The 72,089-nt window shown below is 41.9% G+C and overlaps 1 protein-coding gene across 1 annotated transcript; it reads left to right on the forward strand.

The window, feature by feature from the left end:
- Positions 1 to 1,846: 1,846 nt before the first annotated feature.
- Positions 1,847 to 40,232, forward strand: LOC132229742 (uncharacterized). Its single transcript, XM_059686223.1, is given in 2 exon segments — positions 1,847 to 1,858; positions 35,715 to 40,232. Coding segments are annotated over 2 exon segments (4,449 nt in total). The 3' UTR covers positions 40,152 to 40,232.
- The last annotated feature ends 31,857 nt before the right edge of the window (positions 40,233 to 72,089 follow it).

The following is a 72,089-nucleotide window of genomic DNA, read 5'->3' on the forward strand; positions in this document are numbered from 1 at the left end:
ATGTCTGTTTTGTCTTTTAGTTGTATTTTTGAAGTTATTTTGGGAGGCAGCAATTTCTGGTGTTTACCTATGCCGCCATCTTGGTTTCTCCACTTAATTTCCTCTTAATAGGACTCTTCCTTATCATTGATGTCAGAGTATAAACACTGAATTATAGACATGACAATCCTCTATAATAAGAGAGGGATATGCCAATTAACCCTGATATGCTTATTAGTCATGACCATATATGCAAATTAGTCATGGCCAGTATGCAAATTGACCATCACTCAAACACACAAGATGGCCACCCCCATGTGGCCACAAGATGGCCGGCAGGGAAGGGCAGTTGGAGGATTAGGCCAGCAGGGGAGGGCAGTTGGCGGAAACCTGGCCTGCAGGGGAGGGCAGTTAGGGGTGACTGCAGGGGGGGGGCAGTTGGGGGCAACCAGGCCAGCCATGAGCAGTTAGGCATCAATCAGGCCGCCAGGGGTGTGTTTAGGTGGCAATCAGGCTGGCAGGCAGAAGCAGTTAGGGCAGCCGTGGGCAAACTATGGCCTGTGGGCCGGATCCGGCCTGTTCAGCTGTTCTATCCGGCCCACGGAGCAGAAAGAGCGGAGGGTTCTCTTGCTCTCCCCTCCGCTCCTTCACCAGCAGCAGTGTTAACATGGCAACGTCAGGAAACACGGCCGCAGCTCCTTCTCCTGAGTCCAGTTTAAGAACCCATTGTGGCCCTCGAGTCAAAAAGTTTGCCCACCCCTCAGTTAAGGGCAATGAGGCAGGCAGGCTAGCAGTTAAGAGCCAGCAGTCTTGGATTGTGAGAGAAATGTCCAACTGCCAGTTTAGGCTCAATCCCACATGAGCCTAAACTGGCAGTTGGACATCCCCCAAGGGATCCCAGATTTGAGAGGGTGCAGGCCAGGCTGAGGGACACCCCATCCCCTGTGCATGAATTTCGGTACCGGGCCTCTAGTAAGTCCAATAAAAGCCTTCACAAATTACTCAAATTATTTAAATGGTATTTAATGACTCTAACCTAATTCATGCATTCTCATATTATCATCTCTCACAAATGATATTCAATTTGCCACTTCTATACCTTTATTTATATTGTAATTCTCATATAATGCCTTCTTTCAATTACCCATAAATAGAGATTCAAGCTTTGTAGGTCCTGAAGCTTTTATAAATTAGGCCTGTTTTTTTTTTTTTTTAAAAAAATAAATACTACAAATTGAAAAAAATAGTTATGAATGTAGGTATTTCTTTAGCATGAAAAAGAAACAGAAACATAATAGAAATTTTTAAAGCTGACACACTATAAACATCACAAGTTTAAGAATGATAACAATATTTTTTGTTAATTAATTGCTTGACATGCAATATTTTTTATATGCATCTTTCTTGGATATGTACTCATTGATCAACTTTTCATATGATAATAATGTTGTAATTCTAGTTTCTTTGGAGAGATTACAATGACACTTAAATATTTTCTTTAGCACAATAACTGAAATTTTTATTATTAAATGTTGACTTGCACAGTTTAATATGCAATACCAAAAATTGATTTATTTTTATTTACAGTACTCCTGAAAGTTTGATTATTCAAACAGAGGACTTCTAAAAATTTTTACTTTATATAAATCTTGTAAAAGCAAAGAAAGAAAACCCAGTTTGGCTTTTTTATCATTGCATATTCCATATTACTAATTAGTTTCCTATCTATATATATAAAATGCTAATATGCAAATAGACCAAATGGCGGGACAACTGAACAACTGAACAACTGAACAACTTGTTGCTATGATGTGCACTGACCACCAGGGAGCGTGTGTAGAACATGGTGGGCATTGGCTGTGGCGTGATGGTGGAGCAGGTGAGCAGGGGCGCTAGTCGCTATCATCAGTGTGAGCCTCTGGTGATTACTGAAAATTATTTGCTCCCGTGTGCCATGGTCCCACGCAGCGATTGCACCTGCTGCCGGTGCTGGCCCTGTTTGCACCTGCAGCTGGTGCTGGAGCCATCGCTCACACCCGCTGCCGGTGCCTAGCGCCGGTCCCAATTGCTTGGTGCTGTCAGTGGTGTGAGTGGTGGCTGTCAGCCCCGATTGACTCTGAGGGCTTTTCCACCTCCCCCTGCTCCTGAGGGGTGATCAGGGCAGCAGCCACCACTTACACCTGTTTCTGGCGCCAGCCCCGCTCACACCCACTGATGGTGCAGAGCTATTGGGGCTGGTGCCAGAAATGTGTGGGAGCGGCAGGGGCAGCAGCAGGGCTGCTGGAAGACAAGGGACCAGGGTCCACGATGGAAGGGGCCTGTCAGGGGCACGAAGGATGGGCTGAGACCCGCCCCTGTGCCCACCACAGCCTCACGACCCACAGTTCTTTTCAAGGTGCACGAATTTGTGCACTGGGCCCCTACTCAGAATATAATGCCCATTTTAACTGTGCATTGAGGTAGATTATTATCTTTCACTTACAATTTTTCACAATTATTTGATGCTTAAATAAAATTTCCACACACTGTCTTCTGGTTCCGCATCCTATAGCTCCTACACTAACCATGTACTTGTAGTGTTCACTATGATCAGTAAAACTAATGACCCTCCATTTTCATGTCCTAACACTAGTTATGTTATCTGCACATTAAAGGGAGGAAAAAATCTTCCTGGACTATTTTTACATCAGTGAAGTTGTTAATAAGTTTACACAGAAGTGTCTGTGCACCACACAGTTATTTCATTATACCCCAAATAAAAGTATTCCCAATTCAGCTTTCCCTTAACTAGATTCCAAAATGTTCATGTTCACTCCAGCACAACATGAAACAAGAGGAATTGCGACAAAGGGAAATCAGGGTGAGAAGAGAAAACAATTGTTTTCTCACAGCGGTTCAAAATTGCATTACAGAAAGATCTTACCCAGTGAGAATACGGTCTTGCAAAAACTCCTCCACGTAGGGCTTTGAAAGATTCAATGCAAGCAGGAGGGCTGATGCTTAATTTCATAGTAAACCTGGCTCTTAAATAATCCATATGTTCTACACATGCATGACCTGGATTTTCCTGGCCTGTAAATTACTGTTTCACTGCCACTCTTCCTTTGAAGAAGACATAATCTCTCCCTGCCCTGAACTACCATGACAGTTTGTTTCTACTTTTTCTGTAAGATATTTCTCTCCTTGCTCTGAGAGAGGGAGAGAGGGAGAGAGAAAGAGAGAGAGAGAGAGAGAGAGAGAGAGAGAGAGAGAGAGAGAGAAGGAGAAAGAGAGAAGGATTTTGTTATCTTTTAACAGGGTACTGACTAGGGTTAGGGATACACACACACACACACACACACACACACACACACACACACACACTACAATCTCTCTGAGAGTGTGGCCTCTGTTTAACAGATTTAATTAATTGTCCACAATAGACTCAGCATTTAGTGTCAACTTGAGTGGCTATGCAGTAAAATATTAAATAAATAAAAATATTAAACTTGAGCACGATGGAAAAAAGGTCCAAAGAAACAAATCAAATGAATAATTTTAAAAATAAGCAGTAAACAAATGCATCGGTACTAGAAATAAAAGCACCTCTTTAGCCTTAAGAAAAACACACAAATTCACGGAAGCCTGGGGCTAATACAGTGAGTAATTCCTTAGTTTTCTATGGTCTTAAACCAAAAATCTTGTTTTTAATATGTACTTAGGATAAGGTATTTCTTCTCTAAATCTAACAGGCAGTAAGGGTACACCCCTTTGGTAATATATACACTGAACTGTGTAAATATAATGGAAAACCAACTGTATCAGTTAAGATAAGCCAAGTAATGCTACAATAACAACTGGCACAAGAATCCCAGGCACTTACAGTAACAAAGGTTTATCTTTCTATTTAACACTATAAGGCCATCTTAGGATGGCTGTGGCTCTGTTTCATGTCATGGTCACTTGGGGACCTGGGTTGATAGAACGGCCTCTGCTCAGTACAACACTGCTCATTATGACATTGGAGGAAGAGACATGCCAGCTCTTGCACTTCTGCCCTAAAGTGATACGCATCTCGTCTGCTTATATTTTATCAGTCAAAGCAAATCTCAAAGCTGCTACAAAGTTCACCAGGGCACCATCCTCTCACATGAAGAGGCACAGCAGGGACAGAGACTGGAACACTTGATAAAGAGTATTATAACCTACCATACTAATGAACTCCATTTTATTCATGTCAAAATCTTGCCATGACCCTTAATTCCTCTTTCAAAAATAGCACTATAACTTGGATTTTTATAAAAATCCAAGTACTTTTCAATTTTAAAACATCCATTAAGATTCCAATAGATTGATCCCCACAAAAGGTCAATAGTATTTGAGTGGCAATTTAAAGCTTTCAAAGTACTTTCAAATAAATATATCACTTAGTCTTCCTAAGTACTCTATGAAAACTTGAGCTCATGAACTGTGATCTTAAGTTCACCCATTATTTTCATTGACCCATAGTGCTCTATGTCCAAGCTAAAAAGCAAACAAACAAAAAAACCTCCTACATACCTATGCATTTTATATCCTTTACATTTGTTATGATTTGAATTAGATCATATTAAACTTATTTGAAGAATTCTTCAATTCATCTGAATTTCCTTTACGTTTTCTGTTGTGTTCTTTCATTTTTACCCCATCTTGTGCCAACTTTTGCTCTTTGTAATCATCCATTGTTATTAGCCGACCCTACAGATGAACTTTTCCTGCTACTCTCTTAATTTTCTTTAAGTAGGTCATTGCTACATGATAATTATACTGCTTTCTTAAATAATTCTGGATCTCATTTCCCAACCTCATTCTATTTATATGCTCTGCATAGGAAATTTAGATACGTACCATTATGAATGTTAAAGCTCAAAGAAACCCTTGAGTTCATGAAACTCTTTTAACAGAAGATAAAATAAGCTGAGAGAGAGAGAGAGAGAGAGAGAGAGAGAGAGAGAGAGAGAGAGACACTTGCTTGAAATATGAAAGCTAGTAAGCTAGTTAGGGATGTTAATAGCACTATAACTCAGGTCTTTGAATTTCTGATACACTACTATCTCCAGTGTTGTGCATATACTTTACTTCATGAACTAGCAAGTCATTATTGACCTTGGGCTGTAGAATTTTTGGATATTCCCCATTTGCAGCAGGCTCACTCTTTGCCCTTCTCCTGCCCTATTCTGTGTATGAAGGTCATCCTGTACATGGTCCTTTGGCTTCTATTTAGAGTTCAGCCAAAGGGACACACTGGTATTAGCTGAGACACTGGAAAGAGTGTGAGTTCTGTGTTTGAGTTCCTCCGGCTCCCTACATATCAGCCATGGTTGGTCCATGGCTGCACTTTTCCAGTGTCTGTGATAGAGTTCCTCTGTCCCAGCTACAGCTACATGTGTAACTGGGATCTAGTGACTATTTCTTGTATTTATTGTTTCAGGATCAGGGGCAGTGATGACTTCCTGCATTGCTAGATTTTTATAGTCTCTATGTCAACTTTTGCCCTTGGCAACAAGTTCCTGTTATGAACAACCATCTTGGTTCCTTCACTCCACCCACATCACTGTAAATAGTGTCTTCATTAAACTCTTTTCCCTTTCACTTTTGAGTGTGCCTCTATATCCTGCTGAAATCCTGACTGATACAGGGGCTATTGCTTTGATTTCAGCAAAGGGGCTATAATATGATATTTTTCTGTTAATAGAAGCTCTTTGTAGGGATAAGGGGGTTCTTCTTGTCCTGTTATTTGATTATCTGTATCTTTTCACAGGTTGGCTTTTCTGGAAGCAAACACTAAGATGAAGTCTGGAGTGCAAGTTATTAATTAAGGATGAACACCTGTGAAAGGAAGGGGTACAGAGGCAGAGTTGGCCAAGGAAGTCGAACTATAATGCAGGTCCCCAAAAGCTGTGAACAAGCTGCAGGAGCTCTAGATTGAATATTACTCTCAGAGATGTCTGACATTTAATTAAAATGTCTGGGCCTTTATATGTACCCTCCACAGTCAGTGGATGTCAGCTGCCCTAGAAAGGGAGTGATTAGCCAGTGGTTCTCAACCTTCCTAATGCCGTGACCCTTTAATACAGTTCCTCATGTTGTGGTGACCCACAACCATAAAAATATTTTTGTTTCTACTTCATAACTGTAATTTTGCTACTCTTATGAATCGTAATGTAATACTGATATGCAGGATGTATTGTCATTGTCCGTGACCCACAGGTTGATAACACTGGGATAGACATGGGAGCTCTCTGGAACTCCAGCAGTCCACAAGGGACTGACAGGTACAGCCTGTCTTCTCACCCTACAGGTTAGGTTGGAAAGCAAGTTATTTCTTAAAGGTTATCTGAATGGTGTATCTTTATCACACAAGTTAGCACACTTCTATTTGAATGTATATCATTATGCATATTCATAGGAATCCTATATAATAAAAGCCTAATATGCTAAGTGGTCGTCCATACAACCAATCAAAACGTAATACCCTAATGATATGCTAAGGCCACTCAACTGCTCATGATGACATTCACTGACCACCAGGGGGCAGACGTTCTGACCAGTAGGTTAGCTTGCTGCTGGGGTTCAGCCGATTGGGAGTGAGCAAGATGGGCCAGACATACCCAGGAGACCTCCCGTGGTCCCTCCCCTGCTGGTCAACCTCCCACTTCCCTGCCCGGCCCCAATCGTGCACTGGTGGGGTCCCTTGGCCTGGCCTGCACCCTCTCGCAATCCAGGACTCCTCAGGGAATGTTGGAGAGCCAGTTTTGGCCTGATCCCGCAGGCCAGGCCGAGGAACCCCACTGGTGCATGAATTTGTGCACCGGGCCTCTAGTACCAGATAAAATACAAGACATCCAGTCAAATTGGAATTTCAGATAAATAACAAATACATTGTATTATATGGCCCATGCAATATTTGAGACACCTTTATAAATAATAATGATTTTTTGTTATCTAAAATTCAAATTCAACTGGGTATTCTGGTGTATTTTTTTGTTTTATTTTGTTGTTTGGGTGTTTTGTTTTCAAAATCAGGCAACCCTAATATTAAGCAGGGTTTATGAAAAGCAGTTTCACATAATGTTTAAAAAATTCAGCCTCTGGACATTCAGAAAGCCAAGAGACATATGAAAACATGCTCAAAGTCACTAATCATCTGAGAGATGCAAATCAAAACAACAATGAGGTACCATCTCACACCTGTCAGACTGGCTATCATTAACAAATCAACAAACGACAAGTGCTGGAGAGGATGTGGAGAAGAAGGAACACTCGTGCACTGCTGGTGGGAATGCAGACTGGTGCAGCCACTATGGAAGACAGTATGGAGTTTCCTCAAAAAACTGAAAATGGAACTCCCATTTGACCCTGTGATCCCACTTCTAGGAATATATCCCAAGAAACCAGAAACACCAATCAGAAAGGATATATGCACCCCTATGTTCATAGCAGCACAATTCACCATAGCTAAGATCTGGAAACAGCCTAAGTGCCCATCAGTAGATGAATGGATTAGAAAACTGTGGTACATTACACGATGGAATACTATGCTGCTCTAAAAAGGAAGGAACTCCTACCATTTGCAACGGCATGAATGGAACTGGAGAGCATTATGCTAAGTGAAATAAGCCAGTCAATGAAGGAAAAATACCACATGATCTCACTCATTCATGGATAATAGAGACCATTATAAACTTTTGAACAATAATAGATACAGAGGCAGAGCTGTCTCAAACAGATTGTCAAACTGCAGCGGGAAGGCCGGGGAGGGTTGGGGGGCAGGAGGTAGGGGTTAAGAGATCAACCAAAGGACTTGTATGCATGCATATAAGTATAACCAATGGACATAAGACACTGGGGGATAGGGGAGGCTAGGGGACTGTCTAGGGCGGGGGGAAAAATGGACACATATGTAATACCCTTTGTAATAATTTAAGCAATAAAAATAAATAAATAAATAAATAAATAAATAAATAAATAAATAAATAAATAATTCAGCCTCTGGAATTGGACTGCATTAATAGAGAGCTTACCAGATTGCATCAATTCAGAGATTACCTATTTTATTTAGCAGCAGTTTAATTTTAGACACATTATTTAATCACTATGTACTTCAGATAATTCATCTTTAAAATGGGGGAAATAAATTCATAAAATAAATTAGTTAATAAAATAATTTTAAAATTTAGTGACACATAGTAAGTACTCAATTGCAATTATTATTTTCATTACATCTTTTCTGTTACACTAACACAATGCCATTTGATATACTGTTGCACAGTGCTATAGCATGCCTAAATATGATGGATTCTCTATTATCTAAAATATTAGAGGCCCAGTGGACAAAATTCGTGCACTGGGGGGTGGGAGTCCCTCAGCCCAGCCTGCCCCCTCTCACAGTCCAGGAGCCCTCAGTGGATGTCCTACTGGTTGCTTACTGTCTGGCAACAGAGGCTCAGAGCAGGCGCCCCGTGTGTGTGTGTGTGTGTGTGTGTGTGTGTGTGTGTGTGTCCACTGGTGGCTGCGGGGCGCTTGCCTAGGGGAATGGGGGGCTTACCTAAGGGTCCCTGTTTGGACGCCAGATTCCGGGGTCCAACCCCAGCAGGTCCAGGGGTCCCCAAAGGTGTGGACGGAGTCGGCAAAGAAGGAATGACACGGAGACAGCGTTCAGTTGATCAGCAGCCTAGCCAGGATCTCTAGTCAAGTTCTGGTCAGGATCTCCAGCGAAGTTCTGGTTAGGATCTCCAGCCAGGTTCTGTGTCCATGTTCTCTTGCTAGGTTCTCCAGCCAGGTTCTGTCCAGGTTCTCAAGCCAGGTTCAGTCACCAGGTTCTAGTCAGGTTCTCTTGCCAATTTCTATAGTCAGGTTCAGTCCACGATCTTTTGCCATGTTCTCTCGCTAGGTTCTGTCTCTAGGTTCTGAGGCCAGTTTCTGTGTCTAGGTTCTGTGTCTAGGTTCTGTGTCCTGTTGTCTTGTTACATCTGTATTTATACCAGTTGATTCCAATCCTATCAATCTCTATGCCAAAGGTTAGGGCGTTTCTTATCTCCATTCCAGGGAGTAAAGATTATGTAGCTTAAGCATGATTGTTCGTAGTTAAAGTGATTAATTACCTGCCTGGCACTTAGTTAAGGGGTTTTATTCCCTCCCTAACTTCAGGGGAAAATCCCTACCTGGGGAAACAACCTTTCTCAGAGAGGTGACCTTGGTTAAAACACATAGCGCCAAGAAGGTGAGCAAACATATTAAGAACAGTATGCCATATATGCCAGATCCCTTGAAATAGCAAGGATGGATCGGCTCCCGGCAGGTGGCTGCCCCCATTTGCACCACAGAGGCTCGGAGCAGGCACCCCGTGTGTGTGTGTGTGTTTGTGTTTGTGTGTGTGTCCACTGGGGGCCTTCCCCCAGCCACACTGTAGAGGTTTGGAGCAGGGGCCCCTCTGTGTTGATCTCTCAGGCTCCTGGCTGTGCCTGCATGTTGTTCTCTTCCTTGAGTGGCGGTCAGGGTGGGCGGTAAGCTTGGCTTTCTCCATCACCAGAGGCAACCCAAGCCTCCAGCTCTGTGGCCGCTTGGCTTCTCTGCTGCGGCCGCAGCAAGGCTTGGCTTCTCCACTGCAGCCTCAGCGGAGAAGCCAAGCCTCTTCAGTCTTTGGTCTTCAGTCTTCAGTCAGGCAGAAGCCTTCAGTCTTCACTCCACACCTGCATATGCAAATTAACTGTCATCTTTGTTGGGTTAATTTGCATACTCATCTGATTGGCTGGTGGGCATAGCACAGTGACACCAATTTGGATGTTTCTCTTTTATTAGTGTAGATAGAGTACCAGGTAAGCACACACTGTTCCAAAATACTATAAAGCCCTTACAAATAAGGCCTTGAGAAAAAGAAAATTCTGGCACAATGTGGCCCAGAATTGATAATGAGATAATTGAACAGTAATATGGTTTATAGAGATTGTGAAATTTAAACCGGGTCAGGAAGAAAAACTATGATTTTGACACATGAAGAAGATGGAGAAGCAGAAACACACTTGAAAAGAAGGAGCAATCAAATTTCTACCTAAAAGGTAAACTAGCTAGCATTCTCTCTTATTTTCCTTAAATAGACTAGAAGACACAGAAAATAGAGACATGAAATATTACCAAAACCAACATGGCAAACCACCCATGAAAACATCTGGGAAGAAGTGAACATAGATTGACTGAAAACCGGTTAGAAATACTTCATGCTTTTTTTCCTATTCTCAATACCTCATCTCTCTTAGAATTTTCATTTAAAAATAAATTTTAATTTTTGGCCCATTTGTTCTCAAATTTTACTTGTGATGAAAGTGGTAATCCAATGTCTGTGGGTTTTTTAAGATTTTTTTGTTTGTTTGTTTGTTTTTGAGATAGCTGTACTTCACAAGGGTGATTGTTAATTTGGCCAGGGTTGTCAGTTACTTTGTGAATATTTCTAGTGTCCCAAGATTTCCAACTCATTTGATGATTCACTACGAGGACCCAAGGGACTTAACATATGGTTGTACTCACTTATGACACTTAGAGCCACAGCTGGGATCAACTAGGAACAAGAAACAGGCAGAGTCGCCAGGAATCTGTGTGCAGGTTCCCCATGATCTCCTCCTCCTATCATGGGTCACAGAGAGTACACCCACCCATCAGCAGCACAAATACAGTGATGCCTGTGTGATGGTTTTTCCCTAGAAAATCTGTTTGAGACTCACAAAGTAAAGTTTGCAGTAGGGGCTGGTCACACAGGCATTCTTTGTTTAGGAACTATGATGATTTTAGTTGTTTTTTTTTAAAAAAGCATTCAAGGTTTTCACTGTGAATTACATTGTTTGTACAAACAATATAGGCACCAGGCATACAATATTATTATTTAGGAAACTAGAGGCCCTGTGCACGAATTTGTGCACAGGTGGAGTCCAGCTGGCCTGGCCCAATTGGGGCCAATCGGGCCAGGCTGGCCAGGGGGAGGGTCCACAGGTGGTTGGCTGGCTGGCCAGCCCCCAGATCAGGGTGGTGGGGGCCAATCAGTGGCCGCGGGTGGTTGGCTAGCTGACCCCTCCCCCAATCGGGGTGGAGGGGACAATTTGGGGAGGGGCTGGCTGGGGGGAGGGGCCCCAGGCAGTTGGCTGGCTGGCCCTGCCCCCTGGTAAAATGCCTGGTTGAGGGGATCATTTGCATATTAGCCTTTTATTATATAGGACTAGAGGCTGGTGCACAAAAATTTGTGCACTCGGGGGGTTGGGGGGGTGCTTCAGCCCGGCCTGTGCCTTCTCGCAGTCTGGGACCCCTCAGGAGATAACGACCTGCTGGCTTAGGCCTGCTCCCAGGTGGCAGAGGGCGGGCCCAATCCCTAGGTGCAGCCCCTGGTCAGGCTCAGAGCAGGGCCGATTGGGGAGTTGGGGCGCCGCCTCCTTCACACTCAAGGCAGGGTTGATGGGGAGGTTGCGGCGCGACCCCGTCACACACAGAGCAGGGCCAATCAGGGGGTTGGGGCTCTGCCCACCGTCACTCACAGAGTAGGGCCCATCAGGGGGGTTGGGTTCCGTATCCTGTCACGCACAGAGCAGGGCCCATCAGGGGGGTTGCGGAGCTCCCCCCTGTCATGCACAGAGCAGGGACCATTAGGGGGTTGAGGAGCTCCCCCCTGTCACTCACAGAGGAGGGCCAATAGGGGAGTTGGGGCACCGCACCCTGTCACACTCAGGGCAGGGCCGATGGGGAGGTTATGCTCTACCTTGTCACACACAGAGCAGGGCCCTTGGGGGGGGGGACGCCGCCCTCTATCACCCACAGAGCAGGGCTTATCAGGGGGTTGGGGCACCGCCACTGTCACACACAGAGCAGGGCCCGTGGGGGGGATTGGGGCGCTGCACCCTGTCACACACAGAGCAGGGTCGATCAGGGGTTTGGGGCGCCACACCCTGTCACACACAGAGCCGCAGGGCGATCAGGGGGTTGGGGAGCTCCCCCCTATCAGGCACAGAGCAGGGCTGATCAGGGGGTTGGGGCGCCTTCCCCTGTCACGAACAGAGCTGGGCGGATAGGGAGGTTGTGGCCCCGTCCCCTGTCACACACAGAGCTGCAGGGTGATCAGGGGGTTTGGGCGCTGCCCCCTTTCACGCTGATCCCGGTGCCAGGAGGCCTCGTGGCTCCGCTGATCCTGGTGCTGGGAGGCATATTACCTTTTTACTATATAGGATAGAGACTGGTGCATGGGTGGGGGCCGGCTGGTTTGCCCTGAAGGGTGTCCTGGATCAGGGTGGGGGTCCCCACGGGGGTGCCTGGCCAGTCTGGGTGAGGGGCTGAGGGCTGTTTTCAGGCTGGCGGGTGACGGAAGCTCCCATCCACTCCTTTTTTACTTTTTTTCTTTTTTTATTCTGGGCCAGCTTTAGCTCTGAGGCTTGGCTCCAGCTTTTAGGCCTCGGCTGCTGAAAGCAGGTATCTGGTTTGTTTGGGTTCTATAATCGAAACACTGTTTCAACTCCAACTCTGAGATCCCAGCTGGCTTAAAGCAGGTTTCTGGGGTTTTGTTTAGCTTCTATATTTGTAACAATGTTTCAAACTGCAAGCTCAGAGGCCGGCAAGGCAGGCGGGGAACGTTGGAATCCTCTGTCACTGAAGCAAGCAAGCCTCATGTTCGCTTCCAGCTGCCTGGCTGCCGGCCGCCATCATGGCTGGCAGTTAATTTGCATATCGCCCTGATTAGCCAATGGGAAGGGTAGCGTAGGTATGGCTAAATACCATGTTTCTCTTTTATTAGATAAGATACTTCAGAAGCCAAGTTCCCAGACACAAGCCAAGGGCCAAACTTATAAAATGCAGTCTACAGCCTCCTAGGTTAACGTTTCTCTGCACTGCCAGTATGTGAGCAAAGGACAGACCTCACGCCAAGCCCACACCCTGTGAGTTCAAGGGCTGGGGGTGGATTGAGCCCTTGGGTAGAGAAAACCTTGCATTAGTAATCCTCACTCCATAAAACAATTCTTTGGATTATAACCTCATTCATTATGCCTCAAGGACAAGGTGAAGATATCTCAGAAATGGCTATTGGGAAGCAACTGCCAGAGTTAATTAGTTCCCACATTGTTGCTCTCTTCTGCTAATGTGGTTGTAACTTTTGAGGGCACTTGGGCCAGAGGCAGAATTGCCGCAGTGGGAAGGCAGATGGTTCATCCCCACATAATGGCGATAGATGATCAATGGAAGAACCCTACATGTCTTCCCCCTAAGTTTTTCCTTTTACAGTGGGTCTTGTTCCTCCCCTTACCCTCACGGTAATTTCAAAGCAGCCATGCATCACCCAGGAATTTCTTATCATTTGTTCCTTTTCTTAGTGTTTTCCCTCTGTGGTTTCTCTGGGATTTCTTTTAGGGCTGGCATCCAGCAGTCCTACCACTTCAGCATCCTGTAGGAACTAGCTAGAACATTTTAAAACAATTTTTCTCTGTTTTTCAGGGTTAAAGCTGCGTGCATTCTCATTGTAACTCCTTGAAAAATACAGATAAAGACAAAGGGGAAAAAAGAAAATGAAAACTCACGCCCAACTCTACAGTAAAGAAATAATCACCGTTAGCAGTGTGTGGAAGATCTTGTCAGTAAGTTTTTGTTTCTCTTCTTGTGTGCCTTTTATTTGTAGTGTAATACTAATGCCAGCTTACCCTTGGTCTGCTGCTAAGTGATGGATCGTCTAAAAATACTTGGTGAAATGTATAACAATTCCTAACTGAAATCTATTTGTCTATGGGGTGGAGGAACCTTCAGAGACAGAACATAGTGTGACTACTATGGGGATTCAGATTCTATGGTTATAAGCAGAAAACTGATGGGACTATTTTAGAGAAGCCCATTAGTAGTAGAAGGAGTTAACTGCTCAGAAAAAAAAAAAAACAACAACAAATTTTAGAGTGAGAGAGAAGTAGGTATAAAAATATTAACTTGGTCCTAGCCAGTTTGGGTCAGTGGATAGAGTGTCAGCCTGCGAACTAATGAGTCACAGGTTCGATTCTGGTCAAGGGCACATGCCTGGGTTGCGTGCTCACTCCCCTGTGAGTGTGTGTGCAGGAGGTAGCCGATCAATGATTCTCTCTCATTCTTGATGTTTCTATCTCTCTCCCTCTCCCTTCCTCTCTGGAATCAATAAAAATATATTTAAAAAATATTAACATGATACTACTGTCCAAATCATAAAGGGGTGGTTCTGGGCTTAATATGGAATTGATCTGTAAAATCTACATTTGTATTCAGTGTCTCTTATCCTCATTTCTGAGAACTGTGAAAGGTAGGGGCACACTATAATAAATATTTCCCTAAAATGCTGAATGATCTACTTCACTGAACTATAAAACATATTGCTGTCCAATCAACACGGCCTGGCAACACTCTAGCAGAAGAGAATGGTTCTTTGATTCTACCCCCCAGATGCCCTCAGTTACAGGCTACCTTAGAGCTTTGTCATCAAGAGGTTCAAGAAATCAGTGCCAATGGGACCCTGCTCTTTCTGTTGTGCAGCTGAGTAGCCAGCAGTGGGGAAATGCTGTGCCTGGTGTGGCAGGAGACAGAGGCCAGGTGGAGCAATCAGAATGGCAGCCACGCGCACTGGGGACTGAGACGCCCAGCAATCAGCAACAGTATCCACTGGCCTGCTGCCCAGCAAGAGCCATAAACACAAAACTGTTACGCTCAGCACCTATTCGAAAAAACTAAATCCCCTCTTGAAAGAGTAGGAGACACGTAGCAAAATCTAGCTGGCATTACCTTGCTTGTGAGTCCAGCCAATGATAGGTGGTGGGCTTCTATTCCTAACAAGGCAAACTATTTTAAAAGATGAAATGCATGGGGCTCTTGGACACATGCTGTCGATACAAGTGTAGTACCTCCCACTTTTAGATGAGCTGTATGAAAGCAAGGAGAGTTTGCCCCAGAACCCTAGTTGAATTGGGGCCATACGTTAGGTCTCCTGAATCTCAAATCAAGAAAAATTATTTTATTCTATAGTGTTTCATATGAGATGTCTTGCTCTGTTATGGCTGAGCAGCAATGTGCTCATCCATTCTCAAGTGATGTAAAGCATTGCACCTAATCTGTACTCAAGAAAAAAAAATCTACTTCAATTAAAGAGCTGTTGTTTATACACTGACCAGTTATTTTGTTTATAGAAGATTTGCAATGTATTACCTTTTCCCTTCTCTCTTTCCTTCCTTCCTTTTTTTGCTCTTTCATTTGTTCTGTTTCCCTCCCAATTCATAGTCATATTATGGTATAATTCATTTCAACTAAATATATATGCACTGCTTCAGAAATGAAAGAAATGTAACAGTCTGAGGTATGTATATATACATATGTGTTTAATTTTTAATAGAATAATTAAATATTCTCATGGAAAGACAAACAGAAAGATGTACAATGAAACTGGAAAAAAGAGGCTCCTGCTTTGTTGGGTTATCTGAGTCAGTGAAAAATAAACACGAGCAGCAGAAAGACAGTAAAAACATGTTCTACTTTTATGGACTCTCTAACTTAACAGAAATGTTTTTGTTTTGTATAATTGTATTTCATTTAAGACTACATCTAAGTATAAAAGTAAATTTCTAAAGATAAATATTTACAAATGTTATGGAGAGTGAGGTGGGAGAGATTAAAAAAAATGGAGAGAGAAGGGGAGAGAGAATAAAAGAGAGTTTAAATTATCTTTTGCATTCTGGAACAAAAGTATTAATGAAAGAAATTTTGAAAAATTACAGAGCAACAAGTCAACGTTGGTGACTTGACAGATAACCAATGTTTTCTTAACTGTTTTATATGTGTTATAAATTGGTCTACATTTTTAGATAAAGAAGTTTGATAAGTTATTTTTGTTTCCAGCCCATTTTTTCCCCTTTGACTTTCAACTTATATGCAAGCCATTTAGGAGTTTAGTCACATGTTTACTTATTTTATTTATTGTTTGAGGTCCCCGATAAAAATCTACTTTTTAAGAGTACAGTGAAGATTACTTAAGCTAGAAGCTTCACATTTTATCACTGAACAAATCTATGCCCTGGTTTTTAATTCTTTAAGTATTTTTTACTATTAAAGACACAGAGTTATAAATATTTCATATTAAATGAGAACACCATTTTATCTTCCTGGTATTAATTAGTTGGCTAAAAATACAGTCGACTCAGGAAAAAAAACAGAGGCACAAAAGGTTTTTGTGAGATTTCTGGATATGTCTGTATATGGATTTTGTAAAAATATTTTATAAAATTATTTCTAAATTTTTAACAAAAAATTTGACCAAAAATAATATTTAAAATAAAAATAAATAAATGAAGAAAGGATGAAAAAAAAATCATGGGAACCCATAATTAACATAATATTTGTAATATATATGTATATGTATATATACATATGTGTTTAATTTTTAATAGAATAATTAAATATTCTCATGGAAAGACAAACAGAAAGATATACAATGAAACTGGGAAAAAGAGGTTCCTGCTTTGTTGGGTTATTGCAAAAGGCGAATCTGGGGACCGTCAATCCGCATGATCACGTTTTCTGGAGCAAATAGCACTGAGAACAGAAGGCGCTGCTAGGGTAAATGAAGCGTTGTCGAGCAGGCGTGGGTTTGCAGACAGGTGATGGCAGAGGCTCAATTCCATTGTGACAGAACAGTGTTTTGTTCACCTATTATAACCATTTCCTGTTAAAGGAGATTTAGATTCTCACATGAGCATTCTTGGCAAAGTGCTACCTAGGGTATTATAATAATCCGATCTGGAAGCGTTTAAGGCAGGGACCGAATGCACACCGACTCAGGATAAGCACAGTCAGAACTTGGAGGCAACAAAGACCCAAAACAGGCGGAATGAAATGAATTGCCTCTTTCAAAAAGATTAACTCTCTTCCTAGTTGATGCACTGCACTTTTGACTAAATGGACTATTTATAAATTATCATTTACTTTAAACATGTTATTTTTTTTCTTTTCTTTTGCTACTTTAATGTTAACTTATAGAAGTTAATTCAAACATTATAATTCAACTTAAAGATAAATATCACATGACCTCACTCATTTGTGGAATAGAATGAACAACATAAACTGATGAACAAAAATAGAACTAGAGTCATAGAACCATTGAACAGACTGTCCAACCTATGAGGGAAGGTGGGGGGCGGTGAAAGGGTAAGAGATCAACCAAAGGACTTGTATGCACGCATATAAGCATAACCGATGGACACAGATGGAGGGGGAGGGCGGAGGGAGGTGAGGGCATGTGCTGGGGGCAGCCGGGAAGAGGTCAATGGGGGAAAAAGAAATATGTATACTTTAAACGATAAAGAATTTAAATTAAAAAAAAGGAAATGGAAAGGCAAAAGAAAAAGCTGCAAAGGTGTACTGAGCTATTGATTAGGAATGTGGGACAATTTAGGTTTAAAAAATAAATACTATTTTCTGGTATATGAGAGTATAATTTGACATCTGTGAACTCTATTGTGTGCTCATCACCCAAAGTCTAGCTATTAACCAATGGTATCTCAATAAATTTAATTTAAAAAATTGACAAACAACATACACAAATAATATAAATTTCATTAAAAATGAAAATTAGACATCATTGCTTGTAATAAAATAAATTGAATTGTAAAAAAATCGCTATATTTTAAAGGAAGACTGTATTCCTTCATTCCAAGGAAGTCAAAGAATGTGTACCTTTTAGTAAGTGAGCCAACATCATTTGATTACTAATAACATAATTTAAATGAACTGTCTTCTTCTCTTTTGTATATTACAGGACATTAGGAGTCAGCATTAGCACCCTCTTCAGAAACTTAATTCAGTAGATATACCTATGTGACTCCCGCCTCCTATTCACCAGCTGCAACTTGGAAAATATAAAACGCATTTTAAATGTAATGTTCCGGATAATAGGGAGCATGAATTTTTTTCCATGTTGTTCCCATTAAGACCTCAAAAATTACTTGGAACAGATAAAATGCATAGTGAACATTTTACTGTAGAGTATTTCTACTTCTTCCATTATCAGTTTAATAACCCCAAGAACATATTCCTTTGCCTGAATTGTCCCTGGCTTGGGCAAACATGTTACACTAGTATTTTTGCTGCTATCGTTTTAAAACCATAGTACTGGTAGTCTCTATTTCCCTCATGGGCCACTAAGCCACTGTTCCACCTCTTTTTAGTTCTCTTATACACAGAATATTTGATTTTTTAAACAGCCTCATTCCTTATTCCATAATCTATCTACCTGTCCATTCACCTCACTTGTCTTCTTCCACATTATCTGACTTAATCTATTCACATAGGTTTATGAATATGTTTGTAAATGAAGCTACATGTCTGATTGACCAATATACCTGATTCTGAAAATACATCCACATGCCATTTGTTTTTACAAGTTTCTCTTGCCAAGTTCATGTTTATCTGTGCATTGTTCTATATCATTATCAGAAGACAGGCCTCTTTCCTTTGTGTGTGTGTGTGTGTGTGTGTGTGTGTGTGTGTGTGTGTGTGTGGAAGGTTATGTGTGGGTAAGAGAATGAAAGAAATCAGACATGAAAATATAGGCAAAAGTGAAATTATTGGATGGTGATCATGTTTTTACTATGATTTTGTGAAACATGAATGCATGAAAGAGAAACAAAATAGGGCAGGAAAATAGATTTGGTCAGGTGTGTGCATCTGCTGACATCCATCGATGCTTAATGCAGAGTCTTTACTCATAGATCTAAATAAATGCTTAATTGTAATCTTACTTTTAAATAATTATCATTAAACTAGTATTTGTATTTTGATATCCATGTAGTGAATGTTTCAGTTTATCTCCCAAGTTTGCTTCCCAACCTTTTTTTTTTTTTTTGCAAAAATTAATAAAATAACAACGACAAAACTTCTATGATAAAGACTTTGGCCTGTCTTGCTACCAAGAGCATAGGCATATACACATGTTAATGTATGATCGATAATATCAAAATAAAATTGATTTTTTTGATTTTTTCTCTATCATTTTATCCCAGAAATTATATATCTTCATTTTCTTTAGAAATCTAATTCTTGTATTGTAGCTTCCCATTTATCACACATTCTTATTGAATGCTGAAGCCAGTAATCCCTTGGGCAATTGCTTTGGACATATCTTGTTTAAATGCCAAGAAAATACATCAAATAAATAAATCAATGCCACAAGAATGATACTTAGAACCTGGATTATAGCAACAGTATCCTAAAGTGCCATCTTTCAGCTGCCCATTGTATCACAGGGGGTCTCCAATCAGTGGGCAACTCTCCACACCATATGTGCACCACATCAGAGGCCCAGAGACACAACGCAGATAAATTTTTGTGAGACAGTAACCAAAGCATGAATCCTACAGCTCTGTTCTTTCCAAATTTATATGCATTTGAAACAATTTATCTTTAAGCCATTTAAACTAAAGCAGTGGGAATAAGGTCAGGTAAACATAACTTCTTGACTACACACTATTAAATCCTACTGTGTTAAGAGGAAATATAAATATTTATAAATATATTCACATTCATTCAAATTTGAAAAGAGAAGTACGTATCCTACCTTCGCAGACAAGACCTTTAAAAGAATAAAAATAAATTGTGTTAATTGGGACACCTTTTCACTATGTGTCTGCAAGAGCATGTCTATGCCCTAGAGTTCTCTAGCTGCTCATCCTCAAAAGGCATTTGTTAGAGTCCTTCTCTTTTGCCTCTATGCGTGGAGGAGAAAAGACATATTTAGGTAGGGGTATATTGCAACACCTTTCAAATCATATTTTATTGACTAATGCTATTTCTCCTTAAAGTAGGCTCTGTCCAGAGATAGAAGAATCACAGTTTATAGTTTGCTTCTTGTGTCCCCAAGGAAAATTTGATACTATTGTGATATTTGTATAGACAAGGTGACACCATGCTATATTAAAAGTAAACTGAATGTTTCAGTGCAGGCTCTCACCGGAGCTCATTATTTTCATCCTGGTGATGTGACTTCCTATGAGGACTAGATTTTCACATCTCTCCTATCAAGAAAGCTCATCTTATCAAAAATATGAATATTTTTATGCACTCATAGTTGTCATTAAATAAATTCCATTGGTTCTGATAGCCTTTTTATTTATTTCATTTCACTGTTCCTATTATTGGTTGGTCAGGTAAAGAAGAATTTTCTGACTTTGGCAGTATTCTCTGTGCCAACAATTGGGCTGTGGAGGCAGCCATCCTATCTAATAAAAGAGAAACATGGTAATTAGCGTACGACCGCTACACTTCCCATTGACTAATCAGGGAAATATGCAAATTAACTGCCAGCCAAGATGGCGGCCGGCAGCAAGGCAGCTTGAAACTAACATGAGGCTTGCTTGCTTCAGTGATGGAGGAAACCAACATTCCCCGACTGCCTTGCCGGCCTCTGAGCCTGCAGTTTGAAACATTGTTACAAATATAGAAGCTAAACAAAACCCCAGAAACCTGCTTTCAGCGAGCCGGGATCTCAGAGGTAGAGTTATACATTGTTTCGATTATAGAACCCAAACAAACCAGATACCTGCTTTCAGCAGCAGAGGCCTCAGAACTGGAGCCAGAGCTAAAGCTGGCCCAGAAAAAAAGAAAAAGAAAAAAAGGAGCGGTTGGGAGCTTCAGTCACCCGCCAGCCTGAAAACAGCCCTCAGCCCCTCACCCAGACTGGCCAGGCATCCCCGTGGGGACCCCCACCCTGAAGGGGGTGTGACCAGCTGCAAACAGCCATCATCCCCTCACCCAGGCTGGTCAGGCACCCCAGTGGGGACCCCCGCCCTGATCCAGGACATCCTTCAGGGCAAACCAGCCAGCCCCACCCATGCACCAGGCCTGTATCCTATATAGTAAAAGGGTAATATGCCTCCCAGCACCGGGATCAGCGGAGCTGAGAGGCCTCCCCGCACCAGGATCAGCGTGACAGTGGGCAGTACCCAAATCCCCTGATCACCCTGCGGCTCTGTGTGTTACAGGGGGCGGGGCCACGACCTCCCTATCCGCCCTGCTCTGTTCGTGACAGGGGAAGGCGCCCCAACCTCCTGATCAGCCCTGCTCTGTGCCTGATACGGGGAAGCTCCCCAACCCCCCTGATCGCCCTGCAGCTCTGTGTGTGACAGGGTGCGGCGCCCCAACCCCCCGATCGGCCCTGCTCTGAGTGTGACAGGGTGAAGCACCCCAAACCGCCCCCCTCCCCACGAGCCCTGCTCTGTGTTTGATGGGGTAGAGCCATAACCTCCCCATTGGCCCTGCCCTGAGTGTGACAGTGGCGGCGCCCCAAACACCTGTTTGGACCTACTCTGTGAGTGACGGGGGAGCTCCTCAACCCCTTGATCGGCCCTGCTCTGTGTGTGACAGGGGGCGGTGCCCCAACTCTGCTATTGGCCCTACTCTGTGAGTGACAGGGGGGAGCTCCCCAACCCCCTAATGGGCCCTCCTCTGTGCGTGACAGGGTAAGGAGCCCCAACCCCCCTGATTGGCCCTGCTCTGTGTGTGACAGGATGTGGCGCCGCAACCTCCCCATCGACCCTGCCTTGAGTGTGACAGGGGGCAGTGCCCCAAACCCCCAATCGGCCCTACCCTGAGCGTGACTGAGGGTGGTATCTCAACCTCCAAATATGCCCTGCTCTGTGCATGACAGGGGGCGGCACCCCAACTCCCCAATCGGCCCTGCTCTGAGCCTGACCAGGGGCTGCACCTAGGGATTGGGCCCGCCCTCTGCCACCCGGGAGCAGGCCTAAGCCAGCAGGGTGTTATCTCCCGAGGGGTCCCAGACTGCGAGAGGGCACAGGCCAGGCTGAGGGAACTCCTCTCCCTCCCCCCCCCCCCAGTGCACAAATTTTTGTGCACCGGGCCTCTAGTCTGACTATGAAATGTGCAGCTGATTCTAATACCAAGGTGGGAGTTTTCTGCCTATGGGGATGAATCCCATCATTATGGAAGCTGCATTTAGACTGATAGGGTTACACAGGCAAGCAACTGAACATAACTTTTAAACTAGAAACATGAATTAAAGATGGTTTACTGGGTTTTGATGTACAAACAGCCAATGAGCATGAAACATAAAGAAAGAGATATATAGTTTGATCTCTTGACTTCAGTAATCATTCATTCTACTCTTGAACTGAACAATGGTCATTAGTACCACTATAAGCCAAGAACACTATTATATGCTCATTAAAAGTATAAGTACATTCTCTGCTTTGAAGGCATGTGAGATAATTCAGAAGGCAGAAATGCACAGTGATGATTTCAGTGTGCGTTAGAAGGTGCACTAACAGACATGCGTGAGGTCTATGGGAGCAGGAAAGAGGTGTTCCTTCTATTCTCAGTAGGAAGAAAGTGAATGATTGACTCTTACAGCGAAGATGGTAATTGAATTATATTGAAAAATTCCCAGTCTGATCCAATAGACTTATGATCAACCACTTTACAATTATATTCCACTGCACATATACATATATGTCCTATATGCATATGTGTATGTGTATGTGTATGTATATGTATATGTGTATGTATATGTATATGTATATGATGTTAGCAAGACTCAGATGAGGCATAATATATTGAATCTCTACTTGGCGGCAAATTGTCAGAAGCTATAGCCACCAAATGTGAACAACCATGAGAAATGATAATCTAAAATATACCAAATTTGAAAAAGAAAAAAAAAAAAGATTTTGCAACCTATAGTCAAGCCTTTCTAGCAAATTTGAGAAAACAGTCCAACACAAAAATGTAGTTTTTTGCTACTCGGGGAAGATATGCCTTTTCTATTGTTATGTGGCTATGAAACTCCCAGGTGATTAAAGGCACTGTGGTAGGAATATATATGCTATTACAGGTAGCTGTTGCTGAGTTTCAGATATGTTTAAATCTATAGTTGAGAGATATTTCATACACTCATCCTTCATTTATCTGAGCATCATCCTGTAGCCTCCATGGACTTATGGAAAGAACAATAAAGAATCAGGAAACCTGAATGGGGGGAAAAGGAGGACCTATGTAATATTTTCAACAATAAAGATTTTTTTAAAAAAGTTCAGTAAACCTGAGATATATTATTGTGACCTTTAAGCACCCAGATAATATGCCTGGACCTTAATTTTCTTATCAATTAATTATAAGTAACTTTTGAAAATTAATGGATAGGATTGTGTTACAGTATAATGAGATAGTAATTAGTAATGTAAACTTTAAAGTTTGCAAGGACAAGGCACAGTGCAGTGTAGATTAAAGATTGGAGACTCCTCAATGAAAGGTGAAAACTGAGAGATCACATGATTTAAATATATAAAACTATAGAAATTCTGAGTAAGGTAAAAAGTAATCTATATATATAAAAGCCTAAGTGACCGGCCAACTAGCTGACTGGTCGACCAGCCAACTGTCCGGTAGCTATGACATGCAGTGACCACCAGGGGGCAGATGCTCAACACAGGAGCTGCTGAGCTGAGGTGATTTGGCAGCTGAGGTTCTCGGGTGACGCACCTGGAACCAGAGAGGAGGGAGCCTGATTCCAGGGTGCATCACCCAAGAACTGGCCTCTCACAATCTGGGACCCCTTGGGGGATGTCAGAGAGCCAGTTTTGGCCTAATCCCCACAGGCAAGGCCGAGGGACCCCACTGGTGCATGAATCCATGCACCAGGCCTCTATTTTATTATATCTACAATACTAGAATAGCTTCGAGGCATTATCTATAGGCCTGAGAGTTTAAGTAACTTAAACACTTAAAGTAGCATAAGATTTATAGAGTAATGTTATCTGTACTCTTTATCCCAGTAAAGGATAGAGAAGACAAGGTCAAATCACCTAGGAATATTTTCTAAATTTTGGGCTTCCAATTTGATGCATTTTTATAATCTCCAGGGTTTGTGAGTCAGGTGAATTTAATTTGAAAAATTTCCCCAGTTCTTTGTAATATAGTCACAGTTATCCTAATATAACTGCACTGCTCACTTTAAAAGGACAGCACTAAAACATATGGGTTAATTATTACCAAGAAGCAATGCTTTAGAAAGTGATCCATCATAGCCAACATTTCTTTAATGGAAGCTTCTTAGATATTTTTGCACATTCTATGTGTTAAATGCAACAGTCATGCAGGGTTTACTTGGCCTTGAATGTGAATTTGAAAAATGCAGAAGGATACACATACAATAAAATAAAAAGCACATGACCTCCCCACTTTCTTAAATATTTTATTAAGAAAGAGTGCAAATTGCCTTGTTCCATATCTCCAATGCCATCTTCCTAAGGGAAATCACAAGGAATCATTCAATATACACTTTTTTTTTGGGGGGGGGGGAGTCCTTTACCTCGAAGTTATATAAATTCAGTAAGGAAATTTATTAAAGATTGAACCTAAATTGCAGAACAAGAACAATGATCCCACCAGTATGTCTAAACTTTAGGCACATGTATTTGATTACCTAGGATCAGATAGGTTGGGGTGAGGTAATAAACACATAAAATCCTGTTAGTTTAACACAGAGAATTTAGTTTTTTCTTAGCAACCTTGTACTAGATGTCCAGGTCAGTTTCCAGGGCCACTGCCTTCCATGTGGTGGTCCAGATTTCTCATGGCATCTCCATATCAATACTCTGCCTTACAGTCACCACAGCAGGAAAAGAAGTAGGAAGTCCAACACTCCGTCTAAATCCTTCCACCTGGATGTGACACATGTCACTTCTGTTCACATTTTATCCAGCCACGCTTCACCTCAGGGGAGTCTAGAAGTTGCATCCTTCTGAACACTTCAATGAAGAGAAACAAATGATACTGGTGAATGTTTTAAGGCTCACCTTATATTTTACCTATGTTAAACAAATTTTGCATGAAAGAGAGGAGTAATTCTAATAACTATTCATCAAGTGAAATCAGAACAGCCTCTGGTGTATTACAGTCTGAACTCTTACCTTTTATGCATTGCCCAAGAGCAGCTGTTCCTTTTCTGCATCTGACTTTGTTTCTTCCTTTATTCTAACAGATCTCTCTTCATTCTCACTAGTATGTGTCACAAACTCTCAGTCTTCAATCATATACGTGACATGCCGGGAGCCGGTCCATCCTTGCTGTTTCAAGGGACCTGGCATATATGGCATACTGTTCTTAATATGTTTGCTCACCTTCTTGGCGCTGTGTTTTAACCAAGGTCACCTCTCCGAGAAAGGTTGAATCCCCAGGTAGGGATTTTCCCCTGAAGTTAGGGAGGGAATAAAACCCCTCAACTAAGTGCCAGGCGGGTAATTAATCACTTTAACTACGAACAATCATGCTTAAGCTACATAATCTTTACTCCTCGGAATGGAGATAAGAAACGCCCTAACCTTTGTAATAGAGATTGACAGGATTAAAATGAAATGGTATAAATACAGATGTAACAAGACAGCAAGTCACAGGGCTTGGAAGACAGGACCAAGAGAGACAGAGCCTAGGCACAGAACCTACACAGAACGTTCTCTAGAGACAGAAGAACTTCGCTGGCGAGAGCATGCCGAAGGATCCTGGACAGGGACTGGCCTCGGAGCCTGGAGGCGGAGCCTGGCGAGAGAGCATGGCAGGGGATCCTGGACTGAACCTGACTGCGGAGATTGGCAGGAGAGCCTGACTAGAACCTGGTGACTGAACCTGACTGGAGAACCTGAGCAGAACCTCTCTGGAGATCCAGACCAGAACTTGGCTGGAGATCCGGGCTAGAGATCCTGGCTAGGCTGCTGATCACCTGAACGCTGTCTCCGTGTCATTCCTTCTTCGCCGACTCCGTGCACACCTTTGGGGACCCCTGGACCTGCTGGGGTTGGACCCCAGCAGTGACACATATTTAAACACCATGTCCAAATAGTGCTACCAGGGGAATATGCACTTAGTGGGGTGCAGAAGTTGGTCGGCTGTTTTTGGCTCCTGAGAATCGAGAACTTCCTAGCACAGTGGTCAGTGACATCATCTTGGGGTCTTGATATCATCCACAGTGAAATTTGTTACACTGGGAATCAACAAATGCTATAACTCAGGTCAGTTTGTTTTCTTTTCCCAGAAGGCTGGATGTTTAACATATAACACCACTGAGAGTACTGTTCCTTTCCATGTACTCTATAATATCAATGGGAAAAAATACGATTTTTATCTGCAAATCTGGAGCAAAGAACTAGAAGCAACAATAAAAAAAATTGTAAGATTGAAGTTGGAAAATCATGTTCAAATTATTATAAAAGATAAATAGAACCAATGGTGAGGGATCCATAAGAAATGGGGGAAAGGGCCAATAAACTTTTACGAATACTTCCTAGAATGTGTTTGTGTTGGCTGGGTAAATCCTTTAAAAGAGTTCCATATTAAGTAAATAAAAATACTACTGTTATTCAAAATGGTAGGGTTTTGTTCACCCTCTGATGAGTGGGTATCTATAATAATAATATGCTAATTAGACCGGACAGCCAGACAACCTTCCAGATGTCCTTCTGGACGACCTTCTGGATGAAGCCGGGGTTGTGAGGGCCAAGCCCCTTGCACGAATTTTGTGCATCAGGCCTCTAGTGAAATAATAAATAAGGAGTGTTTTGATTCCATTTATTGGAAGTAACTTCTGCACTTAAGACAGATTCTGTGAAACATTTTTGTGTTATGTTTTTATCTCCCTGCAATATAACCTATTTATGTGTCTACCCTGCCAGACTGACTTTTGGAGACGGCAGGGAATGTGTCCTAGACAGCTATTTATACTCTGATCCTGAAGTGGAAACTGAAGCATAGACAGCACCTAACCAAAGTGTTAAATTGACCTAAATTTAAAACTCCATTACAGTTGCAGCATGTCAGAATACATTCCAGTTTATCTACTTTACTTTAAATAGCCTACAGGTTTTGTTGAATGAAAGGACACCTACATTTCAGAAACATAAATATTTGTATAAAAGGCTATAGGAGTCTTGGCTGAGCCTGACTGAGACTTCTATTAGGAAAATAACTTTGTCCTCTAGTGACTCTCTCATTGGGACCTTGCTGGATTTAAACTATAAGATCCAGTAAAACAAAGAAGTTACTCCTGTGGTGTGTTTTATGTGTTCTTATGAAACATCACAAAATTTAACACTAATAAAAACATTGGAATTTTCACAAGGTTGCTGAACAAAGAAATGCAGACTCTATCACCAAAGTGATAAGACTTAGTGTATGATATATTTATATTGCTAAAAAATACATTTAGTAATGCAAAATACAATATTAGCAGGAAGGAAAAAGAACAGTAGATGCCATTTATAGTAACTTTTTTCTCAGGTTAGCCTGTAGATCAAACTGTTTACCATGAACACCCCACTGTGGCCCGGGTGCCTTCCAGTTTGCTGATGGAATAGGAGCCAACGGCTCATGGTCCATCGGACTCCATGTGTGGCTTATCTGCTATCAATGTTCCTAGGGAAATTTTGGTCTTTCTGAAACCAAAGATGGTTCTATATTTTTTTGAGAGTTTGGATCTAAGGTTTTTAGGGAAGCCAGCCCAAATCAATTCTGCCTTTGGCCTCAGCATACAAGAACTCTAGTAATCCATTAAGGATGCAGAAACTTGAGTCTCCTTGGAGTTATGAGCCATTGCAGGTAGCGAAGTAAGAGTTTATAAAAGAGGGAAACAACACATCCACTCTTTACTTTCTTTCATTTTATGATACAAAACACACTTGCTTTGTTGTCAAAAATTAACTAGAATGAAATACATAAATGAAAATAAGACAGAGCAGGTGGCTGTGGGTGCTGAGACAAGTGTATTTTCCCAAACCTACACACACATTTTAAGCAGTGCATGGTAGGACATATTCTGTACTTAACACATTTTTCCTATAGGACTTCTTAGCATATAATAACAAATTTCCTCTAAAAAATTTTTTAGAGGAAAGCATAATAATGTTTGAGAAATAGAAAATAAAACATTTTTGTCAATTTTTAATCACATAAACTTGTGCTACATTGACTTTCCTAAAGGGTAGAAATAGTTCCACTACTAATGTACATATTATACTCAAATCCATAAGGATCCTTATTATATAAAACCTCAAATTAATGGTCAAACTCATTTTGAGAAACAGTAGAAATTTGGACAACATTTCAGATGGTAATCAGATTTTCTTCAATGTTCATAATCTTCTGTCTTTGGAGGAGTGTTGTTTGTATTTTAAAGCAAATAACATAACCTAAATAGGAAATAGATTTTAGCCCCAGCCAATTGGTTCCATAGATTGGAATGTCATCCTATCCACCAAAAAGGTCCAGTGTTCAGTTCCTGGTTAGGGCATATGACTAGGTGTGAGTTTGGTCCAGGTTAGGGCATAGACCAGAGGCAAATGATCAATGTTTCTCTCTCACATTGATATTTCTCTCTCTCCCATTCTCTTTCTAAAAATCAATAATTATAAAAAGGAAATACATATATTTTAATCTTTTCTTTTTTCAAAATAACACAAAAGAAGGATGATACATTACAAATCTCTTAAAGAGGAGTCCAACAGAGATACACTTACGTCTTAAAATCTTTTGTTAAAGAAACACAGACATTCAAAGAAAATGAATAATTTGTATTGATAAGAACTTTTTTAACCTAGGTAAAGGAATATAAGAGAAGGAATTTTGTTTAAAATGGACTCACTCATATGTGGAATCTAATGAACACAATAAACTGATGAACAAAATAGATCCAGAGACATAGAAGCATGGAACAGACTGCGTAATCTCAGAGGGAGGGCAGGGAAGGGTGGGTGGGTGGGGAATAATCTACCAAAGAACTCCTATGTATATATGCATAACCCATGGACACAGACAATCGGGTGGTGAAGGCCTGGGACAGGGGCAGGGATGGGTTAGAAGGGGTCAATGGAGAAAAAAAAGGGAACATATGTAATACTGTCAATAATAAAGATTCAATTAAAATAAATGGAAGTGGACTGAAAAATGTCACCTTAACACAGAGCCTAAAATTTTCTTTTTTATGAGTACCTCACCAAGTAATATGTTAAAATGGGTCAGAAATTAGTTTCACGGACAAGTTCAAATTAAGGTGAGGTTTTTATCTTGAATTCAATGTCACTAATTATTTTAATAATATAATTGAAGATATTATCTAAAGCAAGTTGTAAATCAACTAATTATTTATTCTGTTTATGTTTTCTATCAAATTACGCATTTCCATGCTATAATAAATATCACCTTTAGGGAAATGCAGGTGTAATGTCTCTAAAATTAACTAGAACAAAATCAATATGAGTATCAAGTAAAGTAGGTATACAGTTATAGTGGCTCATTGGAAAAACAGTTTAGACATCACATATATATATATTTTTTCTTGGTTTTAGCAAAATTAAAGTATGGACACCTTAATTCACTTAAACTATTGCTAAATTGGCTTTTTCAGACTCACAGCTATTTTTTAGAGCCCCTAGATTCCATCCTTCTATTTGTTTTAGCTCCTTGCTCACCTTTCTCAAACGTATATCCCCTTTTTCCTTTCTTTCTGCTATTATCACCAATTCTTCCATCAAAAATTTCAAATCCAGACAAACCAGCTTTCCTTATCTAGCTTTTTACCACTGCAGACATGGTCATACTCACTAGTGAATTAACAAGGAAAGCACTGTGCACATGTGTTTGGCAGAAATCGTGAGAAAGAGAGAACAAGATGCAGAGAGAGGGAGAGAGACTGAGAGTGAGCGGTACAATGGAGGGAGGGAGAGAGAGAGAGAGTGAGAGATTTGCTTCTTGATAGGGATAGGGGCTGGTTAGCCAAAAGTAAAAGGGAAGTGGAAGAAACTATACATATAGGTATGACATTTATTAAAAGCATCAGAAAAATATGACAGAGGATGAGAAAATTACCTCAAGGTACTGGTAAGAAGAAGCCCTTGAAAACTACTTCTCATTAAACACCATAAATTTATATAGAATATCCTGGAAATGCAGAGACCCATTAAAAAGTACATTTACCTTGATACTGGAAAGTTGTAAAAAATAAAGAAGAATCATTTTATTTCACAGGTTTGGTTAAGACTTTAAGGCCCTTTATTGCTGAGAAATATTTAGGTCTCTGATGTCTGAGCTGAGGAGTGGGCTCACATTGGATGAGGGCCTTGCATCACTAACATTTATCCCACCGTCCGACAAATACTTTGAGTGCTTAATGGTTCCTGTAATGTTAAGAAGCACAGAGTACCGCCCCACCACCACAGGACTAGCAGATAGCTAGGTCACAATCACATAGTCCACTGCACACAGGGAGAACACAGAGCAGGCACTGCTCACCGCATCTACGTGGAGGGAGCGTTTCCCTCGCTACTGGGAAATCATCATGCTGGCGTTTTAATTGTCAATTTAAGTTCTGTGAGAGAATTTTTTTCTGGATATTTTCTTTAAATAATTCCACATAGGATATCATCTTCATCTCCAATATTGAAGGCTAATCTTTGAAGTTTAAACACAGAGAAATTAAAAGCCATCTAGACACATATACAGATCTAATTAGAGTGGTTTGATTGTTTGCCAATATTACGATTGTACCCTTATTTTTTAAAGTCTGCATACAAGAAAATGTGAGTCACTTTTTTAAAAAATGGGATTAAGTGACAGACACTCAGGTTTGAAACTCAAACTGCCACTTACTATGCAGATAATCTCGAAAGTTAAGTCTCTTAATCTCACTGTATCTTAGTTTCCTTTCCTTGAAAACAGGAATAATAGTGCCTATGATAATGGATTGGTAAAAATAATTAGAAAGAAAATAAATGGAAAAAACAGCTTTATCCCACGGTGCACAGTGGGAACTCAGTATACTTAAGTATTCCTACATAAGCTTGTTACCAAAAATGGTGATGATCACACATTCAAAAAGCATAGTTCTCTGCTCAGGGGTGACTGATATCATGAGGCATTGGGCTGGGAGAGCCCCTTTGGTGTTGTCCCTTTAAATAAAGACCTCAATGACTTGGGGTGGTGAACAAACAATACAATATCCAGATGATGTACTATAGAATTGTACACCTGAAACCTACATAAACTTATTAACTAATGTTGCCCCAACGAATTCGAAAAAATAAAAATAAGGCTTCAATGTTATCATCAAATGAACCTCTGGGTTCAGAGGCATTTGAAAAGGGTACTTGAGTTTAAAAAACTGAATTTCTATTTTAGTTAGTATATTTTTAAATAGAGACTAGACAAAGGAGTCTTTAAGAAGGCTGTTGAACCTTCAGGCATAAGTAATAGTTCATTTGGAGAGAAACACCATCATCACCTTCTTCCCAAGGACCTGACCAGATAACCCACACTTCCGTCCCGGCACCTAGCTTTAGGACCTTCTGAAAACATAGCCCACCTAAAAGAATGCTGTTTGCAGTGCAGAATTTTAGGGCCTGAAAAGTTTAAAAAAATGGCACCGTGCCCTTGACAGATTCCCATTACCTTTTTCTGTTCACTATAGCAGAAATTTTCCCAATAGCAACAAAACCACTTAGAATAGACAGTATTAAGGTTAAATTGTTAATTGCTTTTTTATTATTAAAAAATGGTACTTGCTTTGAGATAATCACTATAAAATAAAATCAGGGTATAGCATGAGAAAGTGTGATTTAGTTGTTTTCTTGTTAAATGCTGACAGGTGTTCTCCTTCTGCCAGCAGAGCCTAGAAATAAATCTGCCTTGATACTCTGCTTTCCGTGGCTCTAAGGAAACTCACCTATTACTACAAAAGTCGTATTATTTTAGAGCATTGATCTGTAAATGGTAATTATCCAACTTGTTAATTTTCCACGGGGATCAGGTAGTAGAATGAGTAATACTGCATTGTGTAATAAGCCTGGGATGGAACACCTGGAGACACCTAGGTACAAGTCTGATAGAAACCAAGATAGGTCAAGGAACCCAGAAGTATTCAAAATCTGCATCAGACAAGGCAACCATAAGGTTCCATAACTAACCTCAATGCAAAGAACAATTTATGATTTAAAAATACATTTTTTTATTAGTCATGGATTTAGCCCCCAAACCAAAGGCAGAGGAATTTGATAGCTAAGCATATCATTGTTTCTAAGTATTATGTAGTCAAGTCTAAATAACTTTAGATCCCAGAAACAAGGGCACCAAATTTTGTTCGATCACCACTATCCATTCAAATGGGTGATCTGCGCTACACACACACCCACACCCCCCCCCCCCCCACACACACACCATTATCAAAAAGAGAAAAGACAGAGTTTACTTGTCCTTATAGGTATAGGTTCATTTTGCCTTGGATTGCAGCTATAGCTAAAATAACACCAGGTCCAAATAAGTGAGAGAAAGAGCAAGAAATAAACAGGAAGGACTTTGCTGGTGCTCCCCCCACCCACACTCTGGCATAGGAGATTTGAAGAAGAGCCAGCAGTGAAATCACACCAACCACTAGTAGATGTGGTCCAATTAGTGTCATCTAATCAGATTAAGACTCTTTTTCCTTTGTGGTTGCATTTGTTTGCAATTGCTGCTATAAGAAAATGACACACATGTAGAAGATTAAACAACAAAAATATATTACCATAAAGTTCTTTAGGTCAGAAGTCCAATATAAGTCTCACCATGCTAAAACCAAGGTACCAGCAGTTCCTTGCTAGAGGTTCTAGGGGAGAAGCCTTTTCCTGCTCATTTGAGTTGGTAGGATCCCGTTACTCACAGTTGTAGGACAGAGATCCTGGTTTTCTATCTGGCTGCCAACTGCTCCCTCCTTCCAGAAGTCACCCACATTCCAAGACTCTCCCTCCATTTTTAACACCAGCAAGTGTAGGTCTAGTTTCTTTTACACTCACTCACTCTTGCTTCTTCTATCTTGTTTCTCTGATCCAACAAGAAGGAAGGGTTCCTCACTTTTAAGGACTTGTGCAATTAAATTGGGCCCACCTGTAAAATACAGGTTATTCTTCCTAAGGTCAGCTAATTAGCAACTTAATGTCATCTGCAACCTGACTTTCCTTTTGTTATTCAAAAATAGCACGTTCACAGTTTCCAGAAAATAGGATATGGACATCTTTGGAGGGCCATTATAATTCCTACCACAGGAGTGAAGATGGACATGCACATTAACAAAAAAAGAAGTAAACATAGAGGACCTTAAATTCTCTGCCTAAATTCTTTTCCCGTTATAATTTGAGAAAGCTCCTCAAAGTATCTGAGACTCAGCTTCTCTTCCTCTTATACCAAAATACTAATGCTTATCACAGTGACTATTGTTGGGGCCAAGGGTGTGTGAAGGGACGGTGTTGATTATGATAAACTGAGGAGGGAATGTCTCACCCAAAGGAATACCTCCCTAACCAGTTTGGCTCAGTGGATAGAGCTTTGGCCTGCAGACCAGGTTTGATTCTGGCCAAGGGCATGTACCTGGGTTGCGGGCACATCCCAGTAGGAGGTGTGCAGGAAGCAGCTGATTGATGTTTCTCTCTCATTGATGTTTCTAACTCTCTATCCTTCTCTCTTCCTCTCTGTAAAAAATCAATAAAATATATTTTTTAAAAAAGAAATTTAAATACCAAAATGTTGTTAAAATATTCTACCTGACAAATGAGACACATCTGTAAGACTTATTTAGGCAAAACACTTTGAGGTATTTGACTCAACTCATAAGATTGCCATGAGGTCTAAGTGAAATGAATTTGTGTTCAATGCAGAGCATATAAAAGGTATTCCACCCACTTTGGTTTGCTTATGTTGAATAGGCTTTTGAGCATGAAAAGATCATTCATTACATTCATATTTTCTTAAATTACTGCCCATAGCATGCCATACTGTGGCCACCTGGGTTCCTTTTTGAATGCTTCCAAATATATTTATTCAAATATTTGGCCTGCAACATTTCTGCAATCTCTCATAAGCCCCATCAATCATATTCAATCATATCTATATTCATCCATGAAAAATGGCAAATATTCAAAATAGCTTTTTAAAGAATTCATTATTCTCTTTGTAAGTTCATTTTCTAATATCTTTCTAATCCTCTTTTCTTATTAGTATCACTGTAGATGCTAATGTCATATCATTTTGACAACATTGCTTATTCAATTCACCCTTATTTTCTAATGATTCATAAAAGGATTTTAAATTGTGTATAGGCACATGTAATAAGTGAAAGGCGCACCGCCCGCCTCTCCGGGCGGTGCGGGGGGAGGAGTCTGACCGCCTGGCTCTGAAATCCCTCCGCGCCCGCCGTAGGGCCTGGCCTCCCCGGAGCGGTCGAGTCTCCGGACCGGCTGCGCGGTGGCCGGCGGCGGGCCGAGGGGTGGGGGCCTGGCGGCGTCCGACCACGGGGGAGGTCATGGGGGCGGAAGGCCTCACCGCCTCACTCTTTCCTCCCTTCCCCCGTGGTCGGCTCCCCGCTTGCCCGCGCTGAGGCCGAGGGTCCATGCGGCCCTCGGGGCCCAGTCGGGGGGGACCGGGGCCTGCGTGGGCCGACCGCCGGGCCCCATGTGGGGGGCCATCCTGCCTTGTGGCGAGTTCGAGCGGCAGCAGCAGGAGCCAGACAAGGACTGCGCCCTCCATCTTGCCTTGGGGTCTCCATCTTGGGACAGGACCATGTGCACCCTCCATCTTGCCTTGGGTCCTCCATTTTGGGATGGGGCCACGTGCTTCCTCACGGGAAGAAGCCGCTGCTAGCCACACCCAGGATTTCTCTGAATTAACCAATGGTGATCAAGGGAAGTGCACGCCATCACTATGACCACATCCTGTACCGACTCGCGCCTGGCCAATCAGCCGGGCCCACAGTGCCCTCTCCTGCCCCCACTCCACCCCCCTTTAAAACCCCCTGTCCCATCAGGCCTCGCTCTCTCGGCCTCTGGACTTTCCGCTGTGTCGGTGGGTCTGGTGAACGGGGAGCGCAGGCCGGCTTGCATAATAAAGGACTCTTTGCTTTTGCATCGGACTGACTGGCTCCCTGGGGGTCTTGGGAACTTTGAAATCTGGGCACAACATTTTGGGGGCTCGTCCGGGATTCCCAGGACCATCGAGGGACCCGCAATCCGGAGAGTCTGACTGACCGCGGCAGGGGTAGGTGTGTTGTTTGTTTTGTTTGTTGTGTGTTTTGTTCAGTGTGAGCTCATTTCTGGAATCTGTAATTGCCTGAGAGGGTCTAGGTGGACGCACCCCAAAAGACCACAGGCGGGGGGGAGTTGGAAGACGTTCCGCCCCCCCAGGAGGGATGGATATGCCCCTCAGAGGGATGGATATGCCCCTCGCGGAAAGCAGGTCGCTCCTGCTAGCTAGTTTGGTATAAGGCCATTGTCTAGCGTTCGGGTTTGGCTTCCATGGAATTGGAAGCCTGTTTTGGTTCTGCTTCCATGGCGTTGGAAGACTGTATTTTCGGGCCCGTTTGTTGTTTGTGTTTGTGTCTTTTTGGTTTTATTTTGTGGACTCACTGGACGGACATTATGGGACAGACTCAAACTACCCCTTTAAGCATTATGGTCGATCATTTCAGAGAGGTAAGGGAAAGAGCCAGGGACCTCAGTGCAGAGGTTCGGAAAGACCGGTGGCAGACTTTTTGTTCCAGGGAGTGGCCAACTTTGGACGTTGGGTGGCCGCCGGAGGGGACTTTTGACCTCCCCACCATCCGCCGAGTCAGGGATGTCGTCTCCCGACTTAGGGGGGGACGTCCTGGTCAGCTTTCTTACATTGTTACTTGGCAGGACCTCGTGGAAGACCCGCCGTCTTGGCTCAGGCCCTTCCTACCTCCACGTCCTCCCGGGCCGAAGCCCATTCTTGCTTTGCAGAGAACGGAAAAGGAGGAGAAAAGGAAGACTCTCACCCAGCCTTCGGCCCCTCCCCTCCCTATCCTGCAGGGGGGGACTGAAGAAGAACTAATCTTTCCTCCCCCATATAGCCCATGGAGGGACGATCCTTCCACGCCGGGAGTGGCTGGGGGCGGAGTTCTGGGAGTGGCTGGGGGCGGAGTTCCGGGAGTGGCTGGGGGCGGAGTTCCGGGAGTGGCTGGGGGCGGAGTTCTGGGAGTGGCTGGGGGCGGGGTTCCGGGAGTGGCCTCGGTAGGAGGCCCGCCTCTCACCCGGCAAAGGGCTCAGCGGGAACTGTCTGCTGCAGCACCTGACTCCACTATCAAGACCCTGCCCTTACGGGCCGCTGGACCCCCGGATGCGGATGGCAACCAACCGTATCATTATTGGCCTTTTTCAACATCCGATCTCTATAACTGGAAGGCACAAAACCCCAAGTTTTCTGAGAAACCAGGGGGACTTATTGACTTGCTAGATTCTGTTCTTTTCACCCATCAGCCCACATGGGACGACTGTCAGCAGCTTTTACAGGTTCTGTTCACGACGGAAGAGAGAGAAAGGATCCTCAATGAGGCCCGGAAAGTGGTTCCAGGCGTGGATGGAAACCCAACTGCCAACCAGGTCCAGATAGATGTCTCTTTTCCCTTAACTAGGCCTGAATGGGATTTCAACACGGCAGAAGGTAAGGAGAGGCTTTCGGTCTATCGTCAGACCCTAATGAGAGGTCTCAGAATGGCTGCTAGAAAGCCAACTAATTTGGCCAAGGTGGGGAATGTTCAGCAGGAAAGGGATGAGTCTCCAGCTGCCTTTTTAGAACGGATCATGGAGGCTTACCGTACCTACACCCCCATGAATCCAGAAGCTCCTGAAAACAAGGCAGCTGTGATCATAAGCTTTGTAAACCAGTCGGCCGCGGATATTAAAAGGAAACTACAAAAAGTAGATAGGTTGGGAGAGAAGAGTTTACAGGATTTACTGGCAGTGGCAGAGAAGGTGTACAATAACCGAGAGTCTCCAGAAGACAGGCAAGCTCGCGTCGTGGCTGCCTCTAGCAGTAGGCAAGCTCGGGACCTGGCTAGGGTCCTGCTGGCTACGACCATGGACTTCCCCAAGGAGCGAGACCGTCGCTTCCGACAGCTTGCAAGCAATAAAGGAAGAGGTAAGCAGACCACCCAAGAGGGGAGGCGGGGGCTACGGAAGAATCAATGTAAGTTTTGCATGGACATAGGGCACTGGGCTCGAGAGTGTCCGAAGAAGGCCGGTGAGAAGGGAGACAGGACTGACCGAGTCAAGGTCTTAGAGCTGGGTGAACTGAGTGATTAGGGGAGTCAGGGTTCGGACCCCCTCCCCGAGCCCAGGATAACTCTCAGAGTGGAGGGGACTCCTGTTAACTTCCTTGTTGACACCGGGGCACAACATTCGGTCCTCCGTACCCCGCAAGGAAAACTGGCGAATAAAAAGTCCTGGGTGCAAGGAGCAACTGGTATGAGCCAGTATTCATGGACTACCCGAAGGACAGTAGATTTAGGATCAGGCCAGGTATCCCACTCTTTCATGGTAATACCGGAATGCCCCTACCCACTATTAGGACGGGACCTACTGACCAAAATTGGAGCTCAAATAACTTTCAGACAAGGGGGGCCTCAGGTCACCGATGAGGAGGGCCGCCCCATTCAGGTCCTGACCATGAGGCTAGAGGATGAATATCGCCTCTACCAGAAGACTTCCCTGGTGGAGGGCAGTATGGACAAATGGCTACAAGAATTCCCAACAGCATGGGCAGAGACAGGAGGGGTGGGGCTGGCCGCCCACAGGGCCCCAGTCCTAGTAGAACTAAAACCAGGAGAAGGTCCGGTAAGAATCAAGCAGTACCCTATGCCTCAGGAGGCACGGAAGGGGATTCAGCCTCATATCAGGAGACTGAAGAGCTTGGGGGTGTTAGTTCCCTGCCAGTCTGCATGGAACACTCCCCTACTGCCGGTTAAAAAGCCCCAGACAAACGACTACAGGCCAGTACAGGACCTCCGAGAAGTAAATAAAAGAGTTATGGACATACACCCAACAGTCCCAAACCCGTACACTCTCTTGAGCTCCTTGGCACCCTCTAAAGTCTGGTACACGGTATTAGATCTGAAAGATGCCTTCTTCAGTCTACCCCTAGCACCTCAAAGTCAGTCCCTGTTCGCCTTTGAGTGGCATGACCCAGAGGAGGGCTTCAGTGGACAGCTGACTTGGACACGCCTACCCCAGGGGTTCAAAAACTCACCCACCATCTTCGACGAGGCGCTGCACGAGGACCTGGGTGAGTACAGAAGGGAACACCCCAACCTCACCCTCCTCCAGTACGTAGATGACATCTTGATTGCTGCAGACACAGCCAAGGACTGTGAGCGGGGGACCCAAGATCTATTGGCCACCCTGGGGGCCTTAGGGTACCGGGCATCCGCGAGGAAGGCTCAGTTATGTCGAGAAAGGGTGAGTTACCTGGGATACATCCTGGAGGGCGGGCAGCGGCGGTTATCGGATGCCAGGAAAGAGACTGTTTTGAAAATCCCTACTCCCACCTCCCGAAGAGAAGTAAGGGAATTCCTAGGATCGGCCGGCTACTGCCGCCTCTGGATACCGGGTTTTGCCGAAATCGCCAGGCCCCTATATGAAGCTACCAAAGAGGGAAAGGCGTTTGACTGGACTGAGAAAGATGAAGCTGCCTTTAGGCAGTTAAAGAAGGCCCTTCTAGGTGCCCCAGCCCTGGGCCTGCCAGATATTACAAAGCCCTTTCACCTCTTTGTGGATGAACACAAAGGGATAGCGAAAGGGGTCTTGACTCAAGCTTTAGGCCCCTGGAGCCGCCCAGTGGCTTATTTGTCCAAGAAGTTAGATCCTGTAGCTGCCGGCTGGCCACCATGCCTGAGAATTATCGCGGCAACAGCGCTCTTAGTCAAAGACGCCGACAAACTGACCCTGGGGCAGGAAATCTGGATTACAACCCCACATGCCATTGAGGGAGTCCTGAAGCAGCCTCCTGACAGATGGATGAGTAACGCTCGTATAACCCATTACCAGAGCCTCCTACTCAACCCTCCAAGAGTACGGTTCCACCCCAGTGCGGCCCTCAATCCCGCTACTTTGCTGCCCGACCCTGACTTAGATGCCCCACTACACGACTGTGCGGGAATCCTAGAGCAGGTGCATGGACTCCGGAAGGACTTGACCGACCAGCCCCTCCCTGATGCAGAGGCCACCTGGTTCACGGATGGGAGCAGCTTCGTGCGGGACGGGTGCAGGTACGCGGGTGCAGCGGTGGTCACTGAAACGGACACTGTGTGGGCGGAGGCCCTGCCCTCCGGGACGTCAGCCCAGCGAGCAGAACTCATCGCCCTTACTAAGGCACTGACGCTGGGGGCTGGAAAGCGGCTTAACGTTTACACAGACAGCCGTTATGCATTTGCTACAGCTCATGTCCACGGAGCAATCTATCAGGAGAGAGGGCTGCTGACGGCAGAGGGACGGACAATAAAAAATAAGCAAGAGATTCTCGATCTGCTTGCAGCCTTATGGCTTCCTGCCAAGTTAGCCATAATCCACTGCCAAGGGCACCAGAAAGCTGATGACCCGGTAGCAAGAGGTAACCAAAAGGCTGACCAGGCTGCGAAGGCAGTAGCCCTTACCTCGGTCCCTACCATGGCCTTACAACTCCCAGACCCAGGGGACCCAGTCTTACCAGACCAGCCCAAGTACTCCCAGGAAGAATTGCAACGCATCAGAAAGCTCCCCAGAGCCCATGAAATAAAGGGATGGTGGCATACACCAGAAGGGGAACTCATACTACCAGACCGGCTCGGGGACACGGTATTAGAACATATGCACCGGTCTACTCACCTGGGGACCCGGAAAATGAAGGACTTAATTCGACATGCTGGGATCAAGATTCACCAGCAGGATACCAAGATAGATCAGGTTGTATCTGCCTGCAAGACCTGTCAACTCACAAACACAAGAGCTGGATCAAATGAAAGAGGGACCAGGCTCAGAGGCACCAAACCGGGAGCACAATGGGAAGTCGACTTCACTGAAATTAAACCAGGGAAGTATGGTTATAAATATCTTTTAGTATTTGTAGATACCTTCTCTGGCTGGGTAGAGGCATACCCAACCAAGCATGAAACAGCTCAGACGGTGGCCAAGAAGCTGCTCGAAGACATCTTACCCAGAAGGCACATGAGGACATTTGGCCACGCCTCCGCGCCATCTACGAAGCCAGCCCAACCCCAACTCCTCATCAGCACAGACCAGGAGATTGGGTCTACGTCAGAAGGCACCGCCGGGAGACCCTAGAACCACGTTGGAAAGGTCCCTACACTGTGGTGCTGACCACCCCCACCGCTCTCAAGGTAGATGGCATCGCGACCTGGGTCCACCACACTCACGTGCGGTCAGCGGATCCATCCATGACCCGGAAAGACTTCATCACCAAATGGAGCATCGATCGAGATCAATGCAACCCGCTCAAGCTCAAGCTACGGCGTGCTCGACCTGCCTGATGCCGGTAACATGGCTCGCGATCACTCCTGTCACCAGGAGCCCCCACAATACTGTGTAATACACGTAGATAATGCCTGCATCTTCATGGACAAGGCTCCAAAGAGACAAGGACAATTTATGGGGTCACATGTTTAGTAGCAGAAGATTCGGCTGCCTAAAGCAGCCATGATGTTTCATTGTATTGATATGTTATATTAACCTTTGATTCTTTTGCAGGTTTCGAATGTATGTTGGCTGTCCTGGAAGGGAGCTGTGTGGGGTGGCCCCCAAAAGTAAAGGGTGTCTAGCTGGCAAGGGGGCAGGTGCCCAACTGGGCAGGAAAGGGTGCCCATCAGGTTTTGGACTCTGTTGAGAGACAGCTAACAGCTGGCAGCCTATATACTGCCTTGCAGGCCTGAGTCACCATGCCCATGTCAGGGGTAGTAAAGCTAAAAAAAAAAAAAAAAAAAAAAAAGAAGCCTGTTTAGAATAGAAGGTTAGGGGGATAGTTATGCATAGGAAGAAGGTTTTATGCCAACAGTTACTGTTTTGTTTTAAATCTATGAAAAGGAAGTAGCAAGGAAAGTCAGAAAATCTTAGAGTAGATCAGTATGTTCTTCTCCTTATGTAATTCCTCCAGAATCTGGCGATATGTGAAGGGATTTATTCCCTCCTGAGAAGGCACTTAAGCATTCTGTATTGCCAAAAGGATCCCAATTGTCTACAGCTGTTGTCTGAGCTCTCCGTTCAAGCTGGGTTTATGAAAAGCTGGTACCGTGGATCTGTCTCTTGCCCAGTGGCGTAAGCTGGGGCCTCTCTGTAGACGAAACCTGGACTCCCCAAGAGATGTGATCAATGCCGGGACCCCGCCAGCAGGCGAGGGGAACCCAAGGCAGTTGCTGGGCATGGAGGCCAGAGGGACATAGGCTATCAAGGAGACAGAACTGAACCTCACATCACCCTACTTGGCCCAGAGATAGCTGGTAGTCAACGACGGGTAAGATCCCACAGGGTGGGACGACCTAAGACAGGCACAGCTGGGGGCCAGTAGGAGAAAACTTGGGGTGCAACAAAGGTGGGGCACAGATCCTCACCCCCCCCCAATGGTGCACGGGCTTGAACACTCGCCCCTTCTGAGGAAGGTCTCCTGTCCCCGTGGCTGCTTCTTGCTTCCCATGCCCAGCCCAGACCAGGAACCAAATAACAGAAGAGACTTGGTCCAGCTGAAAATGGTGCCCAGAAAAACGGAGGCTTAGTTCAACAGACTCTAAATTTAAACCTAGCCTAACAAACAGGAATGCTTGAGCCTCTTCAAGGCAAATAATACTAAATCTTGATTTGTTTTTTTATGATAACCATGGAGGAATTCTAAGAAGAAAGATCCTATTTCAATAGAAGTTATTAAATCTAAAATGGTTTCTTTCACTTCCACCGGACCATTTGTTAGCCTTATAGGGATAGTTCAGTTGATAGTTTTGGTGGAATAGAATTGCAGCCCGTCTCATGATTGAGCCGGAAGTTCCAAGACAAGGGGGGAATGAAAGGCGCACCGCCCGCCTCTCCGGGCGGTGCGGGGGGAGGAGTCTGACCGCCTGGCTCTGAAATCCCTCCGCGCCCGCCGTAGGGCCTGGCCTCCCCGGAGTGGTCGAGTCTCCGGACCGGCTGCGCGGTGGCCGGCGGCGGGCCGAGGGGTGGGGGCCTGGCGGCGTCCGACCACGGGGGAGGTCATGGGGGCGGAAGGCCTCACCGCCTCACTCTTTCCTCCCTTCCCCCGTGGTCGGCTCCCCGCTTGCCCGCGCTGAGGCCGAGGGTCCATGCGGCCCTCGGGGCCCAGTCGGGGGGGACTGGGGCCTGCGTGGGCCGACCGCCGGGCCCCATGTGGGGGGCCATCCTGCCTTGTGGCGAGTTCGAGCGGCAGCAGCAGGAGCCAGACAAGGACTGCGCCCTCCATCTTGCCTTGGGGTCTCCATCTTGGGACAGGACCATGTGCACCCTCCATCTTGCCTTGGGTCCTCCATTTTGGGATGGGGCCACGTGCTTCCTCACGGGAAGAAGCCGCTGCTAGCCACACCCAGGATTTCTCTGAATTAACCAATGGTGATCAAGGGAAGTGCACGCCATCACTATGACCACATCCTGTACCGACTCGCGCCTGGCCAATCAGCCGGGCCCACAGTGCCCTCTCCTGCCCCCACTCCACCCCCCTTTAAAACCCCCTGTCCCATCAGGCCTCGCTCTCTCGGCCGCTGGACTTTCCGCTGTGTCGGTGGGTCTGGTGAACGGGGAGCGCAGGCCGGCTTGCATAATAAAGGACTCTTTGCTTTTGCATCGGACTGACTGGCTCCCTGGGGGTCTTGGGAACTTTGAAATCTGGGCACAACAATAAGCACTATTTTTTTTCTCATCCAGTTTCATAGACTATAGAGTTCATATAATCTCTGAGACATTAAGAAGTATTGCTACATGTGTGTTATCAGTTAATTTACATTCTCTTACAAATGTTACATGCTTTAAATATGTTAATGAATAAACTTCATGTAACATCTTTCTAGTAAAAATGAGTGTAAGCCAAAATATTGGATATAAACATGACTATAATTTTATATGAAAAATAGCATATTCCCCATTTTCAAATGTTCATCTTTGATCACAATAAGACAGAACAAACTAAGAAATTAGAGGAAGTAAACTGATTTCTCAAGATCCTTTGTGGTTTCATTAGCGATGTAGAAATAAAAGACAAGCTCTTAAATTAACTCCTCAGCCATCAGGGATACTGTGACATATTGTAATAGACTTTGAGATTCTCTTGCTCTTTCTTTATTTTCTTTTTGCAATGTTAGAAATACTGTAACAAATTCTTTTTATGAGATTTATCTGTATCCTGTCAGACTTGTTAAATTTCAAGGAAGAAGTTCATTCAATAAAAGAGATATGAAACACAGAAAAATACTAAAAAACAAAAATAAAAACAAAAACATATTATGATTAAAAGAAGAAATTATGTCAAGGTTTAAGTTCATACTAAACTACTTTATATTTTCATCTGGCTAGGGGAACTATATACTTTTATTGTCATATCCAAGACATATTTGGGCACCATTAATAATCACATTGGTATAGTAGGTAGAAATTTAGATTGCCCTGGTGAAATCTGGACATATGGACAATTTATGCCCTTTGTTGCTTCAAGGTATTTACAAATCCTATCAGTCTTTCAGAGTAGCTTATCCCACTATTATTAGTTTTCTCACCTAGTTATAGTCTTTGCATCTTTCCATAACATACTATTTTTTCTTTATTTTTGTTGTTAATCCTCACTGGAGAATATTTTTTTTCCCATTGATTCCAGAGAGAGTGGGAGGAGATACAGAGAGAGAGAGAGACACATCAATTGGTTTCCCCCCACACCTCCCTAGACTGACTGGGGCTGGGCATTGAGCCTGCAGCCAAGGTACATGCCCTTGACAGGAATCAAACCTAAGACCCATTAGTCCACTGGCTATATCCACTGAGCCAAAACAGCCAGGTCATAGCCTACCCACTATTTACAGACCAGGTGAGATGCCCTTAATGTGGTTCCATAGAGCACACAACAACATTTCTGTGACAGCATATGCCATCTACTATTTTAATAATTTGTTATTCTAGCTACTCTACCAGACCACATGGAATATGAAAGTGTAGAGCTTTTAGTCTTGCTCACCATTAGTATCTCCATAGCAGATCATAATAGATCCAGCCTCGCATAATTATTAGTCAGCTGTAACGTAGTGGTTTCCTTTTTCTGGAGTGTGAATACATAGGTACTCCTAGAGTCCTATTAAATGGGTGATATTCAATCAGACACATATCTAACACCTCCCTCTGGAGTATGTAAAACAAGATATTTCTATCCATCTTGAACTCATTCATCTTGAACACCCTGAAAATAAGCCATTTTCAGACAGGAGAAAACTAGGATTGTTTGGCATTTCAGAATGATTCAAAAGCCTCATTTTCTCCACTTGTTAAGCAGTTCTCTCTACATTTCCTCAAGTCTGAGGGAACATCACTATGGAGAACCAGCTATTGTGTTGACTGGACAGAGCACATGTTTTATTTGGGTTCCTACTGCTGAAGAATGTTGAGTAAATGCCTAAACTCCATCCTCCCATCCTCATCCCAGGAATTTATGTAGATGTTGGGATGAATGATATAAATACTAATGGGTATGACTTTTTTTTTATTATTTAAACAGTAAACATCTATAGGATTTCCAAGGAGAAGGTTTCAAATTTGGTCTGGAGTGAAACAAGATCAAGGGAGAAGGACAAGTCTGGTTTTAATTGTAGTTAGGAGGTGGGCCAGAGCGAAGGTTCCCTGAGCAGGTTGGGATATGTATGTGTATGGACTGAACTTCCCGTCAGCACCAAGGGAGGAAACATGCCATTTTCATTTCCTTACATGTTTGTTCAGCTGTGAAGTAACCGGGGAAGGGGAAGGGAGGATCTTGAAAGATGTTAGTAGTCAAACATGAAAAGTGGAATCTTGGTCTTTAATTACAGTAAACAAGGCTAGTTCTCTTCTCTAAAGTTTTTGGAGAATAGAATAATAATCTCACTGATAGACATACTCCAGCAATGCATCTACACAGCTTTCACAATGTATGCGATAAAATAGCTTCATATTCATTGACTTATTCAATCCTTACCATAATTCGGTGTCCTGACCACATCACAGCTAAGAAAATCCAAGTTCAGGAATGTGAAATTACATATACGAGGTTACACATATACAATTCAAGGAATGAACTGAGATGTAACTCAAGGCACTTAACTACCAAGTCATCTAGACATTTGCTTGTTCTGCTTACCCATAGGACCCATGTGAGCTAAAGACCTAAGTTTTCTCAGATTAGAACATCTGAGGACTCAATGTCTCCTACATCTCAGGGGAAGAAAGGTGTGAGTGAATTCAGTACCCTGGGCCAGTTCTGACCAGCACGCTAATGAAGCTGGAGGTCATTATATGAGGTGATTTGCCCATCTCTCTGTTCCAAGAAGCAAAATCGTTTCAAAACCTACTTTACTCAAGATACCATATGCAGCAGCATGAATCAACCAGGAGAGCATTATGCTAAGCAAAATAAGCCAGTCAGAGAAAGATAAATATCGTATGATCTCACTCCTATGTGGAATCTAATGACCAACATAAACTGATGAACAAAAATAGACCCAGAGACATAGACACATCGAACAGATCGTCAAACCTCGAAGGGAAGGCAGGGGAGGATGGAGGGGGGTGTGGGGAGAGATCAACCGATGAACTCATATGCGTATATGCATAACCCAAGGACACAGACAGTGGGTGGTGAAGGCTTGGCGGGGGTGGGGGGAGGAGTGGGAGAGGGCAATGGGGGGGAGGGACATATGTAATACTTTCAGCAGTAAAGATTTATTTTAAAAAACGATACTATTGATTTGAAAATGTTATGCAAGCAGCTTATTTGGGCCACCATAAAGGTCAGGGAGGGCACACTGCACTCTGAAAAGACTGCCAAAACAAGGCAAACAACACCTATGTTGCAAACCAGATTTCCTGTCATGCTCTGCAATATTCATATTTGATTCCACAATTCAAATTTGGGAACACATTTATTTACCATTGCGCCCATACCTGAGAGGTTTCTTCATGTGTAATGTCACTGAGAGAGTGCACACTGATTCTATTTTGTTCTTAAAGTGTCATTAGCATACAATATATACAACCTGTTCAACTCCTCTCTGAACTGTACTAAAAATAAACGCAGAGCAGTTACTATAATTATAGAGTAAATATAACAAATTGACATAATTATAATTAAATCCAGGAAAAGTGGTGAACACTTTGATATGTTCAAAATTAATGCAAGACCCTTATTTGTGGTTAAATGTTTTTCTCCTTGGAGAAGTAAAAGATTAACTGAGGGCTTAGAGGCAGGGAATCAAAGGCTACGAAGCCCTGTCCTTCCCTGGGCAAGAAGGATGAACCCTAGGCCAAATTTGAGCTCTGTGAGTGTTCATCCAGTTTATATGAAAATGCACTTAAAATGACTCTTTCATGGTAAAGTTTTGCTTCCTTTTATGATGTAAAAACAACAACAAAAACAACCATTTAAAATAAATGTTCAGATTTTTAAAAAAGCAAATCTAAAAGTGCATATTCGCATACAAGTGTGCCTCATGATCTTGTTTCTAGTAAAACTGTTGTTGTGCCTGGGTTACCTGGACAATTGTCTCAATTCTGTGAGTCACTTTGCATGTAAAGAAAGGTATATTTACCCTCATCTTCCCAAGGAACTTTTTTTCTAAGTAGCCTTACTTGAACATTTTCTTGTAATCAGCATATTGAAAAAATTACCTCTCCTTGGCATTTTCCATCTCTTCTCAGAAACTGCTTTTTTAGGTGCCCAATTTTTCTATGTTTACTTTGTTTTTACTGAAGTGAGAGAGAGAGACTGGTAAAAATCCCCCCATGGGTACTCAGTATCTTGTTTTGCAGTGGCACACAAAACTTCATTAAAGCTATTTGTCAGAATAAAAGAAATGATTGCAGACTACTCAAAAGACTTTCAAAAGACTGCACTTTAAGATTAATATAAAGAATGGGTCATGAACGGTACCTGCAAATTGTCTACAATGACAAAGTAAATGACTGTCGGTGATTAAAGGATATTTTGTGGAATAGCTCCAAGTGGAGATTTCAAAGACAAAGATTTAAGAAATGAATAAATGAGCCAGCAAAAAAAAAAAAAAGATGAGGTCAAAATGACTGTAACTAATGAGGAGGAATGTATATGGATATGAAGAGACTTAAAGCAGGTATATCTTCTAATAGATAACAACAAGAGTTGAACATAGATAAATAATGGCTATGATGAGGTTGGGTATGCACATTTTTTGCATCATTAAATGTGACAAGAGATGAGTGCAATGTGTAAAGACAAATCTGGTTTTACTAACAATGATCAATGACATATAGGGGCACAGAGAGAAATCTCACTGAATGGGCAGCATTTGACTTTATGCAGTATTTTACTTCATATGACATAGGAAATTAATGGAATTAAAATAAATTTAGAAAAAAAATTAAAGGGACATTCTTAGTCATTTTGTGGTGATGAAAAATTTTTAATATTTTTATTATTTCATCAAAGAAAACTGGTCAGTCAGTAATGTCATCAGCTAATAAAAATGATATAAAAACAACAATAAGAACAATGTCTATATATTCCTGGTATTCTTTTTTATTTTTAAATCAATGTATTTTCTGTAATATGAGAAACACTATAGATAAAAGCAACAGTAGCAATGAAAAAATTTCAATGAGGAAACTTCTTGAGTCTTGATCATAGAGAATGTTTACCTATTCAAATTGCTAAACTACATATTTCCTATTTTTTTGTCTCTCCAGAGTGATTTTTTAGATGTTTTAGAACATTGTCAAAACTCATAATATGCTCTTAACATTCACGCTTGAAATCAATCCATGAAATTTGGTTGTTCAGAGAATGCAAAGTTATTTCTGACAATGCACTACTAGATCAAATTGTTTCTTTCTTGTCCTCAGGCTCCCTTTGTGGTCTTAGGTAGAAGCTTAAATAAAGGGCAATCCATATTTTTGTTTCTTTGTTCCTCAAATTTATCAAAATTTCTACAGATTTTGTACTTGGAGTACACACCAATGGAACACAACTTTGTTGTTGTTAATCCTCACCTTAGGATTTTTTTTTACCATTTATATTTTAGTGAGAGTGTAAGGGAGGAGGAAGAGAAAGAGAGAGAGAGAGAGAGAGAGAGAGAGAGAGAGAGAGAGAGAGAAAGAAACATCAATGCATCAATGTAAGAGAGACACATCGATTGGTTGTATTCCACAACACACCGAGCAGGGCCAGGAATGGAGCTTACAGTTGATGTACCAAGCCCTTGACTAGAATTGAACCTGGACCTTTCTTCAGTCCACAGGCTGATGCTCCCTGTGGTCGGCAAACTGTGGCTCGTGAGCCACATGGGGCTCTTTGGCCCCTTGAGTGTGGCTCTTCCTAAGCCTTAGGAGTACCCTAATTAAGTTAATAACAATGTACCTACCTATATATTTTAAGGTTAAAAAATTTGGCTCTCAAAAGAAATTTCAATCGTTGTACTGTTGATATTTGGCTCTGTTGACTAATGAGTTTGCCAACAAAAACAGCCAGGTTGAGCACAACTTTTTAAAATTTATTTATCTGTATTGTTGAAAGTATTACAGATGTCCCCTCTTTTTCCCCCATTAATCCCCTCTTCCCCACTACTGTCCCCTCCTCAGGCCTTCACCCCACTATTCTCTGTGTCCATGTGTTATGCATATTGGTTGATCTCTTCCCGCCTCTCCTCCTTCCCTCTGAGAATCCTCAATCTGTTACATCCTTCCATGTCTTAGCTTTTGTAAATAATGCTGCTATGAACATAGGGGTGCATATATTCTTTCTGATTGGTGTTTCAGGATTCTTAGAATCTATTCCTAGAAGTGGGACCAATAGATCAAATGGCAGTTCTATTTTTAATTTTTTGAGGAAACTCCACACTGTTTTCCATAGTGGCTGTGCCAGTCTGCATTCCCATCAGCAGTGCACTAGGGTTCCCTTTTCTCCACAAGTTTGTCAGCAATTGTTGTTTGTTGATTTATTGATGGTATTCATTCTGGCAGGTGTGAGGTGGTATCTCATCATCATTTTAATTTGCATCTCTCTAAAGATTAGTGACATTGAACATGTTTTCATATGTCTCTTATCCATTTGTATGTCCTCTTTGGAGAAGTATCATTTGAGGTCCTCTGCCCATTTTTTTAAATTTGATTGTCTTCCTTTTGTTGAGTTGTATGAGAACTTTATATATTTTAGAAATTAACTCCTTATCAGATGTATCATTGGCAAATATGTTCTCCCATACAATGGGTCCCCTTTTCATTTTGATGCTGGTTTCTTTTGCTGTGCAGAAGGTTTTTATTTTAATATATTATTGGTTTGTAAAATGCTTTCATGGCCAGTCCCATGGCAGGCATTTCTGACCATATGATGAGTTGAGCTGAACAGTGTTGGCTGAGGCCTTCCTTTCAAGAAACATTACGTTTGCTTTTATTAATGTCTCCTACTGCTTTCACTGTTTTATATATTTTTCCAGGGCCAAAGTGTTGTATTGCATAAACTGTTTCTACCAGAGGGTATGTGAGAATGTGTTAAATATATAGAAATGTCATATATTTTTCTATGAAGAAACATTACATGTAAGAAGTATGAAAGCAGATGAAAGCCATCTGATATAAACCTTTATTTTATTCCTTGAAGGCATGAAGAATTCACCATAATATTTAGGATGTTACAATGATCTTCTCTTTTAGCATAGAGGTTAGTGACTTTTGTGGCCAGGAATTTGGCTGATTTACATAAGCAACCTACTCACTCCTGAAAGAACTGAAAGAAGAAATGAGGAACAATGAGAAAAGAAGATAAGGGGAATGACAAATAAAGGAGAGAAAAAACAGAGTAAAAAAGAAGAAAAAAAAGGAAAAGTATCCAGTCTGAGGAGTGCTTCAGCAATTCAATAAACATTTTTACCCTTTTTTGCAATAATGATAGGAGTTAAGAATTATTATCTTTATGCTGCAGATGAGAAATTGAGGTTAGTGAAGCTAAATGTTTTATTTTTCTTCTAGTGACATAACTACTTATAAGCAATAGAAGAGGACTTTTAGGCCATTCACAAAGAATGCATGGACTTTTCTACTCTACAGAATGGTAGATCATAGCATTCCATGGTGAGTGAGTTAAGAACCAGAGTCTGCCTGGGGTATTCCTCTGTGATCCTCATGCAAAAGAATCTCCCCCCCCCCCCCATCTATTGAGAATAAATGATTTATGTATCTAACGAAGGAGGTAATGAAAGAGACTAAGCTATATTACTGAAGTTTCTGTGTAGCATTCAGCATAATTATCATTGTCTAAAATCGATTCTCTTACAATTGACTTTTACTCTGCTTTGAGTTTAAAACTACAGAGATTAACCAAAGAATTTATATGCATACTGGAGGCTCGATGCACGAAATTCATGCAACAGTAGGCCTTCCTTCCCCTGGCTGCTGGCACCGGCTTCCCTCAAAGCCCTGGCTTCCTCTGGAAGATTGGGGTGGGGGGCTGGTAAGAGATCAACCGAAGGACTTGTATGCATGCATATAAGCATAACCAATGGACACAAGACACTGGGGGGTAGGGGAGGCCAAGGGAATGTAAAGGGGGGGAGGAGACATATATAATACTCTTTGTAATACTTTAAGCATTAAAACAAAATTTAAAAAAATGATTGTTTGGTCTAATTAGCATATTACACTTTTTATTATTATAGATATGCACAACTCATGGCCTGGGGCAGGGGGAGGGATGGGTGGGAAAAGGGTGAAGGGGGTCAATGGCTAAGGGAGCCAATGTTTTGCTGTCAGCATGGCTCAGTGGTTGAGTGTAGACCTATGAACCAGGAGGTCACAGTTTGATTCTGGTCAGGGCACATTCCTGGGTTGAGGGCTCAATCCCCAGTATGAGGTGTGCAGGAGGCAGCCAATCGATTCTCTGTCATCATTGATGTTTCTGTCTCTCTCTACCTCTCCTTTCCTCTCTGAAATCAATAAAAATATTTAAACAAATGAAAAAATAAAAGAATACGTATTAACTCTGGGTGAAGTTAGTGGGTCAAACTAAATCTACATTTGTCTGTTTATAATTTGCCATTTTTTTGTAAATCCCAATTACAATTGATCATATGTAATGCTAATTTAAATACAAACCTAAAAGCAAAACAAAAATATATTTCAACTTCAGAAACCAAAGAAAAGTACTTATATTAAAAAAAAAATACTGAAATCTGTGAGGGCCTACTTACTTCTGGTCACTGGAGATCGAGAACCACCAAATGAGCCTCCTGAGCACCCGTCTACCCTAGACAGGACGGTGCATGAACTCACAGTGATAGTGTTTCAAGAGGCAACAATGGCAAGAAAATCAGAGCTCATGTCTGTTTTCCACAAGCTACCTGTGAAACCCAGCACAATTGCCTTAACTTCTCTTAACTTCTCTGATTCTCTGTTTCTTGAAGTACATACTGCAGTGTTATTATTTTTATAAAAAGTAATGATATTTTTTAAAAATATTTTTTTATTGATTTCAGAGAGGAAGGGAAAGGGAGTGAAAGATAGAAACATCAATGATGAGAGAGAATCATTGTTCAGCTGCCTCCTGCACATCCCACACTGGGGATCGAACCCACAACCCAGGCATGTGCCCTGACTAGAATCAAACCATGACCTCCTGGTTCATAGGTCTACGCTCAACCACTGAGCCATACTGGCTGGGCAAGGTAATGATATTTTTATAAGTACAAATGTATCAAAATAAAATAAATTTTAATTATTTAAGCATAAACATAATAAGGCCACATTTTAGTAGGAAGTCTTACAATGTTACTGGAGAACCAAATATTAATAGTATGGTGAAGATTTTAAAAGGTCAGCAGTAACTATGTTAAAACACACTAACATAGTTACCTTTGCCTTTGGTGCTCATATTCCAAATGATTTTCTCCATATTTTACATGTTCAAATGTAAAATGAATAAAAAATATTAGAAATTATATTTTAATAAGTGAATATTTATATATCTTACTTCAAAGTAATGTTTTTGAAGGCACTTGTCTGAAATTAATCTTTAGTTAACTTGATCATGACATTCTCCCACTCTCATCATTCTCTGTCTTCCAATGACACTTAAAATTCCAAATCCTCACTGGGCCTCAGCGACATTGCCTAGAACTCTGTCTCTGACTTTACTTTCTGCCCTTTCCCCTTCCATCCTGGGCTGTCCCATTAGTCTTCTTTTCTCTCCCAAACACTCACATACGTTCCTGTTGGAGGGTTTTGCACTATGATCCTGCCTCGATGCTTCTCCATCAGATCTCTTAACGCATACAGTCTACATGAGTGTTATTAAGATCATGGTGTGCTTAATGTTTCTGCTATCAGTGAAAAATTAGCACGTAATTTTCCTTAGTAGAATTTTAAATTTACCTTTAAAGTGAAACTGCAGGACCAATAATTAAGTATCTCATGTTATGAAATTATCTGTTACGAAAAATGGAAAACTACAATGATATTAGGTAAAAAGAAGCTCTTGGGAATTATGAATATTATTGGACTATAGCATTCAAAGTTGTAAAGGATTGATTTCTAGATGAACGTGTTCATACTCTTTGGTTTACTTTTTAAAAAGGAAATGGAAAAGCAGAATTCCATCTGGAGAAAATGACAATGGAGCCTTTCTTATTACCTATGATCACATCTTGCTGACCTGCTGAGTTATGCGGAGGTGTCCTCCAGGCCCCCATCTGGGAGTGTGTTAGATGACCTGACATGTAGTAACAAGAACAAAGAGGCCAAGCCTAATGTTTTTGTTATTGTTTTTGTTTTCATTTCTGCCCCTGCAAACTCACATTGCTTGTTGCAGGACAAAGTTATAGGTTGTATTTGGAATCTGCCTTCATATCCACTCTGCCTTCTCCAATCTGAAGCAGAGCAGTTGGAAGAAATGATAAGAAGAAAAAGGCACATAGAAGAACAGGTCAGCTAGAGTTGCCATATTAAATCCCTATCGAAGTTAGAGAATCATAGAAGCACTGTGGAGTCCAGTATCTGGGTTCTCTTGATATCTAGGAAATCCCATCACCAATCAATGCTTTACCAACTGCAGAAAAAATAAATGGGATATATATATATATATATATATATATATATATATATATATATATATTATATTAGCATGCATATAATATACTACTGATGATATATTTATATTGTAAGTATGTAAAAACACTTTTGGAAATGACATTGTCAGTTTTAAAAACACTATCAGTTCTGTATGTCTTTCATATGATTGTGAAGAACAAATATTAGCATAAATATGTAAATGTATATTAATGTCATCAAAAAGTACATTTATTATACTTTCTTTACCAATCAGAGATCTCACACCATGGAACCAAAATGACTTACAGACTCATTCTCTGCTTTGCCAGTTGTAAAGGTCACCTGAAGTACAAGAAGAAAAATTTGCTAGAAAATTTTAATTTATTTAAAACTGATCCCCTATTATCATAAATACCATAGTCATATCCTGATTGTTTCTAAAAACACCTACCCCTGTAAATACTTTCCTGCAAGCTTCTCAAAGAGAATTTTCTTAATAAGATGTATTTTTCAAAACTGAGTTCACATATATTTATTCTCTAATTGTTTGTTTCTCTGTGAGTCTTGAGGAAAAAACATCTTATTTTGTCCTGTGAAATACCTTTCTTAAAGTCTTCGAGCTAAGGTGCCTCACCTATGATTCACACGTATCCAATTCAGTGCTTTAAAAACTGAAGTCTCACTCTTTTCAGTTGAGATGTTCTGAAGTGCACACCTGGGACAGGTGACTAAGATGGTTGGACCATCCATTAGAATTTCTGCTTTTTTAAAGACACCTAGACTATAGCATAAATAAAAGACAGTCTATCCACATGCACCGTAAACACATGGTGCTTAATATATAACAAAACATAGAAGGATATAATCAATAGGGGTAATTGAGTGTGATGTGTTCTGAAAGACCCTGGAGGGAAGAGTGCCCAATTATGCCGGTAGAGGAAGCACTTTCCACTTCTTAAGTTAGGAAATATTCTTTCATCTTGAATTCAATTTGTTTTCTGATAAAATACCACACCTTACCTGCAGTGAGCTCTGCTAGTTTGTGCAGATTTGAAACTTTCCTGTTCTATACACAGATACACATGTGCGGCGTGCATGTGTGCGCACATGTGTGCGCGCACACACACACACACAGCCTAAATTCCTCTCATCCTCCTTTTTATATCCCCTTTCTTTTCACTCTGAGCTGGTTAGTCCAATTCTCAAAGCTAGTTTTCTGTCATAGTTAACTATTTTATAATCTGGATCCTGCTATTCTAAGTTGAGCTCACAAAAAATGTTTTAAAAAATTATGATTCCTACTCTCAAAGAGCTCTTGCCTAAAGAAAGAAACATACACATACATATGGATAGATAAACAGTAAATGTGTGAATATACTATTTCAGAAATATGTATGCAGCCTTGTTTTAAGACAAAAAACAGTTTGAGTAGTTCAGTGAGATCTGTGTAGGCTTGAGGCATATGAAGTAAATGTCAAATAGTTGTGGGGAAATGACCATTTGTCCTCCATTGATACAATATGCACTAATTAACAGAGTGAAATAACATTGAGCATTGAGCATTGTTTGATTCACAGAGTAAGTCATTAACTTGCACCTGCCTCACTCCCCACCCCTGATAGGGGTTGGCCTCTATATGGTAGAATTAAACTACCAAATTCTCTTCTCAGCCCTTATCCTCTATAGTATGTTTTGCTAATATTTCAAACTAATGTCCAGACTGCTCAAGTTAGGCTTGCTATCAGCCTCATTTTACTTTTCATCCCTTCTCTCTCTGGTTAGGTATAAACACAACTATAAAAAAAGAGCAACTGCTGAGAACGCAAATAAAAATATGGGCTCATAGTCTCAGTGTAAAATAAAACCTTTAAAAAAACAGATACTTTTAATGTAGCCAAAGGGGTTATCTGAGCTCAAGATGGAATTTATCACCACTGTTACCACCAGATCTCCATTGTTGTCTCCATTAGCTTGGCTTCGGGAAGAGCTCTGTGTTTGCCAGATGCTTCACTTCCAGGTAGTCAACTGTGATTGCCATGTTTCCAAAGAGAGCTCTCTGCACAAGATTTGAAAGACAAAAGGGAATAAGAAACCATTGATCTTTCTCCAACAGTGACAAGCAGCAACACGGGCTTCTGTAGATTTTTTTATACTAGGAGTTCCATTGCAAAATGTTTGCTTTGGTGCTGCAGACAATTGCATCAGTGGGATTTCTCAGAGTTCCTATTCTGGGCAGTGATAGTAAATATGTCGGCCAAACTGTTTTGTATTTATAGCTTAAGTATCATTTGAACATTGATTCAACTATGAGATCATAAAAGCACCTCAAACTCATTGCCAGAACTGAACACAATATTTGGCCACTTTCTCCTTAAAATTAGGCCCAGAGCTCATGCTCAATTCCAGGTCGGGGCACATGCCTGGGTTACAAGCTCTATCCCCAGTTTGGGACGTGCAGGAGGCAGCTGATCAATGATTCTCTCTCATCATTGCTGTTTCTAACTCTCCCTCTCCCGTCCTCTCTAAAACTAATAACAATATATTAATTTTTTTAAAATTTATATGCAATAAAGTGAGAGGTCCTAACTGCTATTTTGCAGAGTAACAAATCACTCCTTGGTATTCCTCAATCAACTGACAGAACGATGAGATAATAAACTGGTTTATATTTTAAGCCACTAAAATTATGCAGTTGTGGCAACTGGGAAATCTGAAATATATAGGACAAGCCATCAGGCTGGAGATTGAGATAAGAGTTGATGTTGCATGCAATCTTGAGCCTGATATCTATGGGGCAGTTCAACAGGCTGGAGTCTCAGGCAGATGCCTATGTTGCCATCTTGAGGCAGATTTGTTTCTTCTGTGGAAAGCTCCACCCTTTGCTTTAAAACCATCGGATTTGATAAGGCCCACCAGCTTTATCTACTTTATTCAAAGACTACTGGTTTAAATGTTAATCACATCTAAAAAACTATCTTCACAGAAGCATCTAGAATGTTCAACCAAATACCTGGGTACTATACCCAACACAGTCCACCCTTAGTAAACTTGAGAATGAAGCACATCTATTTTAACCATATTTAGTCTCCAAATAAAGACAACCAGGTCTGCATAGCATGATATAACTTTCCTGTGCACAACAAAAACACACTAACTGCCCAGAAGAAGATGCAAAGTATTTGGCTTATGTTCACTCTTCTGTTTGATACCTTATAACTTAAATACTATGATAAAGTTAATGATACTTAAATCATGCTTCAAAGTTAGTATATCATTCTATATAATAAAAGCCTAATATGCAAATTGTCCCCTCGACTGGGAGTTGGACCAGGGGCGGGTAGGCAGCCAGGGGGAGGGAGGCCCTGGCCAGCAGCCAGCAGCTGGTAGGGACCCAACCATACACGAATTCTATGCACTGGGCCTCTAGTATGTTATATAGGAAGTAAGAAGAGGAGAAAAATATATTTTATCTTATCTATCTATGTCTGTTTATCTATCTCAGTGTGTGTGTATGTATATATATATATACACGGACACATCTGTAATAAAATGAGGTTGAAATATTCATAACAATTATAGACCCCTTTTCTGTAAGTGGTTCTATATTCGATAAGGCCCACCAGCTTTATCTACTTTATTCAAAGTCTACTGGTTTAAATGTTAATCACATCTAAAAAACTATCTTCACTGGTTGTAGCTGATATTTATGATTGCTTTTTTTTTTTCTGTTACCCATTCCATATTCCCTTTGCCCTCATAAAGCACCTCAGCTGGTCATGGATATTTGCCTAGTCAGGTAACTCAAACCTTCATTTCTGCCTTGATCCTTGGAGCCATGAATTCTGACTATGAAACAAATGGCACCACATATTGATGCAGCCACTTCTTAAAAATGGGTTGCTTATGGAATCAGGGCTCAGATCTAGTTATGTATATACAATTTCCATTTGAGGATGGAGTGCTGCTATGCACACCCAAATTATAGCTTTGTGGGTCAGAAAACATGCAGGTGATGATGGGAAGCTCAAGTTGCATGGTAACTTAGTGGCCCACAGCTAACCATTCAGTAAGGCCTAATATTGATCCAAAAAGCCATTTCTCAAAAGGAGAGTAGTTATGCATAGAGGATGGCAGGGCTTTTCCCCCAAGTTATAAGGATCTACACTGTAAATCAACTACAGAGGCCTGCAAATGTGTCCAAACAGAATCTATCTGCCTCAGTCATTTAAGCACTATTAGACATGCTAGGTCATATACGAGGTAGAGCAGCTTGCACAACTACAATCCCTATTTGTAGAACCTTCTTTTGTACTAGGCCCCACTCAAAGCTACTAGGCTTGGGATCATTTGTTAAATGGTTCAGATTAACACACCCAAGAGAGGACTACGTTTCTTAAACAATACAAAGAGGCTCACTAGACATTTTGATTCTCTTGATTGTAGGAGGGGTCAGATGCAGAAACTTATCCTCCACCTTAGAATAGATGAGGGAGAGACTGATTTTAAGGAATTGGCTCACATCCTTATGATTTAGGGGACTGGACGGGCCTGCAATTTTAGGGTGAACTTGCAAGCTGGAATTCAGGCAAAAGTTGATGTTATATTATACAGTTCGTCTCCAAAATCTGCAGCGCAGGGTAGAGTCTGGACTCAGGCAGGGTTTCTATGTTGCAATCTTGAGGCACAATTGCTTCTTCAGGATTCCTTGGTCTTTGCTCTTAAGGCCTAAAGTTGATTAAATGAGGTCCATCTATATTATGGGGGGGGGGGTAATCTGTTTTACACAAAGCCAACATATTTAAATGTTAATCACATCCGAAGAATTCCTTCACAGCAACATCTAGACTGTTGTTTGACCAAACAACTGGCTACCATAATCTAGCCAAGTTGACACATTAAATTAATCATCACAGTAGATAAAAACATACATAATTAATTTGATACTTTTGCAAACAGATTTCTAGATCAAATGGTGAAACTGTCAACTAGTTTTACTTAGCTCTGTATAATAAGGTAGAGATAAGAGAGTAGAACTAAAGAAGGGACTATTCTGTTTACAGGACTGAAAATATATTTATTTTCCTTTATTTTTGAAGAATATTTTCACTGTACAGAATTTGACATTGGTAGTTACCTTCATTCCTCAGGTTAATATGATTTTTAAAGTGTGACTGCTTTTGAGATAATCTTTTGTCTTTGGGTCCTTGAAGTTTGACTTTGAAATGTACAGTTTGGGGTTATTATGAATAGTACAGCTATAAATATTATTTCATATGCCTTTGCAGAAATGTATGTATGCATTCCTCTTGGATCTATACCTGGGGTGAAATTGCTCAGTTATCAGATAGTCATAGACTATTAGTATTACTTATTACTTTTATTAGCATTATCTATTATCATGCTTATTATTATTAGCTATGATTATTAACTTTCAATGTACTAACTCTTAATTTTAGCTATTATTAGTGCAGTTGCTATTACCATTAATGGCCTGGAGGTAAGAAGGGGTGGTTGTCTTTAAGTAGCCTGTGCCTCTCAGAGAGAAAGTTCCTGAAGAGCAGGGAGGGGTGGGCCCATATCCAGGGCAGTTCAGCCATTGGAGGCCCATGGCCCATTATGTGGCCTGACATTCGAGGCTCTGTCCAAATAGAAACACAGGTCATTTGTAATCCAGGCAGGTTCCCTACTTGGGAATGTGAACTAGATTTCCCTGAAAGATCCCCAGGTGGTGGTCAGAGGGTGATGATGGGGATTGAGGTGAGCTACTCAGGGAAAACCCAGAGTAGGGGCCACCCTCATGCAGCCAGGGCCACCACTCTCTTCTTCCAGTGCTGAGCCTGATCACCTGGGTTTCCTCAGGCCACTGCCAACAGGTCTCCCTTGAGTACGAATGGCTGAACTGCAGTGTCCCCACCAGCCACCGACATTGGGAGCCTGTGCCATCAGACAGAGAAGGACACTCATGCCTGTTTCCAGCCTAAAATATGTATTTTCAAAAAATGTTAGTGCCTGCATGAAGAGGGGAACTTTGTGGGGTGTCCACAGCTACCAAGGTTTAACTGGGTCACCAGAGCCACAGAATGATGATGGGGAAGGCTTAGGGCCATGTGGAGGATGATTTTGAGAATTATTTCTTAGGTGATAACTTGGCTGTCCAATGAATAGGTGTCTCAGGTAGCTTCTGGTCTGGAGCCAGATACTGTCTCTGATGCAGCCACAGGTGGAGTGGAGCTGTAAGAGCTGCCCAGATGCTCATCCAGGAACTCATTCTCTGGTACCTGGAGGCAGCAGTTGGTGGTCAGAAGCTCCCACAGCTTCCCTGGCACATCTGCTCAGACTCCTGAGCTACTCTTTTGCCCAGCCCAGCATACCTGTTCCACCTGTATGAAGACCCGCAGCAGGTCTCCTCGAAGGACACCCTGGAGCTCTTCCTCACTCCAGCCACAACTCAGCAACTCCTCTCTCAGTATGAGGTATGTGGACCTGTCTTCCCCCCTGAGGGAAACTGTATGGCTGCCAGGCAACCAGCTGTTGGGCACCAGACCTGTTCCCTGATCCTGAGTCAGAACCACAGTCCTGTGTGTATAGGGTCCACTAAACCCCAGTCCCAGTTAGATATGGAAAATGAAGACTGGGAGAGAGTAAGTAATTCACCCTACTCTTTATCTTTCAGAACCAAAACCTCCTTGAATATCCTTCAAAACTCATTTCAATTGTACTAAAGATATACGCCTTTCACTGAATGCAAACTTTCCTTGATATATAAAAAGAAGAAACACTTTTTAAGAATCTGTCGAACCCCTGCATTCACAGACTCAGCTCAAACAGAGAAGATGGTAAACCTGTACCAGACCTTGCTAAAAGTCTGCTCAGAGGCAGTGGGTCTTCTGGCAATGGAGATTGAGCACCTGCTGGGCAGATGAGCTCTGTGTGGTGGCTTAGGCAAATCTGATGAGCTGGAGTGGGGCCAGTGGGCCACAGACAGACAGGAGAGCCCAGGAAACAGACTCTGGGAGGGGAGATGCCAGTTGGGCCAGCAGACCTGAGGCTGTGGTCCAGGACTAAGGCCATGAGAACCATGCTGTGGTGAACATGGAGACTGTGAAGGCCCCACTGCTTCACAGCTATCCCCAGAGAAGCCCTAGCACTTTCCAGCTGGCCCATCATAATCTCCACCAATACCCATGAGCTTGGATCCTCATAGAAGCCTTCCCTGACCACCTTGTGTAACCTAGCACCTCCTCATCTCTCTATTCTCTTATCCTATTTTAATTTTCTTTATAGCAATTACTATTACTTGAAATTATATTATTGTTTGTCTCTTGCTTTCACTTGTGGAATCCTTGAGAAGAGGAGCCTCAATCCTCTCATTCACTCAAATATCCCAAGCAACGACTGCAGGTGCTCAAATATTTGTTGAATAAATGGATAGATGGAGGTGAGTTCATAGATGGAACAGCACCTTTTCAGTCCTGCCTTTTTTATGCAGACACACACACACACACACACACACACACACACACACACACACACCCCACAGGGAAGTACTCATCAGTTTGAGCCTGTGTCCTGCCCCCATTTTGCGTTGGTGTCATTGCAGGAACCCAATGGAAGCTGCACCCAAGGGTGTTTTTTTAATGGCAGAAGGTCTTACAGGAGCAGGAACTCCACATGAGAACGCACTTCAAGGCAACAGGAGGGTTTGGGGCCCAACCTTGGAAAACTGGATTTCAGCCAAACACTTTTATAGAAAATCATTTTATTGAGCAAAAGGGGACCCCACTGAGGACAGAAAGGCTGGGAATAAAAATGTTGGTGAGCCCTGGGGGGTTAGGGAGTAAGTCTCTCTATTCTGCTCCTGAGAACCCAGACAGGAGGCTGCCCTGGTTGCTGCAGACTGCTTCTTTCAGTTTTAAGAAGCTCAGCTTCTCCTAGTTTGTGTTGTTGGCCATTGGTAATGACTCGGAGCAGGAACGCATCTTATAGAGTGGGGCCCTGCTAAGGCCACTCTGTACCCTCTCTTTGCTCCTGGATTCTACTTGGCTCACAGAGTACATACCTTTCTTTCTTCTGCCCAAGAAGGGACTCTAGAGCAAGAATATCAAACTTGCAGCTGGCAGGCCACATGTGGCCCACAACAAATATTTTTGTGGCCCAGCCAATGTAATGGTATGTAAGAAATGTTTCAATAAAAATTTCATAACTTAATTTTTACAATATTCTGTTATACATAATTATTAATAAAGAACTACACCATTTGCTAGTGACTGATTATTATAATCATGTTGTATTCATTTCCCTTATGTGGCTTATGTGCAGGATTACCGTTTCTCTCCACTAATACTAGCAGTGAATATTTTAGCAGCCGATTGTCACGTCATTAGTCTTGGACTGACTTGTTTGGTGTGCAAAACAGGAAATAGTTTGCTTTTGGAGAACAAGAAAAATAGGTTTATTTGAATTACACTTATTAATTTGTTCAGTTATTCAGTGTCTGATAAGTTAATGTTCAAGATAAAACACTAATTTTTATTAAATTTTCTATCATTTTATGTTAATGATTATTCATTTATTTCAGCCCTATGTATCCAGCATGTCTCTATAGAAATAAACCTACGTTTCTATGAAAATTGAAACTTTTGTTTTTTTGCGGCCCACATAAACTTCAACCTTGTTTATTTGGCCCATGTTCGTATTTGAGTGTGACATGCTTGCTCTAGAAATTGAGCAGAGGAACATCAGGTGTCTGCCAGGCCAGCTTCAGATCTGGGATGTTCAGAGCAGCCTCTCATTTCAAACCTCAAGTTCTGTGGCTCCTTGCCCATGGCTGTTTAGTGTGGAAGGAGGATCCTGGCTGAGAAAGGCTCAGATTGTAATCGCCAGTGGTGGGCAGCAGAGGACACTGCTGGAAGAGGCCTGAGCTGTCCAAAGCAGTAAACCTTTGTCCTCTCTGCAGAGTGCCTTACCCAGCGAGCTTTTGTGGATTCAGCCTTTTGTCACCATGTTCCAATTGCCCACTTTTGGGGCTGGAGCAACTGAGGTCTTTATCTGACTCTTCTCCAGGGCGGGGTCTCTTAAGAGCTCATCTGGGGAATAGTTTCTCTGATTTCACCTTTGCTGGGGTGACCAAAAGAGCATCCCCTTAGGCCCAGGAGTCACTGGCCAGGCAGTATGCCTCCTCATGCCAGCCCACCTGGGTTCTCCACACCATTGGTAGTTGTCTATGTAGATTCATTATAACTTTATTCGCAAGAAGCCTCAAGAATTTTAAAAGAATTATATCATCTAACTAAAATGAACATAGTTCAACATGTAAGGAGGTCACTTCACCCCAATCCTACATGCAAGCAGAGAAAGCTACTTGTTCGCAAACAAACCATTTCTAGTGGAAAATAAAGCATGACTCAGAGGGCAAAGTCAAAATCCCAGAGGGGAGAGTCAACAGCCATTGAGAACTACTCCTGGGGAGAATAATTGGAGTCACACAGGCTTCTAACTCCAGAAGCAATGGCAATATATGCCCAATTCTATTTCAAAATTTCTATGTACCATTGGCTGTATTGTGTCTTTCATTTTCCCTTTTATAAACTGGCATGTCTGTTGTGATTATGCTGCTCCATTTTCATCTGTATGATGACTATATTGGGGAGGGGGGATAACTTGTCTCTGAAAATGAGGAAGTACACCTGAGAAGTTGATTCCAAGATGCCACATCTAAGAAACTTCATCTACACCTGATGAGAAAATCCTGTATTGCAAGCCAGTGTTTTGATGAATAAGACATTTGGGGGAGTATTAACTATCAACACTAATAAAAGAGAAAAACGGTAATTGGCGTACGAGCTACCCTTTTCATTGGCTAATCAGAGCTATATGCAAATTAACTGCCAACTATGATTGACAGTTAACTGCCAACAAGATGGCGGTTAATTTGCATATGTAGGCACAACGCAGGGAGGCGAAAGGGAAAGCAGGAAGAAGCCCCCTGCCACTGACAGTGATCGGAAACCCAGGGGGCAGCTAAGAGCTGGGGGGCAGGGCAAAGGCGGCCCTGGGGCCGCCTTTGCCCTGCCCCCCAGCCATGATCGGAGAATCAGGTGCCTTTTCCACCCTGGCCAGTGATAGCAGGAAGTAGGGGTGGAGCCAGCGATGGGAGCTGGGCACGGTCGAAGCTGGCAGTCCCAGGAGCTAGGGGTCCCTTGCCTGGGCCTAAAGCAAAGCCCACGATCGTGGGGCCACTGCAGCTGCGGGTCCCCGCTGCCCGAGCCGGATGCCTCAGCCAGAGGCGTTAGGCCTGGGCAGGGGCGGAGCCTGCGATTGTGGTGATGGGGCTCAACGCCTGAGGGCTCCCAGTATGTGAGAGGGGGCAGGCTGGGCTGAGGGACACTCCCCCCCACACACACCCAGTGCACGAATTTCGTGCACCGGGCCCCTAGTATTCTATAAACAAGAGGGATGTGGTTATTGTGTCCAGAGGGTGGATTGTGATAGTTGGTCTCTTAAAATAGATTTCTTCCCTCCCTATATGAATATCCACATCTAGGAATAGAGATTATTCCCCCCTCTTGAATTTGGCCTGCAGAAAACCCCATGTTTCTCTGCTCAATCTCTAGAGTGCCCCTGTTGGGCAGAAGAAAGGAAGGTCTGTACTCTGTGAGCCAAGTAGAATCCAGGAGCAAAGAGAGGGTGCAGTGACTGCTTTGGCTAATAGAATGTAGTAGAAAGCAAATCCTGTAATTTCTGAATCCATGTTCTTCTTCCTCTTAGAATCCAAATGTCTATAATGTGAGTTTAAGCCTTGTGAAATAATCACATAGAGAATGCAGTAAGCTTTTTATATGTTTAATTTTTAGGGATTCCATGATCAAGTAAAAGGTCTGTGCAAGACTACTCTGATTACTGCTTTGCCTTTATTGTTCATTATGATAACCATAACCATGATCACCTTGTCTTTGATGAATAGTTAGCCCCTGCCACCCTAGGAGTTTATCATTCTCATTGTATTTAGGGATCCCACTTCAATGGTAGCAGTGAGCACTAATTGCTGACCTACACAGAAGGGTCAGCACAGAGACCATTTTTATGTTGATAATGAGGCTTTTCTCACCAACATATCCCATTGTCTTAGTGAAAACTATGCTTACTTGATCTTCCTAGGGGGTGTGAGCAGGTCTTCTATGATAAAATACTCTAAGACTCATTCCACACTTCTTAAGGCGTGGGATGGTTTATCTACAGTATATTAATTAGTTTCTGGCATTTCAACATCATGTAGCAAGGCCACCTTTTGATCCAAATTCCAGTCAGTCAATTAAGCAATCTTTTCGAGCCTTTTCTCACTTCTTCAGCTAAAACACTGAACCTAGTAGGGTCATATCAATGAATTAAGCCTTGTCCAACTTTATATTTGTTTTGCCTTGGTTTCACACTCATTTTATCCATCTCTAACATATTACAAAGGCTTATTTTTATATTAATCTGAAAAAAATGTTCTTTTGGTGTGTAGCGAATCTCCTTGTGAGTCATGCTTTGTAACTTACCTTTTGGGGCCTACTGGGACTGAATGTAGGCTCAAAGCTAGACCTAATCTACCTTTAGGTCTGAAAGTAAAGAGGTGGGTGAAAGTTGGTCCTGGAAAAACAGCATTTTTAAATCTCTTAAAACCATCAATAGCTATGTTTCTTTTTATTAAATGTATTGAGATGACATTAGTTAATAAGATTATATAAGTTTTTTGGGGAACCGAACCTGGAGAAACCAAGATGGTGGCATAGTTTAACGCTGGAGATTGCTGCCTCGAACAACCAATTCAAGGGTACACCTAAAAGACGGAACGGACATCATCCAGAACCACAGGAAGGCTGGCTGAGTGGAAATTCTACAACTAGGAGGAAAGAGAATATCATACCCAGACTCAGAGGAGGCACAGTGCTGAAGTGAAATACTCAGGTGCGGAGTGCATGTGGAGCGGGCTGGCGGCGGAGGGCGTGGTTGTTGTTTTCAATCGGGAGGGAGTTTCAGACTCTGTGCTCCAGATCCGGGCGAGTCTCTAGGGACCCAGACTCAAACGGGAGAAGCGGGACTGTCTGGCTTCAGTCGGAACTCAAAGGCAGCTTTCTCTCCGAGGTTTGCAGCGGTTGCTGGGACTCTGTGAGGCAGAGCCCCTGGGGACGGAACTGAGAGCAGCCATAACTGCTCTCTCCGCCCACCCTGTAGATCCCGGGGGACCCGTCCCGCCCAAGCCCTGCCCAGAGCCATTTGCCGGATAGCCTCAGGCAAACACTAGCTTAGCACCGCCCTAGAGATCCAGCACAGAAGCTCTCCCACTGCAGACACAGCTGACTCTCATAGCCAGTTAGCCTGGAGGTCAAATCGCCCCCGGTATTGCCAACAACAATCAAGGCTTAACTACAAGACTGTGCACAAAGACCACTAGGGGGTGCACCAAGAAAAGATAAAAAAATGCGGAGACAAAGAAACAGGACGCAAATGTCAGAAATGGAAGATATAGAGCTCAAAACCACACTTTTAAGGTCTCTCAAGAACTGTCTAGAAGCTGCCGATAAACTTAGTAAGGCCCTCAAAAAGACTGGTGAGACCGCCGATAAATGTAGTGAGATCCTCTAGAAATCTAATGAGACCCTCGATATTGTGATAAAGAACCAACTAGAAATTAAGCATACACTGACTGAAATAAAGAATATTGTACAGACACCCAACAGCAGACCAGAGGAGCGCAAGAATCAAGTCAAAGATTCAAAATGCGAAGGAGCAAAAAACACCCACCTGGAAAAGCAAAATGAAAAAAGAATCCAAAAATATGAAGATAGTGTAAGGAGCCTCTGGGACAGCTTCAAGCGTACCAACATCAGAATTATAGGGGTGCCAGGAGATGAGAGAGACCAAGATATTGAAAACCTATTTGAAGAAATAATGACAGAAAACTTCCCCCACCTGGTCAAAGAAATAGACTTACAGGTCCAGGAAGCGCAGAGAACCCCAAACAAAAGGAATCCAAAGAGGACCACACCAAGACACGTCATAATTAAAATGCCAAGAGCAAAAGACAAAGAGAAAATCCTAAAAGCAGCAAGAGAAAGAAACTCAGTTACCTACAAGGGAATACCCATACGACTGTCAGCTGATTTCTCAACAGAAACTTTGCAGGCCAGAAGGGAGTGGCAAGAAATATTCAAAGTGATGAATACCAAGAACCTACAACCAAGATTACTTTATCCAGCAAAGCTATCATTCAGAACGGAAGGTCAGATAAAGAGCTTCACAGATAAGGAAAAGCTAAAGGAGTTCATCACCACCAAACCAGTATTATATGAAATGCTGAAAGGTATCCTTTAAGAAGAGGAAGAAGAAGAAAAAGGTAAAGATACAAATTATGAACAACAAACTTGCATCTATCAACAAGTGAATCTAAGAATCAAGTGAACAAATAATCTGGTGATCATAATAGAATCAGGGACATAGAAAGGGAATGGACTGACTATTCTTGGGGGGGAAAGGGGTGTGGGAGATGCGGGAAGAGAATGGACAAAAATCGTGCACCTATGGATGAGGACAGTGGGTGCGGAGTGAGGGCAGAGGGTGGGGCGGGAACTGGGAGGAGAGGAGTTATGGGGGGGAAAAAAAGAGGAACAAATGTAATAATCTGAACAATAAAGATTTAATTTAAAAAAATAAATAAAAAAATAAGATTATATAAGTTTTGCAAGACAACTACATGAGGAGAGGCCATTATAGATTCCGCAGGCCAAGTAGGGTTATTCCCCTCACATAGAGATACAAGAGCTGCTTGTATTGGCAAAGAAAACACTACAGAATTTGAGTTCAATGTCATTTCATTTTTTAAGATTCTTCTAATTACTTATAGCACTTAGTACTTACTCTTTGGAGTTCCCTGGGGCTTCAAACTACTTAAAGGTCTAGAAGTAAAACGAAGTGATAAAGTCCTGAGGAGATTCAGAAATGACCTGCAAATCAGAAAGGTCATTACAGATCCTTTAGGTAAAGAGAAACTAAGTTTTTCAGGTAGGGGTGGAAGGGCTGCTTCTGCTGGCAAAGGAGACTCACAACAACATATTGTCAGAAAAGCCCAACACCCCATCATGGTGCTTACATAATTCATCTCATCATGAAGGCATTTTATCATCTCACATTACCACAAGAAGAAGAAAGGTAAGTAGTACAGTAAGCTATTTTGAGAGAGAGAAACCACTTTCACATAATTTTTATTACAGTTTATCGTTATAATTGTTTTATTTTATTATTTGTTATTATTAATCTTGTGCTGTGCCAAATTTATATATTAAATTTTTTCATAGGTATATGTGTGTATAAGAAAAAACATAGTGTATATAGGATTTGGTACTACCCTTAGTTTCAGGCAGCCACTAGGGTTCTTGACACTTACACCTATGAATAAGGAGAGACTACTGTACAATTCTAAATTATTACATACACTTTCTCTTTTCCTCCCTATGGAGAAGAGTATTTTTGAGGTAGGTATTATTAGTTCCATTTTAATGTTGAAGAAACTGAAATACAGAAAGAATAAATAACTTGCTCCAGAACATAGCAAAAGTGCATCAGGAATTCAGACTCAGCTAACTAGAAGTCAAAAACCACACATGATGTTAAAATGATTTTTTTTTTTTTACTTTGTATAGAAAACAGCTGACTTGTGTAATTATATTTAGAAAGAACCAAGTTGAGAGAGGGCCTACTTTGTTTTATTTCTCTGTTTTCACATGTCAGATGAAGGATTTATTTTCTTGTGTGGCTTACTTGCTTTTTGCCTGAATATTCCCCCATCAAATGATTATGAATTTTGGTTTTGATTTTTGTTGTTTTTAATATAGCTAAGCTTTGTGGAATTCTGTTGCTCGAATCAGAAGACTCACCTAAAAAAAAAGTGTGTTATTTTCAACCCAACTAGTTATAGACTTTATAAATGGAAGACCTAACATACTCACTAAATACCAATAAACACTCCACAAATTCAAACTGCAGTTTTTTAAGTTGGAGATTATGTGTTATTCATCTCTGTATTAGCCTGGAAAATTTTGTGCTTTAGCCACAGTAGGTGTTCAGTAAATCTATTGAATGGTTAAATCTCTTATGTTGAACTACTTCATAAACCTGTCTTGGTATTTAATCACTGTGCATTACTGTATTTTCTTTTTATTAATTTTCTTATTGATTCTATTTATAACAACCACATTTATCTACCTCCAATGGACATACCGATATTTTTCTTTATAATTATCTATAGAATACATTTTCTCCAAGTTTGCCACCTTCTATAGGCATTCTCCTATTGTCAGCCTCAGTGTAATTATAATTTTCCATGATTAATGCCTTAGCTTTTTTACAGGCTTTTCTCATCTGCATACTTATTTTTAAATCTTCCTTTTCATCCTGCCTGAAACATAGTTGCTTCTTCTTATTTTCCCCATATTTATTATTATTATTATTATTATTATTATTATTATTATTACTAATTGCTATAATCCAAATGATCTCTTTGATCTTTGGAACCTATGTTATAGCTGTCTTTTCATGTTATTTTACATTGGCTCCTCCAGTCTGGCAAGTCTAGCCTTCCTATAAAAAACATCTTCTTGGTTGTTATTGAGGTTCTTACCTACCTCATTCTAGCTATGCTACTTCAGTTACATTAACCTCTACTTCCAGCCTAGAAAACATTGCACTTTCTCTCTCTCTTTTTCTCTCTCTCTCTCTCTCACCCTTCTTTCCTTCTTCCTTTCTTCCTTCCTCCCTCCCTCCCTCCCTTCCTTCCTTCCTTCCTCCCTTTCTCCCTTCCTCCCTTCCTTCCTTCTTTCCCTCTTTCCTCCCTTCTTTCTTTCCTTCCTCCCTTCTTTCCTTCCTTTCTCCCTTCCTTTCTCCCTTCCTCCCTTCCTTCCTTCTTTCCCTCCTTCCTCCCTTCTTTCTTTCCTCCCTCCCTCCCTCCCTCCCTCCCTCCCTTCCTTTCTCCCTTCCTCCCTTCCTTCTTTCTTTCCCTCCTTCCTCCCTTCTTTCTTTCCTTCCTCCCTTCTTTCCTCCCTTCCTCCCTTCCTTCCTTCTGTCCTTTCTTCTTGTTGCAAAGAAAACAAACAATAGATTGACTCTCTCTAATTGCTTAGGTTTTGCTTTATTGTTGTATTTGTTACGAAGTTTTAGTCTTAGTCTATTAACTTTCCCTTCTTTGTTATTTTAATTGTTAAATAATTGTTAACTTTCCCTTCCTTGTTATTTTTATGTTAAAACCAGAGGCCCTATGAACAAAATTTGTGCAAGCGGCTTGGCCCGTGCAGCCCTGGCTTCGTACGGAAGGTCATGTGGAAGGACTTGCAGAAGGTCGTTTGGTTGTTCGGTCTAATTAGCATATTATGCTTTTATTATTATAGATAACAGTTTTATATATATCCAAATTACCAAAACACACCATACACATGAACACATATTGTTTACTGTATCTATTTTATTAATCTGTTTTCACAAGGTGGCCACCTATTGGCTTTATCAAGAAGCAAAAGAGCATTGTTTTTATTTTGATAGTCTATAACTGAATGTCTACACTTACATACATAAGTCAGGCACCATATGGAGTCTCAAAAAAAGCAAAACAAGAAGTGTCTGCCCTAGACGGTTTGGCTCAGTGGATAGAGTGTCAGCCTGTGGGTGGAGGGGTCCTGGGTTCCATTTCAGCCAAGGGCACATGCCCAGGTTGTGGGCTCAATCCCCAGTAAGGGGCGTGCAGGGGGCAGCTGATCAATGATTTTCTCTCATCATTGATATTTCTTTCTCTCCTCCTTTTCTCTCTGAAATCAATAAAAATGTATTATTAAAAAAGTGTCCCAGTTCTTCTATAATTTTACTTACTGTTCTTTTATTTTTTAAAATATTTATTGTTGAAAGTATTACATATGTGCCCTTTTTTTCTATTGACCCCTTCACCACACTATTGTCTGTGTCCGTGTGTTATGCATATATGCATACAAATTCTTTGGTTGATCTCTTCCCACCCACTCACCCACCCCTGCCTTCTCTCTGAGATTTGACAATCTATTTTGTACTTCTATGCCTCTGGGTCTATTTTGTTCATCAATTTATTTTGCTCATTAGATTCTACATATAAGTGAGACCATGTGACATTTGTCCTTCTCTGACTGGCTTATTTTGCTTAGCATCGTACTCTCCAATTCCCTCCATGCAGTCTCAAAGGGTAAGAGATCCTTCTTTTTAACAGCTGCATAGTATTCTATTGTGTAAATGTGCCATTGCTTTTTAATCCACTCATCTACTGATGGGTGCTTGGGCTGTTTCCAGATCTTAGCTATTGCAAATAGTGCTGTTATGAACATAGGGGTGCATATACTTTTTCTGATTAGTGTTTCAGGATTCAGAATATATTCCTAGAAGTGGGATCACTGGGTCAAATGGCAGTTCCATATTTTATTTTTTGAGGAAACTCCATACTGTTTTCCACAGTGGCTGCACCAGTCTGCATTCCCACCAACAGTGCACTAGAATTACCTTTTCTTCCCATCCTCGTTAGTACTTGTCATTTGTTGATTTTTTTGATAGTAGTCATTCTGACAGGTGTGAGGTGATACCTCATTGTCATTTTAATTTGAATCTCTCTGGTGATAAGTGACTTTGAGCATTTTTTCATATGTCTCTTGGCCATCTGTATATCCACTTTGGAGAAGTGTCTATTTAGTTCCTTTGCCCATTTTTAATTAGATCCTTTGTCTTCCTTTTGTTAAGTTGTATAGTTTCTTATACAGTTTGGATATTAACCCTTCACTGCTCTTTTTTTAAAATTAACTATATTGGGGTGACATTGATTAATAAAATTATATAGGTTTCAAATGTACAATTTTATCGTACATCATCTGTATATTGCATTGTGTGCCCACCACACAAAGCCAAATCTCTTTCTCTAACTGTGTACTTGACCCCTTTATTCTTTGCTACCTCTTCCCACCCACCTTTTTCTCTGTAACCACGATACTATTGTCTGTGTCTATTAGGTTTTGTTTGTCTAGTTGCCTTGCTTGTTAATTTATTGCTTTCAGTTTTATATCACACACATGAGTGAAATTATATTGTTCCTGACGTTTTTTGTCTGACCTATTTCACTTAGCGTGATATTCTCAAGATACATCCATGTTGTAACTTCCAATGGAAGTATTACATCTTTTTTATGGTTGAGTAATATTCCGTTGTATATGTGTACCACATCTTTTTTATCCAATCATCAATTGAAGGGCACTTTGGTTGGCAGAAAAACAGACACACAGGCCAAAAGAGCAATTGAGAGCGCTGAAATAAACCAACATTATATAGGCAAATAATTTTTGACAAAGGAGCCGAAATCATACAATGGATAAAAGAAAACCTCTTCAATAAATGGTGCTGGGAAAATTGAAAAGCCACATGCAAAAGAAAGAAACTAGACTGCTATTTATCACCATGTACAAAAATTAGCTCAAAATGAATCAAAGACCTAAATAAAAGACCTGAAATAATAAACTACATAGAATAAAACAAAGGTACTAAACTTATGAATTTGACCTCAAAGGCAAGGGATGTAAAAGCAAAAATAAATGAATGGGACTGTATAAACCTAAAAATCTTCTGCACAGCAGAAGAAAACATCAATACAACCAATTGAATGGGAGAAGATATATGCAATAACACTTCGGATAAGGCGGTATTGTCTAAAACATATAAAGAACTCATAAAACTCAACAACAAAAGACAAGTCAATGAAAAGATGGACAGGGGCCCTGAATAGACACTTCTCCCAAGAAGACATATAAATAGTCAGTAGATATATAATAAGATGCTCAACTTTACTAGCTATTAGGGAACTGCAAATCAAAACTACAAGACACCATCTCACACCTATTAGAATGGCTATTATCTATTTTTGTTGTTGTTACTTTT

Source organism: Myotis daubentonii, chromosome 3 (assembly GCF_963259705.1).
Source record: "Myotis daubentonii chromosome 3, mMyoDau2.1, whole genome shotgun sequence".
Taxonomy (NCBI): Eukaryota; Metazoa; Chordata; class Mammalia; order Chiroptera; family Vespertilionidae; genus Myotis; species Myotis daubentonii.